At 45.1% G+C, this 72,089-nt stretch overlaps 1 protein-coding gene across 1 annotated transcript; it reads left to right on the top strand.

The window, feature by feature from the left end:
• Positions 1–45,067: 45,067 nt before the first annotated feature.
• LOC123427021 (HMG1/2-like protein) lies at positions 45,068–47,281 on the top strand. Its single transcript, XM_045110952.1, has 8 exons — positions 45,068–45,287; positions 45,385–45,462; positions 45,545–45,664; positions 45,753–45,810; positions 45,919–45,963; positions 46,044–46,115; positions 46,319–46,395; positions 47,040–47,281. Exons 1-7 carry the CDS (start codon positions 45,223–45,225, stop codon positions 46,361–46,363), a joined length of 483 nt encoding a protein of 160 aa, XP_044966887.1. The 5' UTR covers positions 45,068–45,222; the 3' UTR covers positions 46,364–46,395; positions 47,040–47,281.
• The last annotated feature ends 24,808 nt before the right edge of the window (positions 47,282–72,089 follow it).

Raw genomic sequence — 72,089 nt, 5'->3', positions numbered from 1 at the left:
CTTGTGTTTTTTCCTTCTCAAACCTTATGGGCCTTAGTGGGAACTTATTCCAGCCCACTAGGGGCTGGTTTATCTCTTCCCATAGCCCATGAGACCCCTTGGGGCGTGACACCCCTCCCGATGGTCCCCGGCACCCCTCCCGGCACTCCCGGTACACTACCGATGAGCCCGAAACTTTTCCGGTGACCAAAACAGGACTTCCTATATATCAATCTTTACCTCCGGACCATTCCGGAGCTCCTCGTGACGTCCTGGATCTCATCCGGGACTCCGAACAACATTCGGTAACCAACCATATAACTCAAATACGCATAAAACAACGTCGAACCTTAAGTGTGCAGACCCTGCGGGTTCGAGAACTATGTAGACATGACCCGAGAGACTCCTCGGTCAATATCCAATAGCGGGACCTGGATGCCCATATTGGATCCTACATATTCTACGAAGATCTTATCGTTTGAACCTCAGTGCCAAGGATTCATATAATCCCGTATGTCATTCCCTTTGTCCTTCAGTATGTTATTTGCCCGAGATTCGATCGTCAGTATCCGTATACCTATTTCAATCTCGTTTACTGGCAAGTCTCTTTACTCGTTCCGTAATACAAGATCCCGCAACTTACACTAAGTTACATTGCTTGCAAGGCTTGTGTGTGATGTTGTATTACCGAGTGGGCCCCGAGATACCTCTCCGTTCACACGGAGTGACAAATCCCAGTCTTGATCCATACTAACTCAACTAACACCTTCGGAGATACCTGTAGAGCATCTTTATAGTCACCCAGTTACGTTGCGACGTTTGATACACACAAAGCATTCCTCCGGTGTCAGTGAGTTATATGATCTCATGGTCATAGGAATAAATACTTGACACGCAGAAAACAGTAGCAACAAAATGACACGATCAACATGCTACGTCTATTAGTTTGGGTCTAGTCCATCACATGATTCTCCTAATGATGTGATCCCGTTATCAAGTGACAACACTTGCCTATGGCCAGGAAACCTTGACCATCTTTGATCAACGAGCTAGTCAACTAGAGGCTTACTAGGGACAGTGTTTTGTCTATGTATCCACACAAGTATTGTGTTTCCAATCAATACAATTATAGCATGGATAATAAACGATTATCATGAACTAAGAAATATAATAATAACTAATTTATTATTGCCTCTAGGGCATATTTCCAACAGTCTCCCACTTGCACTAGAGTCAATAATCTAGTTCACATCACCATGTGATTCCAACGAATCCAACACCCATATAGTTATGGGGTCTGATCACGTCTTGCTCGTGAGAGAGGTTTTAGTCAACGGTTCTGAAACTTCCAGATTCGTGCGTTCTCTACAAATCTTTATGTCATCTTATAGATGCTGCTACTATGTGCTATTCGGAAATGCTCCAAATATCTACTCTACTATACGAATCCGTTTCACTACTCACAGTTATCCGGATTAGTGTCAAAGCTTGCATTGACGTAACCCTTTACGACAAACTCTTTAACCACCTCCATAATCGAGAAAAATTCCTTAGTCCATTAGTTACTAAGGATAAATTTCGACCGCTGCTAGTGATTCAATCATGGATCACTCTCTGTACCTCTCAACATACTTTGAGTCAAGGCACACTTCATGTGCGGTACACAGCATGGCATACTTTAGATTCTACGGCTAAGGCATAGAAGACGACCTTCGTCTATTCTCTTTATTCTGCCGTGGTCGGTTTTTGAGTCTTACTCAAATTCACACCTCACAACGCAACCAAGAACTCCTTCTTTGCTGGTCTATTTTGAACTCTTTCAAAAACTTGTCAAGGCATGCATCTTGTTGAAACTTCTATTAAGCGCTTTCGATCTATCTCCATAGATCTTTGATGCTCAACGTTCAAGTAGCGTAATCCAGGTACTCCTTTGAAAACTTCTTTCAAACAACCTTGTATGCTTTACAGAAATTCTACATTACTTCTGATCCATAATATGTCAACCACATATACCTATCAGAAATTCTACAGTGCTCCCACTCACTTCTTTGGAAATACAAGTTTCTCATAAACCTTGTACACACCCAAAATCTTTGATCATCTCATCAAAGTGCTTATTCCAACTCCGAGATGCTTGCACCAGTCCATTGAAGGATCACTGGAGCTTGCATACTTGCTAGCATCTTTAGGATCGACAAAAACTTCTGGTTGTATCACATACAATGTTTGCTCAAGGAAACCGTCGAGGAAACAATGTTTTGACATCCTACGTGCAATATTTCATAAATAATGCATCAACAACTAACATAATTCTAACAGACCTTTAGCATCGCTACGAGTGAGAAAGTCTCATCATAGTCAACTGTTTGATCTTGTCGAAAACATCTTTGTGACAAGTCGAGCTTTTCTTAATAGTGACTTATCACCATCATCGTCTGTTTTCCTTTAAAGATCCATCTTTACTCAATAGTCCTATGACCATCAAGTAATTCTTCCAAAGTCTACACTTTGTTTTCATACATGGATCCTCTCTCGGATTTCATGGCTTCCAGCCATTTGTCGGAATCTGGGCCCACCATCGCTTTCTCCATAACTCGTAGGTTCATTGTTGCTCAACAACATGACCTCCAAGACAGGGTTACCGTACTACTCTCCAGCAGTACGCGACCTTGTCGACCTACGAGGTTTGTAGTAACTTGATTCGAAGCTCAATGATCACCATCATCATCTTCCACTTCAATTGGTGTAGGCGCCACAGGAACAACTTCCTGCGCCCTGCTACACACTGGTTGAAGTGATGGTTCAATAACCTCATCAAGTTCTACTACCCTCCCACTCAATTCTTTCGAGAGAAACCTTTCCTCGAGAAAGGATCCGTTTCTAGAAACAAACACTTTGCTTTCGGATCTGAGATAGGAGATGTACCCAACTGTTTTGGATACCCTATGAAGAAGCATTTATCTGCTTTGGGTTCGAGCTTATCAGACTGAAACTTTTTCACATAAGTGTCGAAACCCCAAACTTTCAGGAAACGACAGTTTAGATTTCTCTAAACCTCAGTCTATACTGTGTCATCTCAACGGAAATACGCGGTGCCCTATTTAAAGTGAGTGCGGTTGTCTCTAATGCAAAACCCATAAACGATAGTGGTAATTCGATAAGAGACATCATAGTATGCACCATACCAAATAGTGCGTGGCTATGACGTTCAGACACATCATCACACTATGATGTTCTAGGTGGCATGAACTGCGAAACAATTTCCACATTGTCTTAACTGCGTACCAAAAACCCGTAACTCAGATTTTCATTTCCATGATCATATCGTAGACAGTTTATCCTCTTGTTACGATGAACTTCACTCTGAAACGGAATTGAACTTTTCAACATTTCAGACTTGTGATTCATTAAGTAAATACTCCTGTATCTACTCAAATCGTCAGTGAAGTAAGAACATAATGATATCCACTGCGTGCCTCAGCACCCATTGGACTGCATACATCAAAATGTATCACTTCCAACAAGTTACTATCTTATTTCATCTCAATGAAAACAAGGCCTTGCTCATGTGGTATGATTTGCATGTCACTAGTGATTCGAAATCAGGTGAGTACAAAGATCCATCAGCATGGAGCCTCTTCATGCAATTTATACTAACATGACTCAAGCGGCAGTGCCACAAGTAAGTGGTACTATCATCATTAACTCGTATCTTTTGGCACCAATATCATGAACATGTGTAACACTACGATCGAGATTCAATAAACCATTGAAGGTGAATATTCAAGAAAATAGAGTAACCATTATTCTCCTTAAATGAATAATCGTATTGCAATAAACACGATACAATCATGTTCATGCTTAACGCAAGCACCAAATAACAATTATTTAGGTTTAACACCAATCCCGATGGTAGAGGGAGCGTGCGACGTTTGATCATATCAACCTTGGAAACACTTCCAACACGTATCGTCACCTCGCCTTTAGCTAGTCTCCGTTTATGCCGTAGCTTTCATTTCGTGTTACTAATCACTTAGCAACCGAACCGGTATCCAATACCCTCATGCTACTAGGAGTACTAGTAAAGTACACATCAACATCATGTATATCAAATACACTTCTTTCGACTTTTGCCAGCCTTCTTATCTACCAAGTATCTAGAGTTGCTCCGCCTCAGTGACTGTTCCCCTCATTACAGAAGCACTTAGTCTCGGGTTTGGGTTTAATCTTGGGTCTCTTCATTAGTGCAGCAACTGTTTTGCCGTTTCACGAAGTATCCCTTCTAGCCCTTGCCTTTCTTGAAACTTAGTGGTTTTACAAACCATCAACTATTGACGCTCCTTCTTGATTTCTACTTTCGCAGTGTCAAACATCACGAATCGCTCAAGGATCATTGTATCTATCCTTGATATGTTATAGTTCATCACGAAGCTCTCACAGCTTGGTGGCAGTGACTTTTGGAGAACCATCACTATGTCATCTGGAAGATTAACTCCCACTTGATTCAAGTGTTTGTCGTACTCAGACAATCTGAGCACACGCTCAACGATTGAGCTTTTCTCATTTACTTTGTGGACAAAGAATCTTGTTGGAGGTCTCGTACCTCTTAACAAGGGCACAAGCATGAAATCACAATTTCATCTCTTTAGAAGATCACTTATGTTCCGTGACGTTTCAAAACGTCTTCGGCGCCTTGCTTCTGAGCCATTAAGTATTTTGCACTGAACTATCATGTAGTCATCAGAAACGTGTATGTCTGATGTTCACAGCATCCACAGACGACGCTCGAGGTGCAGCACACCAAGTGGTGCATTAAGGACATAAGCCTTCTGCGCAGCAACGAGGACAATCCTCTGCAAAGTTTGCTACTATCAACTTTCAACTAAATTTTCTCTAGGAACATATAAAAACAGTAGAGCTATAGCGCAAGCTACATCGTAATTCGCAAAGACCATTAGACTATGTTCATGACAATTAGTTCAATTAATCATATTACTTAAGAACTCCCACTCAAAAAGTACATCTCTCTAGTCATTTGAGTGGTACATGATCCAAATCCACTATCTCAAGTCCGATCATCACGTGAGTCGAGAATAGTTTCAGTGGTAAGCATCTCTATGCTAATCATATCAACTATACGATTCATGCTCGACCTTTCGGTCTCATGTGTTCCGAGGCCATGTCTGCACATGCTAGGCTCGTCAAGCTTAACCCGAGTGTTCTGCGTGTGCAACTGTTTTGCACCCGTTGTATGTGAACGTTGAGTCTATCACACCCGATCATCACGTGGTGTCTCGAAACGAAGAACTGTCGCAACGGTGCACAGTCGGGGAGAACACAATTTCGTCTTGAAATTTTAGTGAGAGATCACCTCATAATGCTACCGTCGTTCTAAGCAAAATAAGGTGCATAAAAGGATTAACATCACATGCAATTCATAAGTGACATGATATGGCCATCATCACGTGCTTCTTGATCTCCATCACCAAAGCACCGGCAAGATCTTCTTGTCACCGGCGCCACACCATGATCATCCATCAACGTGTTGCCATCGGGGTTGTCGTGCTACTTATGCTATTACTACTAAAGCTACATCCTAGCAAAATAGTAAACGCATCTGCAAGCACAAACGTTAGTATAAAGACAACCCTATGGCTCCTGCCGGTTGCCGTACCATCGACGTGCAAGTCGATATTATCTATTACAACATGATCATCTCATACATCCAATATATCACATCACATCGTTGGCCATATCACATCACAAGCATACCCTGCAAAAACAAGTTAGACGTCCTCTAATTTTGTTGTTGCATGTTTTACGTGGTGACCATGGGTATCTAGTAGGATCGCATCTTACTTACGCAAACACCACAACGGAGATATATGAGTTGCTATTTAACCTCATCCAAGGACCTCCTCGGTCAAATCCGATTCAACTAAAGTTGGAGAAACCGACACTTGCCAGTCATCTTTGAGCAACGGGGTTACTCGTAGCGATGAAACCAGTCTCTCGTAAGCGTACGAGTAATGTCGGTCCAAGCCGCTTCAATCCAACAATACCGCGGAATCAAGAAAAGACTAAGGAGGGCAGCAAAACGCACATCACCGCCCACAAAACCTTTTGTGTTCTACTCGAGAAGACATCTACGCATGAACCTAGCTCATGATGCCACTGTTGGGGAACGTCGCAAGGGAAACAAAAATTTTCCTACGCGCACGAAGACCTATCATGGTGATGTCCATCTACGAGAGGGGATGAGTGATCTACGTACCCTTGTAGATCGTACAGCAGAAGCGTTAGTGAACGCGGTTGATGTAGTGGAACGTCCTCACGTCCCTCGATCCGCCCCGCGAACAATCCCGCGATCAGTCCCACGATCTAGTACCGAACGGACGGCACCTCCGCGTTCAGCACACGTACAACTCGACGATGATCTCGGCCTTCTTGATCCAGCAAGAGAGACGGAGAGGTAGAAGAGTTCTCCGGCAGCGTGACGGCGCTCCGGAGGTTGGTGATGACCTTGTCTCAGCAGGGCTCCGCCCGAGCTCCGCAGAAACGCGATCTAGAGGAAAAACCATGGAGGTATGTGGTCGGGCTGCCGTGGCAAAAGTTGTCTCAAATCAGCCCTAATACCTTAGTATATATAGGAGGGAGGGGGAGGGAAGAGGCAGCCTCAAACCCTCAAGGTTTGGCCGAAATTGGAGGTGGAGGAGTCCTACTCCAATCCTACTTGGAGTAGGATTCCACCTTCCCACTTGGAAACTCTTTCCACCTTGTGTTTTTTCCTTCTCAAACCTTATGGGCCTTAGTGGGAACTTATTCCAGCCCACTAGGGGCTGGTTTATCTCTTCCCATAGCCCATGAGACCCCTTGGGGCGTGACACCCCTCCCGATGGTCCCCGGCACCCCTCCCGGCACTCCCGGTACACTACCGATGAGCCCGAAACTTTTCCGGTGACCAAAACAGGACTTCCTATATATCAATCTTTACCTCCGGACCATTCCGGAGCTCCTCGTGACGTCCTGGATCTCATCCGGGACTCCAAACAACATTCGGTAACCAACCATATAACTCAAATACGCATAAAACAACGTCGAACCTTAAGTGTGCAGACCCTGCGGGTTCGAGAACTATGTAGACATGACCCGAGAGACTCCTCGGTCAATATCCAATAGCGGGACCTGGATGCCCATATTGGATCCTACATATTCTACGAAGATCTTATCGTTTGAACCTCAGTGCCAAGGATTCATATAATCCCGTATGTCATTCCCTTTGTCCTTCAGTATGTTATTTGCCCGAGATTCGATCGTCAGTATCCGTATACCTATTTCAATCTCGTTTACTGGCAAGTCTCTTTACTCGTTCCGTAATACAAGATCCCGCAACTTACACTAAGTTACATTGCTTGCAAGGCTTGTGTGTGATGTTGTATTACCGAGTGGGCCCCGAGATACCTCTCCGTTCACACGGAGTGACAAATCCCAGTCTTGATCCATACTAACTCAACTAACACCTTCGGAGATACCTGTAGAGCATCTTTATAGTCACCCAGTTACGTTGCGACGTTTGATACACACAAAGCATTCCTCCGGTGTCAGTGAGTTATATGATCTCATGGTCATAGGAATAAATACTTGACACGCAGAAAACAGTAGCAACAAAATGACACGATCAACATGCTACGTCTATTAGTTTGGGTCTAGTCCATCACATGATTCTCCTAATGATGTGATCCCGTTATCAAGTGACAACACTTGCCTATGGCCAGGAAACCTTGACCATCTTTGATCAACGAGCTAGTCAACTAGAGGCTTACTAGGGACAGTGTTTTGTCTATGTATCCACACAAGTATTGTGTTTCCAATCAATACAATTATAGCATGGATAATAAACGATTATCATGAACTAAGAAATATAATAATAACTAATTTATTATTGCCTCTAGGGCATATTTCCAACACTACGATGGTTCGTCGACTTCTTGGAGTTGTTCTTCTTCCAAGCCGGATCTCAGGCAAGATGACCATTTCCCCAGATACCATTACTATCATTGCCATGCTAGTTTTACCGTTTCTACCGTTTACGTCTTGTTGCCTACCACTTGTTATATACGCGCCTCTCAACAATGCCATGATAACCTTCAACTGTTCAACCTAGCAAACCACTAATTGGCTATGTTACTGTTTTCTTAACCATGTTGTTAGCGTTGCTAGTTGCACGTGTAGTTGCTTCCATGTGAAAACATGGGTTCCTTGTTATATCACTCTATTAAATGCTATTAATTTAATGCACCTATATACTTGGTAAAAGGTGGAAGGCTCGGCCTTTCTAGCCTGGTGTTTTGTTCCACCTTTGCCCCCTTAGTTTCGGCTACCGGTGTTATGTTTCATAAACGAGCGCTCCTAACACGATCGGGGTTGTTATGGGACCCCCTTGATAATTTGTTTTAGATTAAAGCTGGTCCGGCAAGGCCCAACATTGGTACTACATTTTCCCAACATAATAATTTTATTAATACTGAAAGCATAGGGTGTCATGAACCCGAGGAGTAATTTTACATAATATAGGGGGGCCAATGCTGATGGTGCTGGTCCAACACTAGAGCCGTTTGCGGGGCCAACCCGAGGCAACTCGGGAGATTTCTATGAGGCCACCGTACGCTGTGCTTATCCGTTGTGTCCTGAGAACGAGATATGCGGCTCCTATCAGGATCGTCGACACGTCGGGCGGCCTTGCTAGATTAGTTTTACGTTTGATGAGATATCTTGTGCATCGGGATTCCGGTGATGCTTTGGGTAATCTCAGAGTTGAGGTTTTCCACTAAGGAATCCGACGAGATCGCGAGTGTCGTGATCGAGGATTTCTATGCGGCTTGTGGTAATTTATGATGGACTAGTTGGAGCACCCCTGCAGGGTTAAATCTTTTCGGAAAGCCGTGCCCACGGTTATGTGGCAACGTGGAAACTTTGTTTAACACTGGTTCTAGATAACTTGAAGTTAACTTAATTAAAATATGCCAACTGTGTGCGTAACCGTGACTGTCTCTTTCGTGAGTTCCGTCTCTGATCGAGGACACGGTGGGGTTATGTCTAACGTAGGTAGGTGTTCAGGATCATTCATTTGATCATCAGTAGTTCACATCCGTTATGCGTAGATCTTCCCCCCTCTTATTTCTTGTACTCGTAAGTTTAGCCACCAAGTATATGCTTAGCCGCTGCTGCAACCTCACCACTTATCCATGCCTCACCCATTAAGCTTAGCTAGTCTTGATACCTTTGGAAATGAGATTGCTGAGTCCCCTATGGCTCACAGATTACTACAACACCAGTTGCAGGTACAGGTAAAGGTTACTCGACGCGAGCGCGTTGATTGTTCATTTGGAGTTGCTTCTTCTTCTTCTTCTTCATCGATCTAGGATGGGTTCCAGGCCGGCAGCCTGGGATAGCAAGGATGGACGTCGTTCTTCTTTTGCCGTTTGTTTTCGTCCGTAGTCGGACCCTGCTCCTACTCTTGATGATTATGTAATGTACTGATGTGACTCTGATGTAGCTTGTGGCGAGTGTAAGCCAATTCTATTATATATCTCTTCTTTTCAGTACATGTACTTGTAACGATGTCCATTCTTGCGACACGACGAGATGCGCTTCTATCCCTGACGAGGCCTTCGTGCCAAATTGAGGATAGGGTCGCATCTTGGGCGTGACAAGTTGGTATCATACCAGTACCGACCTAGGAGCCCCCTTGATTGATCGAACTTGGCCGAGTCGAGTCTAGTAAAAAAAACTGCTTTGAGTCTTAGTTATATATCAGAGAGTAGGATTCTTTTTTCTCCTCTTCTATGCTCTGGTGAGGAATCTTGACGTAATAATTTAATTCTACTCCTCTTCTCACTCAAAATTTTTTTTTTTAGGATCACGCGGATATTTTTGGAATCTATATGATGCGATGTGACGGAGTTCTGTCTTGGTGCCTCCTATTTGCTTTGAGTTTCAGGGGAGTTGAGCTCCAGGGGATTCTTGAGCACATCGTTATCATTCAGGTTTCTTAGTATCTCAGAACGAAGGATGTTCGAAATTGCTTCAATACTAGTCGTGGCGAGATAACCCCGATGTCCCCAGTACTGGTGCAGATTGTTCGGGAGTACTGCCATACTTTGTATCGTTGTGATCACGAGGGTCTGTTGTAGATGAAGGTCCGAGATTCTGGTTGTGTGTTGACGGATGTGATACAGGTGACGGGTTAGTATATGAGTTGTGTGATATTACTCCTTGTATCCGTGTACTAGATTGCATGACCAGATATTTCGGGAATTCATAGGTGGGAATTCAAGTAGTTACTTATAGGACGATCTTCCAACAAATTTGTGTTGCTTCGATGTCAAGTGGTGATTTCAGATCTGTTCTAAGAGGTGTTCTCATATTTTATAAGAGTATTAATTCTTTTGCTCTATCAATTGTCTTATCAATTCCTTTTCAACCGGAGTCATCGTATCAATTCCATTCAATCGGTGTGCTTCTCTTTAGCTGAACTCAATCTTCTCCAGTGGTTGCAGATCATTCTCTCAATCCTTTCCGGAGTTCATCTCATCTGTCTCAAGTTGTCTTTGTTTTTCCCCGCCCTCCCACCCTTTTCTTCAGTGATTCAATTTTTATCTAGGAGTTTTCTTGTCATTGTGCTTCCGTTGCCTGTTCTTTCCTCTTTTACCCGGTGTTTCATTGTGAAGATTCTCAGGAGCTTCGTGTTCATCCTTATTCAGTCGTGTTATTTTTTCCGGTGAATTCAATTCAGTTGTCCGTGTCATCATATCCTTTTCATCCTTGTAATTCTTTCCTATGTTGGATTTTTTTATCAGTCGATCTTGCTGTCATTTCTCTCTATTCTATCCGGAGTGTTGAAGATGTCTGAGAGTTCTTGTTTTCAAATTTTCCAATTATTGCAAGGTGCTCAACCTCATCAAGTTTTCATTGTACCGGTGCAATATCCCTCTTTCTAGCAATCTTTTCAACGGTGGTTTCTTTGAGTGGGCCCATAACCCACAGGTTTTTCCCAGGATCTTTTAGCTCTTGTAATCTTTTCCGGAGATCCTTAATTCTTTCAACTATGACGTAAGTATGATTTTCATCAGTCATATTCATTCTTCAAGTTCAATTTGAATTAATTCTCATTTTGGCTCAACCTTTCATTCTTCTTTATTCCGGAGTGTCTCAGCTATTCTTGGTGTTGTTTCTCGTCATCATTCTCAGCCTGCAAATTCGAAGGAGTGTTTCTCTCAATCTTGGTTCATTCTCGTGGATATTCGTCATTTCAGCTTTGTGCCATCATTTTAATTGTTGTCAATCGTGAGTAATCCCTTTCGTGCTATCCGGTGCATTTCTGAGTTGTTTTTATTTCTCGTTCCTCTGAAGGCCATCATTTCAGAAGATTCTTCGTTCTCAGCTTTCAACTTTCATCCTCAGTTCTTCTCCATTGTTGTCTCTTCGCCGTCTCTCGTTTATCTGGTGCCTTGTTCAAGTTTTCTCTCGGGTGGCTCATGATCTCTTCATTCTCATGTATCTCCATTAATTCGTGGTGTTCCCATTTATTTGTGAATTCTTACCGGTGCTTCCTTCAATTTTGCCTCAAATGGTGCTTATCTATCTACCTCTTCAAGATTCTTTCAAGAATAAGTGGTACGCTAAATCCATTGCTTGTCATCAATTAAACTTGATGAAGGATAAGCATAACATAATTCTTATTCCTGTTTCATAGTGATTTCAATATTTCTTCTGGAGTGCCTCATGATATCAATTCCTTTTTCTCAAGTGTTATTATCTTTTATTTTCCGGAGTTCCAAGTTTTCTCAAGTATCTCTTTGTGAAGCTTCATCTAAATCTTGGCAAGGTCATAATCTTATTCTTGTCTACCTTCATATCGTTGCATCATTCATTTGTATACGAAGGTCCTTCATGGTGGTTCATCAAGGTTTCAATCCATTCTCAAGTGTTCTTCAAGATTCTTGTTGGAGTACCTCAAACATTCTTTCCCTTGCATTTCAGTGCAATTGTTCTTCCTTTATCCTTTGAGGTGGTATTATAGCTTTCTTGTTAGTGTAGGATCCTCGAAGAGTTTTTCCTTCAAGAATGAGATAATTAAACCCACCAATTCTATGATCATGAGATATTTTCAACCCATGATTTCTTCATTGAGCTATCTTGGTTTGGACTTCACCTAAAGCTTTTCCTATGGATTGTGCTATCATGGTGCTTGTCATTAATCCCAGTTCTCAATGTATCCTCTTGGTGTAAGAAGTTTTGATTTCTTGTTGCTCCTAAGCTATCCTTGTTTCTTTTAGTGGTTGGTTGTCACCTCATATTTGTTGAGATGATTTTCATAAGCCCACTACTATCTTGTTCTTTTCGTTGTTGGATTTCCAATTGCTACATCAATTCTCTGTCCGGAGGCTCTTCAATTCTATTGTGATGATAGTTGGCATTCTTTTCTTCATTCTCTTCTTCTGCTTGAGCTAGTCATATTCTCTTGTTCCGGAGGCATTATGATGTTGCTCTTTTGGGTCTATTATCTTGTTCTATCAAGATTGTGGTGTTCCCTCGTTCTATTTAGTTGTTGGTTGTGAATATTGTCTATTTCTTCCTTCTTATCGAATTTTTTGTCCCATTTTCCTACCGAAGTGCTACCGAAATTTTCCGTGAATTCTTGCTTCTTTCTCATATCATTCCTCATCTCTTTGCAACTTTCAAGGATCGTTGGTTTCACTAGTTTGTCAAAGAAGCGACTAAGTTTTTACCTCTTGCTTTCTCATCCTCTCCCCCCTTTCATTCTTGGATCTTGGGGCGAGATCCTCTTGTAGTGTAGGAGAGTTGTGACAGCCTGAGACCGACATTCCAGAAGATTCCCCCCTTTTATTCCGTTTCCGTCGTGTGGCTATTTTATTTTGTTGGTTGCATCATCATTTAGTTTGCATCGTCTGTCACGTGTGGTGTTTTGAGTGTTGTGCTTCGAGTGATCACCGAGTCTTAGTGCGATAGGAACTCCCCCTCTCCCCTCTTATTTTGTTTTTGCGGTTTGCTAAAGTTTCCCGTTTTAAACCCCTAGTTAAAAGGGTTCGTCTTCTTCTTTTCAATAAAAGTTTCTTTTATTAAATGTGGGGGCAACCCCTTGGGTTTTCTTTATTTCCTCCTTTTGTTTTATTTTAAATCCGTATCATTTTCTTTTCTCTTTTAAAGCGCTTTTATTTTATTCTTTAAATAAAATAGGTTTATTTTATTCTTAAAAAAGGTTTTGATTTTAATTCTTCAAAAGGATTTATATTATTTCTTTTAAAAATGCCCAACTATTTATTATAGTTGGCAATATTTTTTTTTCAAAAGGGGTCAAAGGCATTTATTTTATTTTATTTTTTGTTAAAAGCCTTTCTTTATTTAAATTTTTTTGTTTTAAAAGTTAAAAAGAAAAAACCCAAAGGGGGAGGACCCCACGCCAAGGCTCAGTCGGCCAAGGCCCAGACCTCCCCTGCCCTAGCGAACCACCCCGCTCTCCTCGTCCTCCCGAGCGCCGTCCTCCTCGTGTCCCTGTTCCTCTCGTCCCCCTCCTCTCGCAGCCCCCGATCCCGACATCCTCCCCCTCGCCTGATTCCCTCTCCTGCCACGCCGCCGGTTGCCCCTGCCCCGCAGCGCACCTCCCCTCACCCTGCCTCGTCCCTCCTGGGCCGCTCCGCCTCGTCGTGGTCGCCTGCATCCTTGCGCCCCCCCGTGCTGGCTCTCGTCCCCACGCGGCCGCCGCTGGCCGTTCGCCCTGGCCTCCTGCGCCGTGCCCGCCGTCGTCTCGTCCCCAGTCGGTGGCTCGCCGCCCTGCCATGGCCTCGGTTCGCCAGCCCCTGCCCGAGGCGTGGCCGTTCCCCGCATGCTCGCCCTTGCCCTCGCAAGTTCGCCGGTTGCCGCCTCTTCCCCCGCGCCCCGCCGGTGCGCCGCGCCGCCTTGTCGCCTCCCCCGCGTGCCGCGTGCTTGCCATGCCTGTTGCCGGGCTGCTCGTCTCCGCCGGCGCCTCCCCGCCATGGTCGTCCCATGCCGCGGCCGCCCTCAACCTCGCTGGCGTTGTCCGCTCGCTGGTGCCGCGCTGCCTCAAGCTCGCGTGCCGCCGTTTTGCTATAGTTGTTGCTGCTGCCAGAGTTTTGCTGCTGTTGCTGTTGCCAAGCTGCTGCAGTAGGTGCTTGGCCGATGCTTGCTTTGCTGTTGCTGCCTGCTGCCGGATGTAGCTTAGGTTGTTGTGCTTGCGATAGTTGCTGTGCCGAAGATGCATGTTGCCGCTGTTATTTGCCTGCTGTGCTGCCAGCTAGCTGCTGCTTGTAGTTGCTGGCTACTGGTGGTGTTGCTTACTTTCTCTGTTGCCTAGTGCATTGCTGCTTGGTTAGTTGCCTAGCCGGTTGCTGCTAGTTAGTAATTGCTAGCTGCTGCAGTTTGTTGCTGGCTGACGCTAGATAGATGCTAGGATGTCGGTTGCTGCATGCTAGTTTGTCATGTTGTTGGTTGCCTGTTGCCTCTTTGCTGCTTGCGTTGCCTTTGCTCGTGCTGCCGCTTGCCGTCGTCGCGTGCACCATCCCCGCCACCGTGGGTCATCGACAAATCCGTGAGTACAACGACGTCCTCGACGACCCCCGGACCGTGTTCGACTACCGACGTCGAAGACCCTGTGTCGACGAGAAGAACCCTGTACGACTACCGTCGATGAGACCGTGTACCACGACTTCCACGACGACCGTTGTTCTCCTTCAACGAACCGAACCGCTCCGATTGCACGCTTTGAAGGTATACGATGAGACGTGTCGTGTAAGGAATGCTTGTGTTGTATGAGATGAATGCATGTTTTGCGTCGTATGTTGTCGTAGCACGTTGTCTCACTTTTGTCGTGCCCCCACACATGGGAACCCCATATACGGGATCACCCCATCCTTATTTAACGTTCCCGCACACGCTTCCAGATCGTGGCACCGATATCTCGTTGAGTATCGGGATAGGAACGTTGCCGTGGCTACGTTTCCATGTTGCTGCCATGTTTCTCTCTCGCTCGCCGTGGCGACACATGTTTCGTTCCCTTCTTGCTCGTGGTGTTGTGAACTTGCATGCATGTCGCATTCATGGCATATAATCTTGTGTTGCATGTTCTTGTGCCGTAGCTCCGTTCTATGTTCCGCGAGTTAAACCGTCTAGGATGCCATGTAGGATCACCGCTCCACCCCTTGCCATGATAACAACAATTTAATATTGCCGTATAAATAATCGGGAGTGAATTAAATAATTAATCATGGAGTTTCGTCGATATGTAACCCATTGCATATCGAGCTTCACTTAATGTGTAGTGTTTGCATGAGGTGATTTGCCATGCCATCCCTTGCATTTTAACCTGGTCATGCATCATAGTAGGTTATGCATCATGTTGTGCATCGTGTGGTGAATATCTGTGTTGATGATTGTTTCCAGTTTGCTCCGTCTCGAAAGAGTTCCGCAAGTGTGTTGGAATGTGAGGACCCGTTGGACTACGATGGTTCGTCGACTTCTTGGAGTTGTTCTTCTTCCAAGCGGGATCTCAGGCAAGATGACCATTTCCCCAGATACCATTACTATCATTGCCATGCTAGTTTTACTGTTTCTACCATTTACGTCTTGTTGCCTACCACTTGTTATATACGAGCCTCTCAACAATGCCATGATAACCTTCAACTGTTCAACCTAGCAAACCACTCATTGGCTATGTTACTGCTTGCTTAACCATGTTGTTAGCGTTGCTAGTTGCACGTGTAGTTGCTTCCATGTGAAAACATGGGTTCCTTGTTATATCACCCTATTAAATGCTATTAATTTAATGCACCTATATACTTGGTAAAAGGTGGAAGGCTCGGCCTTTCTAGCCTAGTGTTTTGTTTCACCTTTGCCCCCTTAGTTTCGGCTACCGGTGTTATGTTCCATAAATGAGCGCTCCTAACACGATCGGGGTTGTTATGGGGACCCCCTTGATAATTCGTTTTAGATTAAAGCTGGTCCGGCAAGGCCCAACATTGGTACTACATTTGCCCAACATAATAATTTTATTAATACTGAAAGCATAGGGCGTCATGAACCCGAGGAGTAATTTTACATAATACACGGGGGCCAGTGCTGATGGTGCTGGTCCAACACTAGAGCCGTTTGCGGGGCCAACCCGAGGCAACTTGTGAGATTTCTATCAGGCCACCGTACACTGTGCTTATCCGTCGTGTCCTGAGAACGAGATACGCGGCTCCTATCGGGATCATCGACACGTCGGGCGGCCTTGCTGGAGTAGTTTTACCTTTGACGAGATACCTTGTGCATCGAGATTCCGGTGATGCTTTGGGTAATCTGAGAGTTGAGGTTTTCCACTAAGGAATACGACGAGATCGCGAGTGTCGTCATCGAGGATTTCTATGCGGCTTGTGGTAATTTGTGATGGACTAGTTGGAGCACCCCTGCAGGGTTAAATCTTTTCGGAAAGCCGTGCCCGCGGTTATGTGGCAACGTGGAAACTTTGTTTAACACTGGTTCTAGATAACTTGAAGTTAACTTAATTAAAATATGCCAACTGTGTGCGTAACCGTGACTGTCTCTTTCGTGAGTTCCTTCTCCGATCGAGGACACGGTGGGGTTATGTCTGACGTAGGTAGTGTTGGAATTATGCCCTAGAGGCAATAATAAATATATAGTTATTATTATAATTCCTGTATCAAGATAATAGTTTATTATCCATGCTATAATTGTATTGAATGAAGACTCATTTACATGTGTGGATACATAGACAAAACACCGTCCCTAGCATGCCTCTAGTTGGCTAGCCAGTTGATCGATGATAGTCAGTGTCTTCTGATTATGAACAAGGTGTTGTTGCTTGATAACTGGATCACGTCATTGGGAGAATCACGTGATGGACTAGACCCAAACTAATAGACGTAGCATGTTGATCGTGTCATTTTGTTGCTACTGTTTTCTGCGTGTCAAGTATTTATTCCTATGACCATGAGATCATATAACTCACTGACACCGGAGGAATGCTTTGTGTGTATCAAACGTCGCAACGTAACTGGGTGACTATAAAGATGCTCTACAGGTATCTCCGAAGGTGTTAGTTGAGTTAGTGTGGATCAAGACTGGGATTTGTCACTCCGTGTGACGGAGAGGTATCTCGGGGCCCACTCGGTAATACAACATCACACACAAGCCTTGCAAGCAATGTAACTTAGTGTAAGTTGCGGGATCTTGTATTACGGAACGAGTAAAGAGACTTGCCGGTAAACGAGATTGAAATAGGTATGCGGATACTGACGATCGAATCTCGAGCAAGTAACATACCGAAGGACAAAGGGAATGACATACGGGATTATACGAATCCTTGGCACTGAGGTTCAAACGATAAGATCTTCGTAGAATATGTAGGATCCAATATGGGCATCCAGGTCCCGCTATTGGATATTGACCGAGGAGTCTCTCGGGTCATGTCTACATAGTTCTCGAACCCGCAGGGTCTGCACACTTAAGGTTCGACGTTGTTTTATGCATATTTGAGTTATATGGTTGGTTACCGAATGTTGTTCGGAGTCCCGGATGAGATCAAGGACGTCACGAGGGTTTCCGGAATGGTCCGGAAACGAAGATTGATATATAGGATGACCTCATTTGATTACCGGAAGGTTTTCGGAGTTACCGGGAATGTACCGGGAATGACGAATGGGTTCCGGGAGTTCACCGGGGGGGCAACCCACCCCGGGGAAGTCCATAGGCATTGGGGGAGCCACACCAGCCCTTAGTGGGCTGGTGGGACAGCCCACAAGTGGTCTATGCGCCAAGAGAAGAAAAATCAAGAGGAAAAAAAAGGAGGAGGTGGGAAGGGAGGAGGACTCCCTCCCACCAAACCTAGTCCAACTCGGTTTGGGGGGGGAGATGTTGGAAATATGCCCTAGAGGCAATAATAAATTAGTTATTATTATATTTCTTAGTTCATGATAATCGTTTATTATCCATGCTATAATTGTATTGATTGGAAACACAATACTTGTGTGGATACATAGACAAAACACTGTCCCTAGTAAGCCTCTAGTTGACTAGCTCGTTGATCAAAGATGGTCAAGGTTTCCTGGCCATAGGCAAGTGTTGTCACTTGATAACGGGATCACATCATTAGGAGAATCATGTGATGGACTAGACCCAAACTAATAGACGTAGCATGTTGATCGTGTCATTTTGTTGCTACTGTTTTCTGCGTGTCAAGTATTTATTCCTATGACCATGAGATCATATAACTCACTGACATCGGAGGAATGCTTTGTGTGTATCAAACGTCGCAACGTAACTGGGTGACTATAAAGATGCTCTACAGGTATCTCCGAAGGTGTTAGTTGAGTTAGTGTGGATCAAGACTGGGATTTGTCACTCCGTGTGACGGAGAGGTATCTCGGGGCCCACTCGGTAATACAACATCACACACAAGCCTTGCAAGCAATGTAACTTAGTGTAAGTTGCGGGATCTTGTATTACGGAACGAGTAAAGAGACTTGCCGGTAAACGAGATTGAAATAGGTATGCGGATACTGACGATCGAATCTCGAGCAAGTAACATACCGAAGGACAAAGGGAATGACATACGGGATTATACGAATCCTTGGCACTGAGGTTCAAACGATAAGATCTTCGTAGAATATGTAGGATCCAATATGGGCATCCAGGTCCCGCTATTGGATATTGACCGAGGAGTCTCTCGGGTCATGTCTACATAGTTCTCGAACCCGCAGGGTCTGCACACTTAAGGTTCGACGTTGTTTTATGCGTATTTGAGTTATATGGTTGGTTACCGAATGTTGTTCGGAGTCTCGGATGAGATCACGGACGTCACGAGGGTTTCCGGAATGGTCCGGAAACGAAGATTGATATATAGGATGACCTCATTTGATTACCGGAAGGTTTTCGGAGTTACCGGGAATGTACGGGGAATGACGAATGGGTTCCGGGAGTTCACCGGGGGGGGGGGGGGCAACCCACCCCGGGGAAGTCCATAGGCATTGGGGGAGCCACACCAGCCCTTAGTGGGCTGGTGGGACAGCCCACAAGTGGTCTATGCGCCAAGAGAAGAAAAATCAAGAGGAAAAAAAAAGGAGGAGGTGGGAAGGGAGGAGGACTCCCTCCCACCAAACCTAGTCCAACTCGGTTTGGGGGGGAGATGTTGGAAATATACCCTAGAGGCAATAATAAATTAGTTATTATTATATTTCTTAGTTCATGATAATCGTTTATTATCCATGCTATAATTGTATTGATTGGAAACACAATACTTGTGTGGATACATAGACAAAACACTGTCCCTAGTAAGCCTCTAGTTGACTAGCTCGTTGATCAAAGATGGTCAAGGTTTCCTGGCCATAGGCAAGTGTTGTCACTTGATAACGGGATCACATCATTAGGAGAATCATGTGATGGACTAGACCCAAACTAATAGACGTAGCATGTTGATCGTGTCATTTTGTTGCTACTGTTTTCTGCGTGTCAAGTATTTGTTCCTATGACCATGAGATCATATAACTCACGGACACCGGAGGAATGCTTTGTGTGTATCAAACGTCGCAACGTAACTGGGTGACTATAAAGATGCTCTACAGGTATCTCCGAAGGTGTTCGTTGAGTTAGTATGGATCAAGACTGGGATTTGTCACTCCGTGTGACGGAGAGGTATCTCGGGGCCCACTCGGTAATACAACATCACACACAAGCCTTGCAAGCAATGTAACTTAGTGTAAGTTGCGGGATCTTGTATTACGGAACGAGTAAAGAGACTTGCCGGTAAACGAGATTGAAATAGGTATGTGGATACTGACGATCGAATCTCGAGCAAGTAACATACCGAAGGACAAAGGGAATGACATACGGGATTATACGAATCCTTGGCACTGAGGTTCAAACGATAAGATCTTCGTAGAATATGTAGGATCCAATATGGGCATCCAGGTCCCGCTGTTGGATATTGACCGAGGAGTCTCTCGGGTCATGTCTACATAGTTCTCGAACCCGCAGGGTCTGCACACTTAAGGTTCGACGTTGTTTTATGCGTATTTGAGTTATATGGTTGGTTACCGAATGTTGTTCGGAGTCCCGGATGAGATCACGGACGTCACGAGGGTTTCCGGAATAGTCCGGAAACGAAGATTGATATATAGGATGACCTCATTTGATTACCGGAAGGTTTTCGGAGTTACCGGGAATGTACCGGGAATGACGAATGGGTTCCGGGAGTTCACCGGAGGGGGGCAACCCACTCCGGGGAAGCCCATAGGCATTTGGGGGGGGGTCACACGACTTTCTCACGGCTGCCCGACCACATACCTCCATAGTTTTCCCTCTAGATCGTGTTTCTGCGGAGCTCGGGCGGAGCCCTGCTGAGACAAGATCATCACCAACCTCCGAAGCACCGTCACGCTGCCGGAGAACTCTTCTACCTCTCCGTCTCTCTTGCTGGATCAAGAAGGCCGAGATCATCGTCGAGCTGTACGTGTGCTGAACGCGGAGGTGCCGTCCGTTCGGTACTAGATCGTGGGACTGATCGCGGGATTGTTCGCGGGGCGGATCGAGGGACGTGAGGACGTTCCACTACATCAACCGCGTTCTCTAACGCTTCTGCTGTACGATCTACAAGGGTACGTAGATCACTCATCCCCTCTCGTAGATGGACATCACCATGATAGGTCTTCGTGCGCGTAGGAAAATTTTTGTTTCCCATGCGACGTTCCCCAACAGGAGAGTCCTCCCCCTTGGCTCGGCCGACCCCCTTGAGGGTCCTTGGACCCCAAGGCAAGGCCCCCTCCCTCCCACCTATATATACGGAGGTTTTAGGGCTGATTTGAGATGACTTTTCCACGGCAGCCCGACCACATACCTCCACGGTTTTTCCTCTAGATCGCGTTTCTGCGGAGCTCGGGCGGAGCCCTGCTGAGACAAGATCATCACCAACCTCCGGAGCGCCGTCACGCTGCCGGAGAACTCTTCTACCTCTCTGTCTCTCTTGCTGGATCAAGAAGGCCGAGATCATCGTCGAGCTGTACGTGTGCTGAACGCGGAGGTGTCGTCCGTTCGGTACTAGATCGTGGGACTGATCGCGGGATTGTTCGCGGGGCGGATCGAGGGACGTGAGGACGTTCCACTACATCAACCGCGTTCTCTAACGCTTCTGCTGTATGATCTACAAGGGTACGTAGATCACTCATCCCCTCTCGTAGATGGACATCACCATGATAGGTCTTCGTGACGTTCCCCAACAGTGGTATCAGAGCTAGGTTCATGCGTAGATGTCTTCTCGAGTAGAACACAAAAGTTTTTGTGGGCGGTGATGTGCGTTTTGCTGCCCTCCTTAGTCTTTTCTTGATTCCGCGGTATTGTTGGATTGAAGCGGCTTGGACCGACATTACTCGTACGCTTACGAGAGACTGGTTTCATCGTTACGAGTAACCCCCTTTGCTCAAAGATGACTGGCAAGTGACGGTTTCTCCAACTTTAGTTGGAATCGGATTTGACCGAGGAGGTCCTTGGATGAGGTTAAATAGCAACTCATATATCTCCGTTGTGGTGTTTGCGTAAGTAAGATGCGATCCTACTAGATACCCTTGGTCACCACGTAAAACATGCAACAACAAAATTAGAGGACGTCTAACTTGTTTTTGCAGGGTATGATTGTGATGTGATATGGCCAATGATGTGATGTGATATATTGGATGTATGAGATGATCATGTTGTAATAGAAATATCGACTTGCACGTCGATGGTACGGCAACCGGCAGGAGCCATAGGGTTGTCTTTATACTAATATATGTGCTTGCAGATGCGTTTACTATTTTGCTAGGATGTAGCTTTAGTAGTAATAGCGTAAGTAGCACGACAACCACGATGGCAACACGTTGATGGATGATCATGGTGTGGCGCCGGTGACAAGAAGATCGTGCCGGTGCTTTGGTGATGGAGATCAAGAAGCACGTGATGATGGCCATATCATGTCACTTATGAATTGCATGTGATGTTAATCCTTTTATGCACCTTATTTTGCTTAGAACAACGGTAGCATTATGAGGTGATCTCTCACTAAAATTTCAAGACGAAATTGTGTTCTCCCCGACTGTGCACCGTTGCTACAGTTCGTCGTTTCGAGACACCACGTGATGATCGGGTGTGATAGACTCAACGTTCACATACAACGGGTGCAAAACAGTTGCGCACAGCGGAACACTCGGGTTAAGCTTGACGAGCCTAGCATGTGCAGACATGGCCTCGGAACACATGAGACCGAAAGATCGAGCATGAATCGTATAGTTGATATGATTAGCATAGAGATGCTTACCACTGAAACTATTCTCGACTCACGTGATGATCGGACTTGAGATAGTGGATTTGGATCATGTACCACTCAAATGACTAGGGAGATGTACTTTTTGAGTGGGAGTTCTTAAGTAATATGATTAATTGAACTAATTGTCATGAACATAGTCTAATGGTCTTTGCGAATTACGATGTAGCTTGCGCTATAGCTCTACTGTTTTTATATGTTCCTAGAGAAAATTTAGTTGAAAATTGATAGTAGCAAACTTTGCAGACTGAGTCTGTAAAACCGAGGATTGTCCTCGTTGCTGCACAGAAGGCTTATGTCCTTAATGCACCACTCGGTGTGCTGCACCTCGAGCGTCGTCTGTGGATGCTGTGAACATCCGAACTACACGTTACTGATGACTACACGATAGTTCAGTGCAAAGTACTTAATGGCTTAGAAGCAAGGCACCGAAAACGTTTTAAAACGTCACGGAACATAAGTGATGTTCTAAAGAGATGAAATTGTGATTTCATGCTTGTGCCCTTGTTAAGAGGTACGAGACCTCCAACAAGATTCTTTGACCACAAATTAAAGGAGAAAAGGTCAATCGTTGAGCATGTGCTCAGATTGTCTGAGTACGACAATCACTTGAATCAAGTGGGAGCTAATCTTCGAGATGAGATAGTGATGGTTCTCCAAAAGTCGCTGCCACCAAGCTTTGAGAGCTTCGTGATGAACTATAACATATCAAGGATAGATACAATGATCCTTGAGCGATTCGCGATGTTTGACACTGCGAAAGTAGAAATCAAGAAGGAGCATCAATAGTTGATGGTTTGGAAAACCACTAAGTTTCAAGAAAGGCGAGGGCTAGAAGGGATACCTCGTGAAACGGCAAAACAGTTGCTGCGCTAATGAAGAGACCCAAGATTAAACCCAAACCCGAGACTAAGTGCTTCTGTAATAAGGGGAACAGTCACTGAGGCGGAGCAACTCTGGATACTTGGTAGATAAAGAAGGCTGGCAAAAGTCGAGAGAAGTATATTTGATATACATAATGTTGATGTGTACTTTACTAGTACTCCTAGTAGCACAAGGGTATTGGATACCGGTTCGGTTGCTAAGTGATTAGTAACGCGAAATGAAAGCTACGACATAAACGGAGACTAGCTAAAGGCGAGGTGACGATACGTGTTGGAAGTGTTTCCAAGGTTGATATGATCAAACGTCGCACGCTCCCTCTACCATCGGGATTGGTGTTGAACCTAAATAATTGTTATTTGGTGCTTGCGTTAGGCATGAACATGATTGGATCGTGTTTATTGCAATACGATTATTCATTCAAAGAGAATAATGGTTACTCTATTTGCTTGAATAATCACCTTCAATGGTTTATTGAATCTCGATTGTAGTGTTACACATTGGTGCCAAAAGATACGAGTTAATGATGATAGTACCACTTACTTGTGGCACTGCCGCTTGAGTCATGTTAGTATAAATTGCATGAAGAGGGGCCATGCTGATGGATCTTTACTCACCTGATTGCGAATCACTAGTGACATGCAAATCATACCACATGAGCAAGGCCTTGTTTTCATTGAGATGAAACAAGATAGTAACTTGTTGGAAGTGATACATTTTGATGTATGCAGTCCAATGAGTGCTGAGGCACGCAGTGGATATCATTATGTTCTTACTTCACTTACGACTTGAGTAGATACAGGAGTATTTACTTAATGAATCACAAGTCTGAAATACTGAAAAGTTCAATTCCGTTTCAGAGTGAAGTTCGTCGTAACAAGAGGATGAACTGTCTACGATATGATCATAGAAATGAATATCTGAGTTACGAGTTTTTGGTACACAATTAAGACAATGTGGAAATTGTTTCACAGTTCATGCCACCTGGAACATCATAGTGTGATGATGTGTCTGAACGTCATAGCCACGCACTATTTAGTATGGTGCATGCTGTGATGTCTCTTATTGAATTACCACTATCGTTTATGGGTTATGCATTAGAGACAACCGCATTCACTTTAAATAGGGCACCGCGTATTTCCGTTGAGATGACACAGTATAGACTGAGGTTTAGAGAAATCTAAACTGTCGTTTCTTGAAAGTTTGGGGCTTCGACACTTATGTGAAAAAGTTTCAGCCTGATAAGCTCGAACCCAAAGCGGATAAATGCATCTTCATAGGATATCCAAAACAGTTGGGTACATCTCCTATCTCAGATCCGAAAGCAAAGTGTTTGTTTCTAGAAACGGATCCTTTCTCGAGGAAAGGTTTCTCTCGAAAGAATTGAGTGGGAGGGTAGTAGAACTTGATGAGGTTATTGAACCATCACTTCAACCAGTGTGTAGCAGGGCATAGGAAGTTGTTCCTGTGGCGCCTACACCAATTGAAGTGGAAGCTGATGATGGTGATTATTGAGCTTCGAATCAAGTTACTACAAACCTCGTAGGTCGACAAGGTCGCGTACTGCTGCAGAGTAGTATGGTAACCCTGTCTTGGAGGTCATGTTGTTGAGCAACAGTGAACCTACGAGTTATGGAGAAAGCGATGGTGGGCCCAGATTCCGACAAATGGCTGGAAGCCATGAAATCCGAGAGAGGATCCATGTATGAAAACAAAGTGTAGACTTTGAAAGAACTACTTGATGGTCATAAGACTATTGAGTAAAGATGGATCTTTAAAAGAAGAGATGATGGTGATAAGTCACTATTAAGAAAAGCTCGACTTGTCGCAAAGATGTTTTCGACAAGATCAAACAGTTGACTATGATGAGACTTTCTCACTCGTAGCGATGCTAAAGGTCTGTTAGAATTATGTTAGTTGTTGATGCATTATTTATGAAATATTGCACGTAGGATGTCAAAACATTATTTTCTCGACGGTTTCCTTGAGCAAACATTGTATGTGATACAACGAGAAGGTTTTGTCGATCCTAAAGATACTAGCAAGTATGCAAGCTCCAGTGATCCTTCAATGGACTAGTGCAAGCATCTCGGAGTTGGAATATACACTTTGATGAGATGATCAAAGTTTTTGGGTGTGTACAAGGTTTATGAGAAACTTGTATTTCCAAAGAAGTGAGTGGGAGCACTATAGAATTTCTGATAGGTATATGTGGTTGACATATTGTGGATCAGAAGTAATGTAGAATTTATGTAAAGCATACAAGGTTGTTTGAAAGAAGTTTTCAAAGGAGTACCTGGATTACGCTACTTGAACGTTGAGCATCAAAGATCTATGGAGATAGATCGAAAAACGCTTAATAGAAGTTTCAACAAGATGCATGCCTTGACAAGTTTTTGAAAGAGTTCAAAATAGATCAGCAAAGAAGGAGTTCTTGGTTGCGTTGTGAGGTGTGAATTTGAGTAAGACTCAAAACCCGACCACGGCAGAATAAAAAGAATAGACGAAGGTCGTCTTCTATGCCTTAGCCGTAGAATCTAAAGTATGCCATGCTGTGTACCGCACCTGATGTGTGCCTTGACTCAAAGTCTGTTGAGGGTACAGAGAGTGATCCATGATTGAATCACTAGCAGCGGTCAAAATTTATCCTTAGTAACTAATGGACTAAGGAATTTTTCTCGATTATGGAGGTGGTTGAAGAGTTCGTCGTAAAGGGTTACGTTGATGCAAGCTTTGACACTAATCCGAATAACTATGAGTAGTGAAACGGATTCGTATAGTAGAGTAGATATTTGGAGCATTTTCGAATAGCACGTAGTAGCAGCATCTATAAGATGACATAAAAATTTGTAAAGAACACACGGATCTGAAAGTTTCAGAACCGTTGACTGAAAACTCTCTCACGAGCAAGACGTGATCAGACCCCAGAACTATATGGGTGTTGGATTCGTTGGAATCACATGGTGATGTGAACTAGATTATTGACTCTAGTGCAAGTGGGAGACTGTTGGAAATATGCCCTAGAGGCAATAATAAATTAGTTATTATTATATTTCTTAGTTCATGATAATCGTTTATTATCCATGCTATAATTGTATTGATTGGAAACACAATACTTGTGTGGATACATAGACAAAACACTGTCCCTAGTAAGCCTCTAGTTGACTAGCTCGTTGATCAAAGATGGTCAAGGTTTCCTGGCCATAGGCAAGTGTTGTCACTTGATAACGGGATCACATCATTAGGAGAATCATGTGATGGACTAGACCCAAACTAATAGACGTAGCATGTTGCTCGTGTCATTTTGTTGCTACTGTTTTCTGCATGTCAAGTATTTGTTCCTATGACCATGAGATCATATAACTCACGGACACCGGAGGAATGCTTTGTGTGTATCAAACGTTGCAACGTAACTGGGTGACTATAAAGATGCTCTACAGGTATCTCCGAAGGTGTTCGTTGAGTTAGTATGGATCAAGACTGGGATTTGTCACTCCGTGTGACGGAGAGGTATCTCGGGGCCCACTCGGTAATACAACATCACACATAAGCCTTGCAAGCAATGTAACTTAGTGTAAGTTGCGGGATCTTGTATTACGGAACGAGTAAAGAGACTTGCCGGTAAACGAGGTTGAAATAGGTATACGGATACTGACGATCGAATCTCGGGCAAGTAACATACCGAAGGACAAAGGGAATGACATACGGGATTATACGAATCCTTGGCACTGAGGTTCAAACGATAAGATCTTCGTAGAATATGTAGGATCCAATATGGGCATCCAGGTCCCGCTGTTGGATATTGACCGAGGAGTCTCTCGGGTCATGTCTACATAGTTCTCGAACCCGCAGGGTCTGCACACTTAAGGTTCGACGTTGTTTTATGCGTATTTGAGTTATATGGTTGGTTACCGAATGTTGTTCGGAGTCCCGGATGAGATCACGGACGTCACAAGGGTTTCCGGAATAGTCCGGAAACGAAGATTGATATATAGGATGACCTCATTTGATTACCGGAAGGTTTTCGGAGTTACCGGGAATGTACCGGGAATGACGAATGGGTTCCGGGAGTTCACCGGAGGGGGGCAACCCACTCCGGGGAAGCCCATAGGCATTTGGGGGGGTCACACCAGCCCTTAGTGGGCTGGTGGGACAGCCCACCAATCCCCTATGCGCCAAGAGAGAAAAAATCAAAGGAAAGAAAAAAAAGAAGGAAGAAGTGGGAAGGGGGAAGGACTCCCTCCCACCAAACCAAGTAGGACTCGGTTTGGGGGGGGGGGAGAGTCCTCCCCCCTAGCTCGGCCGACCCCTTGGGGATCCCTTGGACCCCAAGGCAAGGTCCCCCTCCCTCCTCCTATATATATGGGGCTTTTAGGGCAGATTTGAGACGACTTTCTCACGGCTGCCCGACCACATACCTCCATAGTTTTCCCTCTAGATCGTGTTTCTGCGGAGCTCGGGCGGAGCCCTGCTGAGACAAGATCATCACCAACCTCCGGAGCACCGTCACGCTGCCGGAGAACTCTTCTACCTCTCCGTCTCTCTTGCTGGATCAAGAAGGCCGAGATCATCGTCGAGCTGTACGTGTGCTGAACGCGGAGGTGCCGTCCGTTCGGTACTAGATCGTGGGACTGATCGCGGGATTGTTCGCGGGGCGGATCGAGGGACGTGAGGACGTTCCACTACATCAACCGCGTTCTCTAACGCTTCTGCTGTACGATCTACAAGGGTACGTAGATCACTCATCCCCTCTCGTAGATGGACATCACCATGATAGGTCTTCGTGCGCGTAGGAAAATTTTTGTTTCCCATGCGACGTTCCCCAACAGGAGAGTCCTCCCCCTTGGCTCGGCCGACCCCCTTGAGGGTCCTTGGACCCCAAGGCAAGGCCCCCTCCCTCCCACCTATATATACGGAGGTTTTAGGGCTGATTTGAGATGACTTTTCCACGGCAGCCCGACCACATACCTCCACGGTTTTTCCTCTAGATCGCGTTTCTGCGGAGCTCGGGCGGAGCCCTGCTGAGACAAGGTCATCACCAACCTCCGGAGCGCCGTCATGCTGCCGGAGAACTCTTCTACCTCTCTGTCTCTCTTGCTGGATCAAGAAGGCCGAGATCATCGTCGAGCTGTACGTGTGCTGAACGCGGAGGTGTCGTCCGTTCGGTACTAGATCGTGGGACTGATCGCGGGATTGTTCGCGGGGCGGATCGAGGGACGTGAGGACGTTCCACTACATCAACCGCGTTCTCTAACGCTTCTGCTGTATGATCTACAAGGGTATGTAGATCACTCATCCCCTCTCGTAGATGGACATCACCATGATAGGTCTTCGTGCGCGTAGGAAATTTTTTGTTTCCCATGCGACGTTCCCCAACAGTGGCATCATGAGCTAGGTTCATGCGTAGATGTCTTCTCGAGTAGAACACAAAAGTTTTTGTGGGCGGTGATGTGCGTTTTGCTGCCCTCCTTAGTCTTTTCTTGATTCCGCGGTATTGTTGGATTGAAGCGGCTTGGACCGACATTACTCGTACGCTTACGAGAGACTGGTTTCATCGTTACGAGTAACCCCCTTTGCTCAAAGATGACCGGCAAGTGACGGTTTCTCCAACTTTAGTTGAATCGGATTTGACCGAGGAGGTCCTTGGATGAGGTTAAATAGCAACTCATATATCTCCGTTGTGGTGTTTGCGTAAGTAAGATGCGATCCTACTAGATACCCTTGGTCACCACGTAAAACATGCAACAACAAAATTAGAGGACGTCTAACTTGTTTTTGCAGGGTATGATTGTGATGTGATATGGCCAACAATGTGATGTGATATATTGGATGTATGAGATGATCATGTTGTAATAGAAATATCGACTTGCACGTCGATGGTACGGCAACCGGCAGGAGCCATAGCGTTGTCTTTATACTAACGTTTGTGCTTGCAGATGCGTTTACTATTTTGCTAGGATGTAGCTTTAGTAGTAATAGCATAAGTAGCACGACAACCCTGATGGCAACACGTTGATGGATGATCATGGTGTGGCGCCGGTGACAAGAAGATCGTGCCGGTGCTTTGGTGATGGAGATCAAGAAGCACGTGAAGATGGCCATATCATGTCACTTATGAATTGCATGTGATGTTAATCCTTTTATGCACCTTATTTTGCTTAGAACGACGGTAGCATTATGAGGTGATCTCTCACTAAAATTTCAAGACGAAATTGTGTTCTCCCCGACTGTGCACCGTTGCTACAGTTCGTCGTTTCGAGACACCACGTGATGATCGGGTGTGATAGACTCAACGTTCACATACAACGGGTGCAAAACAGTTGCGCACGCGGAACACTCGGGTTAAGCTTGACGAGCCTAGCATGTGCGGACATGGCCTCGGAACACATGAGACCGAAAGGTCGATCATGAATCATATAGTTGATATGATTAGCATAGGGATGCTTACCACTGAAACTATACTCAACTCACGTGATGATCGGACTTGGGATAGTGTAAGTGGATCATGAACCACTCAAATGACTAGAGAGATGTACTTTTTGAGTGGGAGTTTAGCATATAATTTGATTAAGTTGAACTCTAATTATCTTGAACATAGTCTAAGTCCACTTTGAATATATTTGTGTTGTAGATCATGGCTCACGCGACAGTCATCCTGAATTTTAATACGTTCCTAGAGAAAGCTAAGTTGAAAGATGATGGAAGCAACTTTGTAGACTGGGCTCGTAATCTTAAGCTAATCTTACAAGCTGGGAAGAAGGATTATGTCCTTAATGCTGCGCTAGGAGATGAACCACCCGCTATGGCTGATCAGGATGTTAAGAACGCTTGGTTAGCACGTAAGGAGGACTACTCAATAGTTCAATGTGCAGTCTTGTATGGCTTAGAACCGGGACTTCAACGTCGCTTTGAGCGTCATGGAGCATTTGAGATGTTCCAGGAGTTGGAGTTTATCTTTCAGAAGAACGCCCGGATCGAGAGGTATGAGACCTCCGATAAATTCTATGCTTGCAAGATGGAGGAAAACTCGTCTGTCAGTGAACATGTGCTCAAAATGTCTGGGTACTCAAACCGTCTGGCTGAGTTGGGGATTGAACTCCCGCAAGAAGCGATCACTGACAGAATCCTTCAATCACTGCCGCCAAGCTATAAAGGCTTTGTGTTGAACTACAACATGCAAGGGATGAACAAGTCTCCCGGCGAGTTGTTTGCGATGCTGAAAGTCGCAGAGTCTGAACTCCGTAAAGAGCATCAAGTGTTGATGGTGAGCAAGACCACTAGTTTCAAGAGAAACGACAAAGGCAAGAAGGGCAATTCGAAGAAGAGCGGCAAGCCTGTTGCCAATCCGCCGAAGAAACCCAAGGCTGGACCTAAGCCTGAAACAGAGTGCTTCTATTGCAAGGGTATGGGTCACTGGAAGCGCAATTGCCCCAAGTATCTGGCAGATAAGAAGGCGGGCAAAGAAAAATCAGGTATATTTGATATACATGTTATTGATGTGTACTTAACCGGCTCTCGTAGTAGTGCCTGGGTATTCGATACCGGTTCTGTTGCTCACATTTACAACTCGAAGCAGGAACTGCGGAATAGACAAAGGCTGGCGAAAGACGAAGTGACGATGCGCGTAGGAAATGGTTCCAAGGTTGATGCAATCGCCGTTGGCACAGTGTCACTTCAGCTACCATCGGGATTAGTGATGAACTTAAATCATTGTTATTTAGTGCCTGCGTTGAGCATGAACATTATATCTGGATCTTGTTTATTGCGAGACGGTTACTCTTTTAAGTCTGAGAATAATGGTTGTTCTATTTCTATGAGTAACATCTTTTATGGTCATGCACCGAATGTGAGAGGATTGTTCATATTGAATCTTGATAGCGATACGCATATACATAACATTGAGACCAAAAGAGTTAGAGTAAACAATGATAGCGCCATATTTTTGTGGCACTGCCGCTTGGGTCATATTGGTGTAAAGCGCATGAAGAAACTCCATGCTGATGGACTTTTGGAGTCACTTGACTTTGATTCACTTGACACGTGCGAACCATGCCTCATGGGCAAGATGACTAAGACTCCGTTCTCCGGAACAATGGAGCGTGCAAGTGACTTGTTGGAAATCATACATACCGATGTGTGTGGTCCAATGAGCGTAGAGGCACGCGGCGGATATCGTTATTTTCTCACCTTCACTGACGATTTAAGTAGATATGGTTATGTCTACTTGATGAAGCACAAGTCTGAAACATTTGAAAAGTTCAAGCAATTTCAGAGTGAAGTGGAAAATCATCGTAACAAGAAGATCAAGTTCCTACGGTCTGATCGTGGGGGTGAATATCTGAGTTTCGAGTTTGGTGCTCACTTAAGACAATGTGGAATTGTTTCGCAGTTAACACCGCCTGGAACACCACAGCGTAATGGTGTGTCCGAACGTCGTAATCGTACTTTGTTAGAGATGGTGCGATCTATGATGTCTCTTACTGATTTGCCGTTATCATTTTGGGGTTATGCATTAGAAACAGCTGCATTCACTTTAAATAGGGCACCATCAAAATCCGTTGAGACGACACCATACGAACTGTGGTATGGCAAAAGGCCAAAGTTGTCGTTTCTTAAAGTTTGGGGATGTGATGCTTATGTCAAAAAGCTTCAGCCTGAAAAGCTGGAACCCAAAGCGGAAAAGTGCGTCTTCATAGGTTACCCAAAAGAGACAGTTGGGTACACCTTCTATCTCAAATCCGAGGGCAAAGTGTTTGTTGCTAAAAACGGAGCTTTTCTCGAGAAGGAGTTTCTCTCGAGAGAATTGAGTGGGAGGAAGATAGAACTTGACGAGGTTGTCGAACCTCTCATCCCTCTGGATGGTGGCGTAGGGCAAGGGGAAACCTCTGTCGTTGCGACGCCGGTTGAGGAGGAAGTTAATGATGATGATCATGAAACTCCAGTTCAAGTTTCTGTTGAACCACGCAGGTCGACGAGATCACGCGCTGCTCCAGAGTGGTACGGTAATCTCGTCTTATCAATCATGTTGTTAGACAACAATGAACCTGCAAATTATGAAGAAGCAATGGTGGGCCCAGATTCCAACAAATGGCTAGAAGCCATGAAATCCGAGATAGGATCCATGTATGAGAACAAAGTGTGGACTTTGGAGATACTACCCGAGGGCCGCAAGGCTATTCAGAACAAATGGATCTTTAAGAAGAAGACGGACGCTGACGGTAATGTGACCGTTTATAAAGCTCGACTTGTGGCAAAGGGTTTTTCACAAGTTCCACGAGTTGACTACGATGAGACTTTCTCACCCGTAGCGATGCTTAACTCCGTCAGAATCATGTTAGCAATAGCTGCATTTTTCGATTATGAAATCTGGCAGATGGATGTCAAAACGGCGTTCCTTAACGGTTTCCTTAAGGAAGAGTTGTATATGATGCAACCTGAAGGTTTTGTCGATCCTAAAAATGCTGACAAGGTGTGCAAGCTCCAGCGATCCATTTATGGACTGGTGCAAGCATCTCGGAGTTGGAACAAACGCTTTGATGAGGTGATCAAAGCATTTGGGTTTATACAAGTGGTTGGAGAATCTTGTATTTACAAGAAAGTGAGTGGGAGCTCTGTGGCGTTTCTAATATTATATGTGGATGACATATTACTGATTGGAAACAACGTAGAGCTTTTGGAGAGCATAAAAGGTTACTTGAATAAAAGTTTCTCTATGAAGGACCTAGGAGAAGCTGCTTACATTCTAGGCATTAAGATCTACAGGGATAGATCAAAACGCCTGATAGGACTTTCACAAAGCACATACCTTGATAAAGTTTTGAAGAGGTTCAAAATGGAACAGTCCAAGAAAGGGTTCTTGCCAGTTTTACAAGGTACGAGATTGAGTAAGACTCAGTGCCCAGCAACTGATGAAGATAGAGAGCATATGCGCTCCGTCCCCTATGCTTCAGCCATAGGTTCTATCATGTATGCGATGCTGTGCACTAGACCGGATGTTAGCCTGGCCATAAGTATGGCAGGTAGGTTCCAGAGTAATCCAGGAGTGGATCACTGGACAGCGGTCAAGAATATCCTGAAGTACCTGAAAAGGACTAAGGAGATGTTTCTCGTATATGGAGGTGACGAAGAGCTCGCCGTAAAAGGTTACGTCGATGCAAGCTTTGACACAGATCCGGACGACTCTAAGTCGCAGACCGGATACGTATTTATTCTTAATGGGGGTGCACTAAGCTGGTGCAGTTCCAAGCAAAGCGTCGTAGCAGATTCTACATGTGAAGCAGAGTACATGGCTGCCTCGGAAGCGGCTAAGGAGGGTGTCTGGATGAAGCAGTTGATGACGGATCTTGGAGTGGTGCCAAGCGCACTGAATCCAATAACCTTGTTCTGTGACAACACTGGTGCCATTGCCTTAGCAAAGGAACCACGGTTTCACAACAAGACCAGACACATCAAACGACGCTTCAACCTCATCCGCGACTACGTCGAGGAAGAGGACGTAAATATATGCAAGGTGCACACGGATCTGAATGTAGCAGACCCGCTGACTAAACCTCTTCCACGGCCAAAACATGATCGACACCAGAACTGTATGGGTGTTAGATTTATTACAATGTAATTCACATGGTGATGTGAGGGCTAGATTATTGACTCTAGTGCAAGTGGGAGACTGTTGGAATTATGCCTTAGAGGCAATAATAAATATATAGTTATTATTATAATTCCTGTATCAAGATAATAGTTTATTATCCATGCTATAATTGTATTGAAAGAGGACTCATTTACATGTGTGGATACATAGACAAAACACCGTCCCTAGCATGCCTCTAGTTGGCTAGCCAGTTGATCGATGATAGTCAGTGTCTTCTGATTATGAACAAGGTGTTGTTGCTTGATAACTGGATCACGTCATTGGGAGAATCACGTGATGGACTAGACCCAAACTAATAGACGTAGCATGTTGATCGTGTCATTTTGTTGCTACTGTTTTCTGCGTGTCAAGTATTTATTCCTATGACCATGAGATCATATAACTCACTGACACCGGAGGAATGCTTTGTGTGTATCAAACATCGCAACGTAACCGGGTGACTATAAAGATGCTCTACAGGTATCTCCGAAGGTGTTAGTTGAGTTAGTGTGGATCAAGACTAGGATTTGTCACTCCGTGTGACGGAGAGGTATCTCGGGGCCCACTCGGTAATACAACATCACACACAAGCCTTGCAAGCAATGTAACTTAGTGTAAGTTGCGGGATCTTGTATTACGGAACGAGTAAAGAGACTTGCCGGTAAACGAGATTGAAATAGGTATGCGGATACTGACGATCGAATCTCGAGCAAGTAACATACCGAAGGACAAAGGGAATGACATACGGGATTATACGAATCCTTGGCACTGAGGTTCAAACGATAAGATCTTCGTAGAATATGTAGGATCCAATATGGGCATCCAAGTCCCGCTATTGGATATTGACCGAGGAGTCTCTCGGGTCATGTCTACATAGTTCTCGAACCCGCAGGGTCTGCACACTTAAGGTTCGACGTTGTTTTATGCGTATTTGAGTTATATGGTTGGTTACCGAATGTTGTTCGCAGTCCCGGATGAGATCACGGATGTCACGAGGGTTTCCGGAATGGTCCGGAAATGAAGATTGATATATAGGATGACCTCATTTGATTACCGGAAGGTTTTCGGAGTTACCGGGAATGTACCGGGAATGACGAATGGGTTCCGGGAGTTCACCGGGGGGGGAGGGCAACCCACCCCGGGGAAGTCCATAGGCATTGGGGGAGCCACACCAGCCCTTAGTGGGCTGGTGGGACAGCCCACAAGTGGTCTATGCGCCAAGAGAAGAAAAATCAAGAGGAAAAGAAAAAAAAGGAGGAGGTGGGAAGGGAGGAGGACTCCCTCCCACCAAACCTAGTCCAACTCGGTTTGGGGGGGGGGGGAGAGTCCTCCCCCTTGGCTCGGCCGACCCCCTTGAGGGTCCTTGGACCACAAGGCAAGGCCCCCTCCCTCCCACCTATATATACGGAGGTTTTAGGGCTGATTTGAGACGACTTTTCCACGGCAGCTCGACCATATACCTCCACGGTTTTTCCTCTAGATCGCGTTTCTGCGGAGCTCGGGCGGAGCTCTGCTGAGACAAGGTCATCACCAACCTCCGGAGCGCCGTCACGCTGCCGGAGAACTCTTCTACCTCTCCGTCTCTTTTGCTGGATCAAGAAGGCCGAGATCATCGTCGAGCTGTACGTGTGCTGAACGCGGAGGTGCCGTCCGTTCGGTACTAGATCGTGGGACTAATCGCGGGATTGTTCACGGGGCGGATCGAGGGACGTGAGGACGTTCCACTACATCAACCGCGTTCTCTAACGCTTCTGCTGTACGATCTACAAGGGTATGTAGATCACTCATCCCCTCTCGTAGATGGACATCACCATGATAGGTCTTCGTGCGCGTAGGAAATTTTTTGTTTCCCATGCGACGTTCCCCAACAGGTAGGTGTTCAGGATCATTCATTTGATCATCAGTAGTTCACGTCCGTTATGCGTAGATCTTCCCCCCTCTTATTTCTTGTACTCGTAAGTTTAGCCACCAAGTATATGCTTAGCCGCTGCTGCAACCTCACCACTTATCCATGCCTCACCCATTAAGCTTTGCTAGTCTTGATACCTTTGGAAATGAGATTGCTGAGTCCCCTATGGCTCACAGATTACTACAACACCAGTTGCAGGTACAAGTAAAGGTTACTCGACGCGAGCGCGTTGATTGTTCATTTGGAGTTGCTTCTTCTTCTTCTTCGTCATCGATCTAGGATGGGTTCCAGGCCGGCAGCCTGGGATAGCAAGGATGGACGTCGTTCTTCTTTTACCGTTTGTTTTCATCCGTAGTTGGACCCTGCTCTTACTCTTGATGATTATGTAATGTACTGATGTGACTTTGATGTAGCTTGTGGCGAGTGTAAGCCAATTCTATTATATATCTCTTCTTTTCAGTACATGTACTTGTAACGATATCTATTCTTGCGACACGACGAGATGCGCTTCTATCCCTGACGAGGCCTTCGTGCCAAATTGAGGATAGGGTCGCATCTTGGGCGTGACAGAATGGTATATAGTTTTGTAGGAAGATAATTCATAACTAGTATTGATAGTAACAAATGTGCGTCAAGGTGGCCCAATCCTTTTTATAACAAAGGATAAGCTTGATTGTTCTCTTATATAAAGCAAAGCACTTTCAAGGACACATGTGAATTTTCGTTTAGTTACGTTCATCATGCTTAGTTGATTCACATTCGTTACTTTGATAATTTGATATGTGGGTGGACCGGTGCTAAGGTGTTGTTCTTACTTGAACAAGCAACCTACTTATGGTTACGCCCTCTTGCACACATCCGCAACTATGAAAGAAGAATTAAGATAAATCTAACCATAGAATTAAGCGTGTGGATCCAAATCAGCCTCCTACGGAGCAACTCATAAACTAGGGTTTAAGCTTCTGTCACTCTCTCAACTCATCATCTACTTATCATTCTCCAATGCTTCCCTTTAGGCCCAAATATGATGAAGTTTCATGCAACCGACGTTCATGTGACATCACTAAAGGAAGAGCCACATACATATCATGAAAATATCGAACGAATACCAACATCACATGATTACTTATAACATGACTTCTCCCATGTCCTCGAGAACAAAAACAACTACTCACAAATCATGTTCATGTTCATGTTCAAGATCATAGGTGTATTGAATATCATTAAGGATCTGAACAGATAATCTTCCACCAAATAAACGAACTAGCATCAACTACAAGATGTAATCAACACTACTAGCAACCCATATGTACCAATCTAAGATTTTGGAACCAAAATTGAATACAAGAGATGAACTAGGGTTTGAGATGAGATGGTGCTGGTGAAGATGTTGATGAAGATTGACCCTCCAATGGTGGAGGAAGTGTTCGTGATGATGATGGCTTCGATTTCCTCCTTCCGGACGAAAATTTCCCGAGCGGAATTGTGACAGCCCGAGACCGATGCTCCAGAAGATTCCCCTCTTTTCCGTTGCTGACGTGTGTATATTTTTATTTGTTGCATCATCACCGCGTCATGCGCATCATCCATGTTGCATCAGCATCCCGTTGCCGCCAGTTTTCAAAACTTGCATCCGTTATTAGTTGCCGGTTCTCTCCGCGTTCGTCGTTGACCGTCTCGAGCCCGACCACACTCGCACGCGCCCGCGTCATCGTCAAAACATTGTTTTTAAAAGTGTGTATAAAACTTCCTCTGATTGGATTGAAACTTGGCATGCGACTTTATTTTAATATAGGTAGGCCGCCTCCCAATTTTCATCACAATCGGAGTCCGTCTGGTACCCGAACAGTCGTCCGTAGCGGCACCGTCTTCGGTTATTCGTCGGACGTTTTTTGGTGTTTTAGAATCACGTTGCCGGGTGCCCGTTTTCCCTCTCATCTCCGGCTAGCCTACTGTACACATCCACGTACCCGTACCCGCGTTCGAGACTGTCTGATTTAGATCGCGCAGTTGAAACCGAGGCAAAAACAGCTAACCCTAGCCCATTTTCTATAAATAGCAAGATAGATACGTAATCCCCTTGTTTCCCATGCCAAACCCTAATCCTCTGAGCCTGAGCCTCCCTCCTCCTCTCAGCCGCAGACAGGGCCAACCCGAGCCCATCGCCGGCCCTCCCCGGGCCTGGTTATGCCGCCGGTCACCCGCAGCCGCCTAGAGCCGCCTTAGCCTCGCTCCCGCTCGCTGCCTGACCCGCGCCGCCTCCTTGAGCCGCCGCCGTCGACCACCGGCGCCCCCAGTCCGACCGGCCACCGGACAACGCCGCGTCGCCGCCCCCGCTGCACTCAGGCCGGAGCCCGAGCTCCGCCATCCAGCCCGAGCCGAGGCCGCCGCGTGTGCTCCCGTCGCCTCTCAGATCCGGTCCGGCAGCCCCGGATCTGGCGCCCCCAACCCTCGCGCCGGCTACCTGATCCCGCCGAGATCTCGCCAGGTCCCTCGCCGTCCCTGCAGCCGGCGAGCCTCACTGCGCCGCCCGGTGGTTTGTTGCGTTGCCTCGCGCGAGGGAGACGATCGGGCACTCGCTCTCCCGCGTGGGCCTGCTCCAGCACGACCGAAGACCCGAAGGTGACCCCCCCGTTGAGCCCTCTATTTCTCGTCTGCGCGTAGTATTGCTATATTGCGCCACTGGTTTCGGCCCGTTTAGATTTTTATTATATTTCTGTGATTTAGTATTTTCAGGAAATAGAGTAATTTCAAACGGCTATAACTTTTATTTCGTGCATGGGTTCGCGACGTATTATATATGAAACTTGATTAGTTTTTCGCGTAGAAAATTATTTTGCAACTTGCATGTATGTTTGGAGTGTTTGACCCACTGTTTGCCTAGATTTACGTGTTGTACTAATAGGTATTTGTTGCGTAGATATTTTTGCGTGCATACGTTTTCCTCAAATACCATAGATAAAATGTTCATGTTGTTCGGGACCCTTTGCCATGTATTTTAGAGTAGTTGTTTGCATTTTTGCATGTAGGTTCCGTCGCTCGTTTGCTATGTCGTGTTTAGGACATATTCTCGCATATATGTGTGGCGTGAGTTTTATTTTGCAACCCTATATATTATATATGTTTTCGGGGTAGAAAAATCCATAGAATTTAACCGTGCATTTAATTTTGTCGTCCGAGTAAGTTAGTGTGCGTGATATTTTGCCATGTTGCCCTCTTGTTTATTTTGTGAGATTTATTCCGTGCGTGATATGCATGAGTTGTGAACTAGAAATATGCTCTTGGATATGTATGTTTGCCCCTGGTATTTTTGGTTGATTTATAAATCCATGTTTATGTGTTGTTTGCTTGTTGCCAACAGGCTAGAAAATAGTGCTGATTTGGAGATGCTGAAATATTTCAAAGTCTGAGATCTGTTATATTTTTCTTGTTGTCTTGCCATGAGTTTTGCTAGTGATCTACAGCTCCTTTGGGGTTGGTGCAATGAAGTTAGTTGTAGTCCTTCAGATTTTCTAGCATGCTGTAAATTTTCATGTCATTTGGTATCTTGTAGCATATAGTTTTGCTGCTGTCAATATGCCTTCAGATCGAAAACTGCACTGTCAATAGTGTTATTTTAACTAAGTCTGAAACTGTGTGTGAGATGTCATTTTGTGAGTTCTTTTCCTAGTGATCCATGCTTCCATGCTAATTGTATTTAGTAGGGTGTTGTTGTGCATCTTGACCACTACTGCCTCATGTTTCGTTTGAGCATTTTAGAATTATGTAGCTTGTTGTTTTGGGGTGTAGAAAATGTCATGTTGCTCTTTTGGCAGATTGTACCTAGTTCTTGTTTTGCTTGTAATCGTTGAACCGTGGCTCCGTTTTGATCATGTCATATATGAAACTTGCTTAGAATCTTGTGTAGGTTCATATTATCTTCTGTTTGTATGTTTTGGGATGCTTGTGACTGTCATTGCATACATGTTGCATTCATGCCATCATATCTTGCGGTGTTCGTATCTTTTAAACCGTAGCTCCGTTTGAGATGTTCCATATATGTAAATGGACTAGGAAGATGCGTAGAATCACGTGAACCACTTTATTTTGTTGTTTAATAATTATTAAAACGTGTTAGTTCAGATCTGGATGGAATTATAAATTAACGTATGAGGTCAGTTCAGAGATGTTATATGTCATTTCTGACCTCATTTAAAATGCCTAGATAGGTAGCTTAATTACGCTTCACCTCTTGTCATGTTTAACAAACATTTAATATTGTTGTGTAAATAATCGTAAGTGAACTAAATAATTAAAGGTGGAGTTTCGTCAATATGCAATTCGTTGTATATTGAATTTCACTTAATGTGTAGTGTTTCATGGTGTGAATTGCCATGTCATACCGTGCAAAAATGAAACCGCTCATGCATCATTTGTGTTGTGCATCGCGTGGTGAATATCGTGTGTTGATTCTTGTTTCCGGTTTGCTTCGTCTCGATAGAGTTCCGCAAGCGTGTCGGAAAATGAGGACCCGTTCGACTACGTCGGTTCGTCTGCTTCACGGAGTCATTCTTCTTCCAAGCGGGACCTCAGGCAAGATGACCATTTCCCTAGATATCATTACTATCATTGCCATGCTAGTTGTTCGTTTCTGTCGCTATGTCTCGTTGCCTACCACATGTTAAATATCAGCCTCCCAACATTGCCATGAAAACCTTCAACCTGTTCACAACCTAGCAAACCACTGATTGACTATGTTACCGCTTGCTTAACCATGTGTTAGCATTCCTAGTTGTAGGTGCAGTTGTTTCCATGTGATAACATGGGTTCCTTGTTATATCATCCTCTTAATTGCTATTTAATTTAATGCACCTATATACTTGGTAAAAGGTGGAAGGCTCGGCCTTTCTAGCCACGTGTTTTGTTTCACTTTGCCGCCTTAGTTTCGGCTACCAGTGTTATGTTCCATAAATGAGCGCTCCTAACATGATTGGGGTTGTTATGGAGACCCCATAGATTCTTGTTTGGGATAAAGCTCGTCTGGCAAGGCCCAACATAATAATTCTGTTAATACTGAAAAACATAGGGAGTTAGCACTACCCGAGGAGTAATTCAACATAATACAGGGATGGCCAGTGCTGATGGTGCTGGTCCAAAACAGAGTCGTGTGCAGGGCCAACCCGGGGCAACTCGGGTGATTTCTATCACGCCACTTTACGCTGCGCTCATCCGATTGTGCCCTCAGAACGAGATATGCGGCTCCTATCGGGATTGTCGGCACGTCGGGCGGCCTTGCTGGACTTGTTTTACATTTATCAAGCGTCTTGTGCGATGGTTTCTGAGGATGCTTTGAGCTAACTCGAGGTTGTGGTTTTCCAATAGGAACCTGAAGAGATCACGGGTTTCCCTGATCGAGGTCATTCCGTCGCAGCATGTGGTAGTTTGTGATGGACTAGTTGAAGCACCCCTGCAGGGTTAAATCTTTCGAAAAGCCGTGCCCGCAGTTATGTGGCAACGTGGAAACTTTGTTTAACATCCGGTTCTAGATAACTTGAAGTTAACTTAAATAAAATATGCCAACTGAGTGCGTAACCGCAACTGTCTCCTTCGTGAACTCCTTCTACGACCGAGGACACGGTGGGGTTATGTCTGACGTAAGTAGGTGTTCAGGATCATTTATTTGATCATCAATAGTTCACGTCCGTTATGCGTAGACCATTTCCTCTCTTATTCTTGTACTCATGAGTTAGCCACCTCATATAAATGCTTAGTCGCTTGTTGCAGCCTCACCACTTAACCATACCTCACTCACTAAGCTTTGCTAGTCTTGATACCTTTGGAAATGAAATTGCTCAGTCCCTGTGGCTCACAGATTACTACAACACCAGTTGCAGGTACAAGTAAAGGGTTACTTGACGCGAGCGCGTTGATTGTTAATTTGTAGTTTTTTTCTTCTTCTTCATCGATCTAGGATGGGTTCCAGGCCGGCAGCCTGGGATAGCAAGGATGGACGTCGTTCTTTTATCGTTTGTTTTCGTCCGTAGACGGACCCTGCTCTTCTTCATGATGATTGTATTTATTGTACTGATGTGACTCTGATGTAGCTTGTGGCGAGTGTTAGCCAACTACTTATACTCATCTTTTCAGTACATGTACTTGTAACGATATCCATTCTCGCGAAACGACGAGATGGGTTTCTATCACTCTCGAGGCCCTCGCGCCAAAATATGGATATGACCGCACTTTGGGCGTTACAGGAATTGTTCCGCTAGAGAGAAAAGGTGCTCATGTCTAGGTTCCGCCTCCGAATGACGGCTCTTCGTCCCGAAAGTATCCTCCTAATTTTTTCTAGGTCCAAACCCTTCATATAGGAGAAGAGGGGGGGGGGCACGATCGCTTACGGGACCCACAAGGCATTAGGGCGCACCCAGAGTGGTTGGTGCGCCATGTTGCCTTGTGAGGGACAGGTGGACCCCTCTAGTACGTCTTGGCTCATTTTTTTATATATTTTAAAAATATTCTCCCTAAACTTTTAGGTCATTTGATGTTCAGTAAAATAGGAGTGTCTAATGTAGCATTTTCAGGTTCAGAATTCCAGCTGCTGGTAATGTTCCTCTCCATGTAAACCTATTAAAATCGCAGAGAAAAGGCACTAAAATTGCATCATAAAGTGGAATAATGACAACAACAATATAAATAACAATGGGAAATCATGATGCAAAATAGACGCATCACCCCTTGTTGCAACTATTCACTATGAAGGAAGAAGGGGCATGTCACATCATCCGACTCCACAACTACACAGTTAGCCAATAGTAATAACCTTTCGTCCAAAGTTAGCATACGTTCAATGGTCAACTTCACCCAGCGTCAAGAAGATTATCAACATAAATATGCAAATATGATATTAAATCCTAATACCAAGCAACCTATTACACACTAAGGTTCATCCATACCCCGAGAATAGCGGGTCTACTCACACATGGAAACGGTAATCATCATGATAATGGTACTGGAGTACATGGATGGACGAATCAACCAATACACCAAAGGGTCCACTAATGTTTTTGATGTTGCAGATGATAAGGATTTGGATAATGATGACAATGGTTATGAAGATGGTGATGATGACTTCGTTCCCCTCGTGGTGAGAGGGATCCCCTCCTTCTCCTAGTTGATCCTTTCTATGGATGGGCTCTCGACGCTAGGGTTCTGCCTTTTAGATGAGTTTCTGGAGTCTCAGCATGTCTGATTCTGGATCCGCTTCAACAAGGTGAAAATAGATGATCATCGAGAGGTGTCGGCGCGCCAAACGACCAGTCATGCGAGCGCGTGATCACATGGAACACCGTTTTTCGCTCGGAAAGCGTGACACCAACTGTTTCTTTGGCCTTCTTACTTGATTTTTTTATGGAAAATGTATATCACCTTTAATACATGATTCCATTGTCATTTTTTGAGATTTTCTCCATTAAATGAATGTTGCTCCATAAGTCGTTATCTAAGGGATTATCAACAAAAAAAAGTGTGCGAACACGGTAAAATTCCACAAAGCAAATAGGCAAAAGAATAACGATAAAAGAGTCTCATAATTTGGACGCATCAGCCGACCGTTTAACTTTTTCCATTTTCATATTAAAGAAAAAAAAGGATGCAATAACACAGTTTGAACCACAAAACCTCTCTATTCACGGCATAGAGAAGTAACCACTAGACCACCTCGATTAACATGTTAATTAGCTTCTTTTCCTCCTTTTATCCTCTTGATTTTGCGTCATTTTTTGTTTTCTTTGTTCTTGAAACGGTTTTGTTTGGTCTTTTTCTTTCATTTTTCTTTTTGCTAAATGCATGAACTTATTCTTCAAATTTGCGATATTTTTACAAAATCCATGAACTTTTATTCAAAATTGATGAACTTTTTTTCAAAATCGATGAAATTTTTTCAATCTAAACGAGCTTTCTTACAAAAATTGACGGTTTTTTCAGAATCAATGAATTATTTAGAATTGATGAGTTTTTTAAATTTGATGATTTTTTCAATTGCCATAAACTATTTTCAAGTTTGATGAACTATTGTCAATTTTGCTAAAAAATTCTATTTCGATTTTTTCTTCAAATTCAATGAAGTTTTTTTTTCATATTTGATTTTTTTTTAAATCTATGAACTTATTCCAAAATTTCATGATTTGTTTTCCAGTTTTTTCTACGTGGTGCTTTCATCAGCAGGTACTGGGCCTGCCCGCAACATGTCCCTACGAGAGCCAGGACCTCGAATCTCAAAACGTTGAATATGAGGCGAAATAACTAATTGAGGAGTACTCCTTTCAAAGATCACTTCCATCTAGCCAGGTTGTGAAAAGTAGTGCATTATATGTGTGCCACTTGTCGCAACATGAGAGTTTTTCTTTTTTTCGTAGATCCTTAATTTCAAAATATTTTATCTCTTAAACCGTATGTCCAAATCTCAAACTATTTTCATCGTTGGATTCCTCGCGTCGAGTTCTTTAAAACAAGATCTCATGTTAATAGGTTTTAACAAACTTCTTTCCATGGAAAAAAAGGATAAAAAAACTGGACTCGAAAACCATGCCTCCCGCGAAAGCTAAAAAACACACTTTTTTTCGTCCCTGAGAGGCATGACTATGCCTCTCGTGGAAGCAAACCTGCGCCTTTCGCGGAAGCAAATCGTGTCTTTCACGAAAAAACAAAAAACATGTTTTTCTCGTTTCCGAGAAACACGGCCGTGCCTCTCGCAAAAGCAAATCCCTGCATCTCGCAAAAGGAAAACCCTTCCTTTTGCAGAAAAAACAGAAAACACATTTTTTTCCAAAAGGCATGGCTGTGTCTCTTCCGAAACCAAATTTGTGTCTCTCGCGAAAGAAAAACCGTACCTCTCAAAAAAGAAAAAATATACGTGTTTTTCCGGTTTCCGTGAGCAAGAAAATTCGTGCTTTTGAAGAAAGAAAGAAAATAAGAAATATGTTTTTTCAGATATTTTTTGTTTTTTTCATCCAAAAGCTAAGAAACACCGGTGAAAAACCAAACATCGAGAAAACCCAAAAAAACCCATCTAAAAAGCCAAAAATGTGTGAAATAAAAAATAAAAATCTAAAGAAAATATTCAAGACGCGATACATGAAGATAGCTAAAAATGCGTCAGGTATAGTTGCTCTCAGCTTCCATAACCGATGGCGAAATTCAATCAAGATTGTAATAAAGCCTCTAAAGGTCAACACGGCCATAGTTTATTTATTTTTTCCTGACAGAGAGCCATAAGGCCTTGGTTGCATTGGCCCAGTATTTACCTGACTCCTATGGGAAAAAGAGGCGCTTGGCCCGATCTCTTTTGTGCCCTAGCAGCTCGCCTCTCGTCTCCCTCGTTTCCTTTCCCCGGAACTCCCCAATTCGGGCGCTCGATTCCTGGCTTCGCCTCGAGCCGATCTCACCTGTTGTTGAGGCATGACGGCTTGCAAGCAGACCGCATCCACGGGCACCGATGTAACCATGGACGAGGCCGACAGCAAGTAAGAATCGAAAACTGAATCTTGTTTCTGTGATGCAAGAGACACCCTAGTTTCGGTGCATCGAGCCGCCGATCCATAACCTTGGATTCTTACGCAGCTCGGCAGCAAAGAGAGATGGAGCGGAGGAGCGGAAGCCCTGGACCAAGTGCAGGAAGGGGAAGAAGGTCAAGGGCAAGTAAGATTCCAACCGATTTGTGTGATGCAATAGAGGTTAATTTTGGTGCGTCGACCCATGACCTTCTCGATGTTCCACGCAGGTTGGCGGTGAAGAGCAATGGAGCGGAGAAGCCCAAGACCCACGACCTTTCCGATGTTGCACGCGGGTTGGCGGCGATGAGCACTGCAGAGGATGAAAAGCTCGGCCTGCTCAGCTACCAGTGAGATGAGATCCTCCACGTTTTTTCTGATTGTTGTTCAGTTTTTTTGCTTTTCTGGACGGCGCTGATTTGACCATGATTTGGTTAGGAACCACTTCTGGATGAAGTACTTCAAAGACATCTTTGACAGGCCGTCCGTAGATGCTGTCAGTTTGACCTTTCAATGCCTCCTTACCTATATCAGAAGGCATAATGATTTGTTTCAATTGTTTCGTGGATGAATTGATATTTTGTTTCTTGTGGAAAACTTTCAGATTAGAAACAAAGCCGCTGAGATCTGGAAATCCTTTAACGCTTCGGTAAGACAGCTTCTAATCTTCTGTAACTTTTGCCATGCTGATTTGTTGTTGATACATACATGGATGGATCTGTGTTGCAGGCTAAGGCCCCTCATGTAGCCAAGGGCCGTGCGACCAAAATAGGCCTGGCTCGGATTGATGAGTTCTATAAGGTTGAGACAAAGACCTAGCGCATTTACCTATTTTTAGATGACTGTACCGTTATAGCTAAGCATCCTCTTCATATATAACGCTCTTCCATCACATATATTATTTCCAATAACAATAGATAATCTCATCTACTTTACCTTTCATTGGAAGAATAATTAAACTATTTGCGTTTGCTTCAACTTTTACGGATTTCTTTCCGTTGTAGACACTGGAGTTGGCGGAGAATAAGATGATGAATCTGAACATGTGACCGCACAAGATCTCTAAGATGTGTTTGAATAGGTGATTTGCATTTTTCTTTTTGTTATCTGTACGTATATCTTTTTGATTGGTTACTCAATTAGCAGGTAATCTATGTTCTTTTGTTTTGTTTTTTAAGGTGTCTGTTGTAAGGATTTGATTAATGTCTGAACTAGCTAGTTATTAGATTTATACGTATGGCTATGAGTTAGATAGCATACGCTCCTGCTTTCTACTCTGCGAGCCTCTCATATGCATGTTAATACAAAGTCAGGCTCACATGACATTTGATTATCTTGAAAGTTCAGTATTTGCCTCCGATGGAGGCACCCATGGTATCATATGTTGCCAAAAACAGGAGAACATAATTGTCAGCGACAGAAGTAGAACGTGTGCTGACACATTAACTTAGTTCTATTCTGCTTCATTCAATGTTTCTGTTGTTGGTTTTGTCTAGTAATACTGCTGAAATAATTCAGCTTTCGATCGTATAACCTTTTTTATGATTTACACAAGGAGTTAGATACCATACCTGTTCAAGTCATGCAAAAATTGCAAGATATAACTTTGTCAGCTTTTCCATGAATGGGCAGTAGAAGTTTGTTTTTATTATTTCCACGTTGGTTTATGTTGGTGCAGTACCGTCGAGCAGTGTCTAATGTGACCATCATGCCATGGTTTTATAGGTGGGCATGCTATTGGAATTGGTCTTGGTGGCCTTGTAGTTGGCAAGGAAGAAGGAACTAAACTTAGTACTCCTTCCGTTCCAAAATAAGTGTTGTGGTTTTGAACTGAAACCACTGCAATTATTTTGGAACAAACCACAACAGTTATTTTGGAACGGAGGGAATACCGATGAATTTTGACGTGTTTCTGTTCTGTTGAACAAAACAGCGCTCTTTTACTATGTAGAAACACGCTTGGATAATTCTTTGTGTTTCTCTAGGAATCTATATCTCCTGTGGAAGTGTTGACAAGAAAATCTTAAAAACTTCATCCCTGCCAGTAGCAAGAGAAAAAGGCAATATATATGAAGTTCTGTTCTCACTTAATTTGAGGCAGCCACAACTCATCGCACGAAAGCTCAAATACCCAAAAGACACCATCCCAGAAAAACCACAGCAAACCAGCGACAAGACATCCATACAGTAACCGTTTTGCCTGGATCTTCCGTGTAACAAGCTACTGGATGCTGAGAATCAATCCATCAATCGGTCGCCAGAGCATCCGATTAATAAGTGATAAATGAAAGGGCCACTTTGCAAAACCACCAACCCTGCCCCCACTCTGTCCACTTGACGCGCTGTGATTCGCTGTGGACTAAAACTGCACAAGAGAAGCAAGTTGTAGGATCAAATAGGGTCACTTTGCAAGTTCTGGGATCAAACCATCACATTGTGTGCAAGTTGTAGGATCCTTGGTGCTATTACCTCTTCTTTCATCCCATGCACAGAAAAACAGATACGGACAAGCAACACCTCCCTGACATGGCTACAACAGTGTTGTCAAGTCATCTCTGTCTCCATCAAAAAGGTATCTAGGACCGACACTATTCTCTCTCCTGCATCCCTGATCACATCCTGGAAAACAGTTGCCTAATTAACTAACATGCGCATGCAAATGGCCTGCTGCTGACTCTTCGGCACGAATCTTCAAGTCGCTGGACACGCTAGATAATAGGGTGTCGGGGCACCCGGGTGCCATGGCACCTTTTCGTTTTCATAAGGTGTCTTGTATGGATTTGATTAATTTCTGAACTAGCTAGTTATTAGATTTATACATATGAACATGAGTTTTGATACCATACGCTCCTGCTTTCTACTATGTGAGCCTCTCATGTGTGTGTTAATACAAAGTCAGGCTCACATGACTTTATTATCTTGTAAGTTAAGTATTTGCCCGTGGAGGCACCAATTATATCATATGTTGCCAAAAACTGGTGGACATGATTGTCAACAATAGAAGTATGTCATTGTTGTTGAGCTAACACGCGATTAACGGCGTCATTGTCCAAAGAGCTTCACAGCAATGACACGCTTTCAATGGACTACCGTGTATTTTGGGTTGTAAGTGTGGTTCGGCCCAAGCCCGTGTAAGTGGTCGCTGTTATAAGCTCCGCGTCCAGCCTGTATTGGGCATCGATCAAGAAATGAAACAATTGCTTGTCCTACCTTCCTTCTTCTCCCCCAAGTTGCTCTTATCCTCTCTGATCCCCAATTCCCTTCTGCTACTCTACTGTTCGGATATCACAAGTGGTATTCAGAGCTTCATCGGTCCGATTCGTGCTTCATAGACTCGAGATTTGTCGGTAACATCGACTGATTGGTTGGTTTTCTGCCTTTGGCGGTCAACTGTAAATCCGTATCAGCGTTAGGTTGAATTCGGAGGAAGTGGCGACGACTCCGTTCAAGCCTAGCACGCAGACAAGGTATCTGGCGGAGTCCATGGGGTCATTCAAAGAGCGAGTGATGAAGGAGTTCGAGGTGTTGTGGTTGTTGCATGCGAAGGTGGACGGGATCGAGGCGATCCAGTCTCATCTCGACGGACTGGATGCGAAATTCGAGGAACAGGCCGCCGGGTTAGATCAGGTCCAAACCAAAGCGAATCTCTCGGTGAGCTCAATCGGGGAGATATATCACGAGCAAGTTCAAGTGGCTAGGGTGCTTAAGGAATCAATCAGCGTCAGAGACACGGATCTGAACCGAACCGCAGCGGAGGGTTGCGTGGGTGCGTCTCCCAAGTCGGGGCCAATTTTTGGTGGGCCGACTACATCGCGCGCTCCACCACCGCCACCTCCTCCTCCATCATTATGACCTCACTCGACAATTCCTCTCCAGGTATCCCACCCACACTCTGCCCCAGATGATCAGAGTAGCAAGCGACCATGGATGCCTAAGATGGAATTCCCGAGGTTCGATGGTGAAGGGGTGTGCATTTGGTTGGATAATTGTGAAGCATATTTCCTGCTGTACCAGATTCCTGATTCCTTCAAGTTAATGTCAGCATCCAAGCACTTACATGGCAACGCAACACACTGGTTTCAGTCATACAAGTTAACTGAATACTGCAGTACGTGGGAAAATTTCCTCACGACTATTACTCAGGAATTTGAGGTCAATGTGCATCGTTCATGTATGAGAGATTTGCTTGTGTTACGGCAGCAAGGTTCTGTGCAGGAGTATCGCACAACTTTCCACGAGTTAGTGTATCAGGTCCGGATGTATGAGGGCAACATCAGCGAGACTATGCTAGTTACTCAGTTTATTTTGGGCTTGAAAGAGGAGTTGCGTGATGCAGTAGAAATTCAGTTACCAGCTACTGTAGCAGCTGCCTATGAGTATTCTATTGTCCGAGAGGCCCTATTGGATAGAGCAAAATAGAGCAGCGCTGTCGTGGGGAACGAACACCTATGGGACCTCGGGATCCCTTGTGGTTCGGCAGGGGAGACGGATTCACCAAGAACAGACCGAGAGGTCGGGGCACGATCGTTTTATCCAGTTTCGGGCTGTTTGGAGGCGTAAAACCCTACTCCTCCTTCGTGTTTATTAATCTGATGTAAAGGTGATGAACTGCTAAGTGAGTCTTCGCTGACTGGCTACCCCCTGCATGTCTAGGGCCTCCTTTTATAGGTCAAAGGGGTCACCAACAGTGGCAGCACAGGGTTCTCACGGGGTGCATCATGGAACAGTGCACCCATAAGTCACATAGTGTGTTACAGTGTTCCTGGCGTCTTAGCAGACGCATTTAATGCTTCGTCAGATGTCCCAGGGATGAGACAGGGGTGCGTCCCTTCGGTATTGTTTTCCCACGTACCGATCGACACGCGTCGTGCGAACCGACACGTATCGAGTGGCTAGGGGCAGTTGGCTGTTGTGCTGGCACAAGGGCGTGTCAGGGCCCTGTCGGGGTGAAACGTCGTGGAGTGTTGGTAGCTCTCCCGACAAGGGTCTTGCTGGGGCTTTGCTGGCTTCCCTCGGCAAAGGGGCTTGTCGGGGGTGACATCTTCGGTCTTCTGGCTCGAGGCTTCGGGTGCCTTCGTGGCGTGGCGTAGCACTTCGGAAAGTTCTCTGGCCGGGTTGTTGCCTTGCCGGGGGGCTCTGGAAGCCCCCGCTCCGATCATTACCGGGGCTTTGTTGGCCTCCCCCGGCAAAAGGGGCTTGCCGAGGGTGGCATCTTCCTATCGATCTAGGTGATTTCTGAGGTATTCGCCTCTACTTCCCGTCGTCCTTGGCAGGGCCTGCCACGGGCATGGCTACTACTGTCCATGCATAAGTCATGGGCGCTAAAGGCCCATTCTTTAGCGCACCGACAGGAGACCCCGGGCCTAGGCCATACATGCGTGCGAGGCGTTGTTGGGCTAGGCCCGAACAGTGCACGGGCACGCGCGGCCGAGATTCGAGGCGTTGTTGGATTTTTGCTTCGACTGCAAAGTTTCCGTTGCAAGCCCTTGAATACGCGATGTGGGAGTTGTGCGCGGGGTGGCCGAGTAACCCGCGCGGGGTGCAGACCTACCATGATTGGTCGTTTCCGCCACACGTGATGCATGCACAGCTGTGGCCTAGCACGTATCGTCCGGGACTTACGGTCCTGACGAACGCCGCACCCCGGTTTGGAGGAGCGAGGCGGCCGTCTGCCCGCTCGTGAACGTGGGCGAGCGGATTGGTGGAAGTGGGTGGTGGCTCTTGGAGGCGGGGGAGAGCCAGCCTCTGCATTCCTCCTTATAAAACTGGGGGATTGCGAGGGGTGACGTTCATCCTTCCTCCAAGAACACCTTCATCAAGCGCCCACCCTTCATCTTTGTCTTGAGCAGTGTCAGCTCCCGTCTCTCCCCCTCTCAGGTTGGGGCGGACTCGTCGGTGGATCCGACGCTGCCTTGTCTTCGAGGCGGCTCGCGGTCCCGGCTTCGCCATCCCTTCCGGTTGCGTTCTCCTGTGCGCAGTGCTGGTCCAGGAGGGACCAGCCTGGGTTGTTGCCGCGGGCCTCACCGCTTTTTTCCTTCTTGTAGGTGCCGCCTCGTGGCATAAGACGAAATTTATCTTAAGTTAGTACGACAACCACAATCGATGTAATTATCATATTATCATGAATGAAAATGTATGTTATTTTCCTTGTTTGTTTCTCCTTGTATGGTAAAAGAAAAACCCTACGATGTACTAGGCACCTGCCGGTGCGAACAGCCCCTGCCGAGAATGCTTAGAGGACCGGGCCTCTGTATTCTGTCGGGGGCGCCGCTGCCGGCAAGCTACCTTAGCGCGACCGACCTTGTCGGCGCGTACAGCCCCGCCACGAGCGCTCGAAGGAACTGGTCATGGGCAGCTTCCTGGGGTGTAGCCTTCGGCAAGGTATCGTGCCAAGGCCCTTTCTGCGTGCAGGTTCCTCGTACCGAAAAGGATGAAAAACTCCCAAAGAAAACAAACGCTTCACCGAGACCTTTGCCGGTGCGGCTAGCCCTGCCGCGGGTGCTTTGAGGAGCGGATCCTTAGCAGCCTGCTGGAGGTGCCGCTGCCGGCAAGGCTTCCTTGGCGCTTCAAATGCTGCCGCTTAGGTTGCTGAGCAGGCTTGAAGCAAAGGGCGCGCTCGGCCACGCCAAGTTCCCCTCACGGTAAGTTTCGGAAACTAGTTGGTTCGTCGACCCTTGCCTGAGGTAAGCGTAACACATAACTATGCATACCAACATATATGAAAATCGGTAAGAACTGCGAAATGCTTAACTCTTATTCATGTTGTGCACAGGATTGTGCTTGACTTTGCGCGAAGGTTTATATGCCCTTCTAGCAAAACTTGCACAAAGGAGGGTTGCCGGGAGCCCCCGACACCCGAGCTTCATGGGTTACCGGCAAGGACGTTGCCGGCCTGGAGGCGGCTAGGGCAGTGTCGGGCCTCCTTGGGAGCTACATGCCCCGACAAGGATGCATTGTCTTGCCGGGGGCGCTCCCCACCGTGCCCTCGACAGCAGTACAACGCTCCTAAGAGGCGAGCCTGCCGGAACGAGCGCATGGGGTCATGCCGGAGCCCCCTGGCACATTCTTGACTGCGGCACATTGCCCCGAAGGGGAGCGCTCGCTGGATAAGGTGTTGGAGGTCTTACCGGAGCCCCCGACGTGCGCTTCACAGCGACGCTGCACTTTGGGAGGAGGTGTATGGGCTGGAGTGTGTGGAGGCATAGTGGCCCTTCTCCCCTGGTCTTTGTTCGAGCCGTTGCTGGACAAGGTAGTCGTAGGCGCAGCCGCGAATCGATGAGCCGCCACAACCGTTGTCCCGTCGGAGGCCATGGCGGTGGTGGTGATGACGGAGTTGATGCCCCCATCCTTAGGTCAGATCGGCGCACCTTCTTCAATCCCCCTACCTGGCGCGCCACTGATGTCGTGGGGGAGAAGACCTATGGGACCTGGGGATCCCTTGTGGTTCGGCGGGGGAGATGGATGCACCAAGAGTAGACCGAGAGGTCGGGGCACGATCGTTTTGTTGGAAATATGCCCTAGAGGCAATAATAAAATGGTTATTATCATATTTCCTTGTTCATGATAATCGTCTATTGTTCATGCTATAATTGTATTAACAGGAAACAGTAATACATGTATGAATAAATAGATCACAATGTGTCCCTAGCAAGCCTCTAGTTAGCTAGCTCGTTAGTCAATAGATGATCATGGTTTCCTGATCATGGGCATTAGATGTCATTGATGACGGGATCACATCATTGGAGAATGATGTGATGGACAAGACCCAATCCTAAGCATACCACTAGATCGTATTGTTCGTATGCTAAAGATTTTCTAATGTCAAGTGTCTTTTCCTTCGACCGTGAGATTGTGCAACTCCCGGATACCGTAGGAGTGCTTTGGGTGTATCAAACATCACAACGTAACTGGGTGACTATAAAGGTGCACTACGGGTATCTCTGAAAGTGTCTGTTGGGTTGGTATGAATCGAGATCGGGATTTGTCACTCCGTGTGACGGAGAGGTATCTCTTGGACCACTCGGTAGAACATCATCATGAGCTCAATGTGACTAAGGAGTTAGTCACACGATGACGTGCTACGGAACAAGTAAAGAGACTTACCGGTAACGAGGTATAGGTATACCGACGATCGAATCTCGGGCAAGTTCTATACCGACAGACAAAGGGAATCGTATACGGGATTGATTGAATCCTTGACATCGTGGTTCATCCGATGAGATCATCATGGAGCAAGTGGGAGCCACCATGGGTATCCATACCCCGCTGATGGTTATTGGCCGAAGAGGCGTCTCGGTCATGTCTGCCCGTCTCCCGAACCCGTAGGGTCTACACACTTAAGGTTCTATGATGCTAGGGTTATAGGGAATTGTTATACGAGGTTATTGAAAGTTGTTGGGAGTCCCGGATGAGATCCCGGACGCCACGAGACGCTCCGGAATGGTCCGGAGGTAAAGATTGATATATAGGACGGATGGTTTTGGACACCGGAAGTGTTTTGGGCGTCACCGGTAACGTACCGGGACCACTGGTCCATCGAAGGGGGGCAACGACCCCAAAAGGCTAGATGGGCCTAGTGCGGGAGGGAACCAGCCCCTTGGTGGGCTGGTGCGCCTCCCACACCCAGCCCAATGCGCAAGTGGTGGCGAGAGGGGGCATCCCTAGGCGCAGGTGGGCCTTAGGTCCACCAGGTGGTGCGCCACCCCCTCCCACCCTAGCCACCGCCCCCTTTCCCATCTGGTGGCTGCCGCACCACCTAGGGGGGAACCCTAGGGGTGGCGCACCCCCTCCCCTATTGAAATTATGCCCTAGAGGCAATAATAAATATAGTTATTATTATAATTCCTGTATCAAGATAATCGTTTATTATCCATGCTATAATTGTATTGAATGAAGACTTATATACATGTGTGGATACATAGACAAAACACTGTCACCAGCAAGCCTCTAGTTGGGTCTTCTGACTATGTGCAAAGTATTGTTGCTTGATAACTGGATCACGTCATTAGGAGAATCACGTGATGGACTAGACCCAAACTAATAGACGTAGCATGTTGATCGTGTCATTTTGTTGCTACTGTTTTCTGCGTGTCAAGTATTTGTTCCTATGACCATGAGATCATATAACTCACTGACACCGGAGGAATGCTTTGTATGTATCAAACGTCGCAACGTAACTGGGTGACTATAAAGATGCTCTACAGGTATCTCTGAAGGTGTTCGTTGAGTTAGTATGGATCGAGACTGGGATTTGTCACTCCGTGTGACGGAGAGGTATCTTGGGGCCCACTCGGTAATACAACATCACACACAAGCCTTGCAAGCAATGTAACTTAGTGTAAGTTGCGGGATCTTGTATTACGGAACGAGTAAAGAGACTTGCCGGTAAACGAGATTGAAATAGGTATGCGGATACTGATGATCGAATTTCGGGCAAGTAACATACCGAAGGACAAAGGGAATGACATACGGGATTATATGAATCCTTGGCACTGAGGTTCAAACGATAAGATCTTCGTAGAATATGTGGGATCCAATATGGGCATCCAGGTCCCGCTATTGGATATTGACCGATGATTCACTCGGGTCATGTCTACATAGTTCTCGAACCCGCAGGGTCTGCACACTTAAGGTTCGACGTTGTTTTATGCGTATTTGAGTTATATGGTTGGTTACCGAATGTTGTTCGGAGTACCGGATGAGATCACGGACGTCACGAGGGTTTCTGGAATGGTCCGGAAACGAAGATTGATATATAGGATGACCTCATTTGATTACCGGAAGGTTTTCGGAGTTACCGGAAATGTACCGGGAATGACGAATGGGTTCCGGATGTTCACCGTGGGGCAGCCCACCCCGGGGAAGCCCATAGGCCTTGGGGGTGGCGCACCAGCCCTTGGTGGGCTGGTGGGACAGCCCAAGAAGGACCTATGCGCCATAGATAGAAAATCAAAGAGAAAAGAAAAAAAAGGAGGTGGGAAAGGAGAGAAGGACTCCACCTTCCAATCCTAGTTAGACTAGGATTGGAGGAGGGCTCCTCCTCCCTTGGTGGCGCAGCCCTTGGGGCTCCTTGAGCCTCAAGGCAAGCCTCCCCTCCCCTCCTCCTATATATATGGAGCTATTAGGGCTGATTTGAGACAATTTTTTCAAGGCAGCCCGACCACATACCTCCACGGTTTTACCTCTAGATCGCGTTTCTGCGGTGCTCGGGCGGAGCCCTGCTGAGATTAGATCACCACCAACCTTCAGAGCGTCGTCACACTGTCGGAGAACTCATCTACCTCTCCGTGTCTCTTGCTGGATCAAGAAGGCCGAGATCATCGTCGAGCTGTACGTGTGCTGAACGCGGAGGTGCCGTCCGTTCGGCACTAGATCGTGGGACGGATCGCGGGACGGTTCTTGGGACGGTCCGCGGGGCGGATCGAGAGACGTGAGGACGTTCCACTACATCAACCGCGTTCACTAACGCTTCTGCTGTGCGATCTACAAGGGTACGTAGATCGGAAATCCCCTCTCGTAGATGGACATCACCATGATAGGTCTTCGTGTGCGTAGGATTTTTTTTGTTTCCCATGCGACGTTCCCCAACATCCCCCTCCTCCTATAAATAGAGAGGGGTTTTGGCCCTTGGGAGACAGACTTCTCCCTCTCCCTCGGCGCAGCCCTTCCCTTCTTCCTCCTCCTCTCTGCCAGTGCTTGGCGAAGCCCTGCCGGGAGACCTCGTCTCTCCATCGACACCACGCCGTCGTGCTGCTGGAGTTCTTCCCCAACCTCTCCCTCCTCCTTGCTGGATCAAGGTGCGGGAGACGTCACCGGGCTGCACGTGTGTTGAACGCGGAGGTGCCGTAGTTCGGCACTAGATCGGAATCACTGCGAGTATGACTCCATCAACCGCGTTCTAGCAACGCTTCCACTTAGCGATCTTCAAAGGTATGAAGATGCTCTTACCCCTCTCTCGTTGCTGGTCTCTCCATAGGAAGATCTTAATATGCGTAGGAAAATTTTGAATTTATGCTACGTTCCCCAACAGTGGCATCCGAGCCAGGTTTTCTATGCGTAGATTCTATGCACGAGTAGAACACAAAAGTTGTGGGCGATGATTTTTCAATTTGCTTGCGGCTACTAGTCTTATTCTTTTTCGGCGCTATTGTGGGATGAAGCGGCCCGGACCGACTTTACACGTACGCTTACGTGAGACTGGTTCCACCGACAGACATGCACATCGTGCATAAAGGTGGCTAGCGGGTGTGTGTCTCTCCTAGTCTAGTCGGATTGGATTTGATGAAAAGGGTCCTTATGAAGGGTAAAATCTTTGGCATATCATCGTTGTGGCTGTCACGTAGGTAAGAAGGCGTTCTTGCTAGAAACCCAAATCATCCACGTAAAACTTGCAACAACAATTAGAGGACGTCTAACTTGTTTTTGCAGGGTTTGACATGTGATGTGATATGGCCAAAGTTGTGATGTTGCATGTATGATGTATGATATGATTATGTTATTGTAAAAGGTTTCACGACATGCATGTCGATGAGTATGACAAACGGCAGGAGCCATAGGAGTTGTCTTAATTTATTGTATGAGATGCAACGCCATGTGCTTACTACTTTTACTTCATTGCTAACATTTAGCTATAGTAGTAGTGATAGTAGTAGTTGGCGTGACGACTTCACGGAGACACGATGATGGAGATCATGATGATGGAGATCATGGTGTCACGCCGGTGACGATGATGATCATGCGATGTCTGAAGATGGAGATTGAAAGGGCGAAGATGATAATGGCCATATCATGTCACTATATGATTGCATTGTGATGTTTATCATGTTTTTCATCTTATTGCTTAGAACGACGGTAGCATAATAAGATGATCCCTCTTAAAATTTCGAGAACGTATTCCCCTAAGTGTGCACCGTTGCGAAGGTTCGTTGTCTCGAAGCACCACGTGGTGATCGGGTGTGATAGATTCTAACGTTCGCATACAACGGGTGTAAGCCAGATTTACACACGCGAAACACCTAGGATGACTCGACGAGCTTAGCATGTACAGACATGACCTCGAATACAAGAGACCGAAAGGTCGAACATGAGTCGTATGGTTGAATACGATCAGCATGGAGTTGCTCACCATGGTGACTAGTCCGTCTCACTGATGATCGGGCACGGGTTAGTCAACATGGATCATGTATCACTTAGATGACTAGAGGGATGTCGACTTAAGTGGGAGTTCATACTTAATTTGATTAAATGAACTTAATTGTCATGAACTTAGTCTAAAAGTTGTCTTTATAAATATTGTAGATGTCCAACGTCAACCTCAATTTCAACGCATTTCTAGAGAAAAACAAGCTGAAAGATGATGGTAGCAACTATGCGGACTGGGTTCACAATTTGAAGCTCATCCTTGAGCAGCTAAAAAGGCTTATGTCCTTGATGCGCCGCTAGGTGACCCTCCCGCTCCAGCAGCAGCCCAGGACATTCTGAACGTCTGGCAAACGCGGAGTGATGACTACTCTCTGATCAGGTGTGGCATGTTATACAGTTTAGAAATGGGGCTCCAAAGGCGTTTTGAGCAACACGGGGCATATGAGATGTTCCAGGAGCTGAAGCTAGTTTTTCAAGCTCATGCCCGTGTCGAGAGATATGAAGTCTACGACAAGTTCTTTAGCTGTAAGATGAAAGAGAACAGTTCTGTCAGTGAGCACATACTCAAAATGTCTGGGTTACAAGGTTGTGTGACTTCACTTGGAGTCGAACTTCCGAATGATGCTATAATTGACAGAATCCTCCAGTCTATCCCACCAAGCTACAAAGGCTTTGTGCTTAACTACAACATGCAAGGGAAGGAGAAGACCATTCCCGGGTTGTACTCAATGCTCAAGTCTGCAGAAGTAGAAATCAAGAAAGAGCATCAAGTGTTGATGGTCAACAAGACCACTAGTTTCAAGAAAGGCAAGGGTAAGAAGAACTTCAAGAAAGACGGCAAAGTTGTTGCCACGCCCAGTAAGCCAGATGCCGGGAAGAAGAAAAAGAACGGACCCAAGCCTGAGACTGAGTGCTTCTATTGCAAGGGAAAGGGTCACTGGAAGCGGAACTGCCCCAAATACTTAGCGGACAAGAAGGCCGGCAACGTTAAAGGTATATGTGATATACATGTTATTGATGTGTACCTTACCAGCGCTCGTAGTAGCTCCTGGGTATTTGATACCGGTGCTGTTGCTCACATTTGCAACTCAAAGCAGGAACTGCGGAATAAGCGGAGATTGGCCAAGGACGAGGTGACGTTGCGCGTCGGGAATGGTTCAAAGGTCGATGTGATCGCCGTCGGCACGCTACCTCTACATCTATCGTCGGGATTAGTCTTAAACCTTAATAATTTTTATTTAGTACTAGCTTTAAGCATGAACATTTTATCAGGGTCTTGCTTAATGCGAGACGGCTAATCATTTAAGTCAGAGAATAATGGTTGTTCTATTTATATGAGAATCAACGTGACAGAAAAATCAAGTGTCTACGGTCTGATTGTGGAGGAGAATATTTGAGTCACGAGTTTGGCACACACCTAAGGAAGTGTGGAATCGTTTCACAACTGATGCCGCCTGGCACACCGCAACGCAACGGAGTGTCTGAACGTCGTAATCGCACTTTATTAGATATGGTACGATCTATGATGTCTCTTACCGACTTACTGCTATCATTTTGGGGATACACATTAGAAATTGCAACATTCACTTTAAATAGGGCACTGTCTAAATCCGTTGAGACGACACCGTATGAACTATGGTTTGGCAAGCAACCTAAGTTGTCGTTTCTTAAAGTTTGGGGCTGCGATGCTTATGTGAAGAAACTTCAACCAGAAAAGCTCGAACCCAAAGCGGAGAAATGTGTATTCATAGGATACGCTAAGGAAACTATTGGGTATACCTTCTATCTTAGATCCGAAGGTAAAATCTTTGTTGCCAAGAACGGATCCTTTCTAGAGAAAGAGTTTCTCTCGAAAGAAGTAAGTGGAAGGAAGGTAGAACTTGATGAGGTAATTACACCCCCTCTCGAATAGGATAGTAGCGCAGCGCGGGAAGTTCTTCATGTGGCGCCTACACCAACTGAAGAGGAAGTTATTGATAATGATCATGAAGCTTCGGATCAAGTTACTACTGAACCGCGAAGGTCCAGGAGGGCACGCTCCGCACCAGAGTGGTACGGCAACCCTGTGATGGAAATCATGTTGTTAGACAACGGTGAACCTTCGAACTATGAAGAAGCGATGGCGGGCCCGAATTCCAACAAATGGCTTGAAGCTATGAAATCCGAGATAGGATCCATGTATGAGAACAAAGTATGTACTTTGGTGGACTTGCCCGATGACCGGCGAGCCATAGAAAATAAATGGATCTTCAAGAAGAAGACTAATGCAAACGGTAATGTAACCGTTTACAAAGCTCGACTTGTCGCAAAGGGTTTTCGACAAATTCAAGGAGTTGACTACGAAGAGACTTTCTCTCCCGTAGCGAAGCTGAAATCAGTCCGAATCATGTTAGCAATTGCCGCCTTTTATGATTATGAAATTTTGCAAATGGACGTCAAAACAGCGTTCCTTAACGGGAACCTTAAGGAAGAGTTGTATATGATGCAACCAGAAGGTTTTGTCGACCCTAAGGGTGCTAACAAAGTGTGCAAGCTCCAAAGCTCCATCTATGGGCTGGTGCAAGCATCTCGGAGTTGGAACATTCGCTTTAATGAGGTAATTAAAGCGTTTGGGTTCATACAGGTTTACGGAGAAGCCTGTATGTACAAGAAAGTGAGTGAGAGCTCTGTAGCTTTCCTCATATTGTATGTGGATGACATATTATTGACGGGGAATAATATAGAGATGTTGGAGAGCATAAAGGCCTATTTGAACAAGAGTTTTTGAATGAAGGACCTTGGAGAAGCTGCATACATATTAGGCATCAAGATCTATAGAGATTAAATCTGAGAACGGGTTCATAACTAAACCATAATTGAACCATACCCGTACACGTATGTATCTAAACCAAACCTGAACCATAACCATTTAATACTATTTTCAGCCCAATCAATACTAAACCCAATATTTTCCTAACCCAAACCAGTTTAAACCGAGTACATAACTATGGGTTTAAACCCAATACAAAACCGAATTCAACTTTGGTTGAACAATGACATGCTAAACATTATTATAAACAATAATTTGGCAGTGACATAACCGTTTTCAATTGCAGTTTTACACAGTTTTACAGCGACATGTCCTTTCTGAATATGCATATTCTCCAGAAAAATGGTCCTTTGAAGTTGTTGAGCTCAACTTGTTCTCAACGAAATCAGTGATAAATGTAGAGTTACTACTTAGAGTACTTTCTCTACCACACTGAAATAGAACAAAGCAGAAAATTCATCTATTTTTCTACAGGACTAGGAACTAGACAACGCATTTGGAAGCAGACAAAGAATGAGTTATGCATATTACGAGAGAACAATTTAGACACAAGTATAATTATGCTATTGGCAGCCAAAAGAGCATCAAACAAAAAGTGACAATAGAAAAAACAAGCAACATTGGCAGAATCACCAAAAAGAGAACATTCAGAGATGACAAGATTAAAAAAAATCAGTTTAAAAGGAAGCATACAGAATAAACCTACCGGACAGGTCAATTCGAACAGGAGACTTTGCTGATGTGTGTCATAAATTATGCGCCATTATTGTGTAGAAAGCAAGTATTCCCCATGAGCTTTGGCGCTCATGCTCAGGAATCAGGATTCAGGAGACGAACGTCCCTTCTCTGCTCCTGAAGCTCCTCAACAACATGGTAATGGCTAGGTGATAATGGCGGCTATCATAGCAGACTCCCAGCTCGGTACAGACAGAGCAATTACATCCCCGTTGCAGGTCCAGCTTCCTCAAGACGGCGGCTTCCTCGGCGCTGTCGGGAACTTCATGGTCGCCTGCTTTCGCTTGCTCCTAGCATCAGCGTTAGACAACACAACTCCGGCTCCTGCAGCGACATCTCCGCGTGGGAGCTGCGGCGAGCGGCGCGACGAGTCTTCGGAACGGGGAGTGGATGGGCGGAGATGAGGCGACCGCTGGCCAGTGGGAGGAGGTGGTGCGGGTGTGCGGCGGCCGACGGGGAGGAGTCATGCGTGCGGGTGCGGCTTCCCTTTTCTTTGGTACGGGTTGTCTCACTTGTTTGCTAGCAGACTCGCTGTTGGATGTCAGGAACCAGTGCAAGAACCGGGTTGTATCCACAGTTTTCAGCCCATAATACATCAAATGGTTTAAGCCCATAACCAATCATATCCAAACTGGTTTCTCAGCAAACCCAAACCAAACCGAACTTAAAAAGCCTCAGCCCAACAAAACCTAAACCAGTCAAGGCCAAAATAAAAAACCAAACCGTTTAAACCAGTTTTCCAAAAACCATTCTCAGATTTAATAGAGATAGATCAAGACGCCTCATAGGTCTTTCGCAAAGTACATACCTTGACAAGATATTGAAGAATTTCAATATGGAAAACTCAAAGAAAGGGTTCTTGCCAGTTTTGCAAGGTATGAGATTGAGTAAGACTCAGTCGCCGACCACGGCAGCAGATAGAGAGAAGATGAGTTTTTTCCCCTACGCTTCAGCCATAGGCTCTCTAATGTATGACATGCTGTGTACCAGACCTGATATAAACCTTGCCATAAGTTTGGTAGGGAGATACCAAAGTGATCCCGGTATGGAACACTGGATAGCGGTCAAGAATATCCTTAAGTACCTGAAAAGGACCAAGGAAATGTTTCTCGTTTATGGAGGTGACGAAGAGCTCGTCGTAAAGGGTTACACCGACGCTAGCTTCGACACAGATCCGGATGACTCTAAGTCACAGACCGGATATGTATATGTTTTGAATGGTGGGGCAGTGAGCTGGTGCAGCAACAAGCAAGAAGTCGTGGCAGCATCTACATGTGAAGCAGAGTACATAGCTGCTTCAGAAGCGGCTCATGAAGGAATTTGGATGAAGGAGCTCATCACCGATCTTGGAGTGGTTCCAAGCGCATCGGGTCCAATGACACTCTTCTGTGATAACACTGAGCCATTGCCATAGCCAAGGAGCCTAGGTTTCACCGGAAGACGAAGCACATCAAACGCCGCTACAACTCCATCCAGGACCATGTCCAGAGTGGAGTAATAGATATTTGTAAAGTACACACGGATCTGAATATTGCAGACCCGTTGACTAAACCTCTTCCACGTGCAAAACATGATCAAGACCATACTGCTATGGGTGTTCGATACATCACAATGTAACTAGATTATTGACTCTAGTGCAAGTGGGAGACTGTTGGAAATATGCCCCAGAGACAATAATAAAATGGTTATTATCATATTTCCTTGTTCATGATAATCGTCTATTGTTCATGCTATAATTGTATTAACAGGAAATAGTAATACATGTGTGAATAAATAGATCACAATGTGTCCCTAGCAAACCTCTAGTTAGCGAGCTCGATAGTCAATAGATGATCATGGTTTCCTGATCATGGGCATTAGATGTCATTGATGACGGGATCACATCATTGGAGAATGATGTGATGGACAAGACCCAATCCTAAGCATAGCACTAGATCCTATTGTTCGTATGCTAAAGCTTTTCTAATGTCAAGTGTCTTTTCCTTCGACCGTGAGATTGTGCAACTCCCGGATACCGTAGGAGTGCTTTGGGTGTATCAAACATCACAACGTAACTGGGTGACCATAAAGGTGCACTACGGGTATCTCTGAAAGTGTCTGTTGGGTTGGTACGAATCGAGATCGGGATTTGTCACTCCGTGTGACGGAGAGGTATCTTTGGGCCCACATCGGTAGAACATCATCATGAGCTCAATGTGACTAAGGAGGTAGTCACACGATGACGTGCTACGGAACGAGTAAAGAGACTTATCGGTAACGAGATTGAACAAGGTATAGGTACACCGACGATCGAATCTCGGGCAAGTTCTATACCGACAGACAAAGGGAATCGTATACGGGATTGATTGAATCCTTGACATCGTGGTTCATCCGATGAGATCATCGTGGAGCAAGTGGGAGCCACCATGGGTATCCAGACCCCGATGATGGTTATTGGCCGGAGAGGCGTCTCGGTTATGTCTACCTGTCTCCCGAACCCGTAGGGTCTACACACTTAAGGTTCGATGACGCTAGGGTTATAGGGAATTGTTATACGAGGTTATCGAAAGTTGTTCGGAGTCCCGGATGAGATCCCGGACGTCACGAGGAGCTCCGGAATGGTCCGCAGGTAAAGATTGATATATAGGACGGATGGTTTTGGACACCGGAAGTGTTTCGGGCGTCACCGGGACCACCGGAGGTGGCCCCGGGGGTCCACCGAAGGGGGGCAACGACCCCAAAAGGCTAGATGGGCCTAGTGCGGGAGGGAACCAGCCCCTAGGTGGGCTGGTGCGCCTCCCACACCCAACCCAACGCGCAAGTGGTGGGGAGAGGGGGCAACCCTAGGCGCAGGTGGGCCTTAGGCCCACCAGGTGGTGCGCCACCCCCTCCCACCCTAGCCGTCGCCACCCCTTTCCCATCTGGTGGCTGCCGCACCACCTAGGGGGAACCCTAGGGGTGGCGCACCCCCCTCCCCCTCCTCCTATAAATAGAGAGGGGTTTTGGCCCTTGGGAGACAGACTTCTCCCTCTCCCTCGGCGCAGCCCTGCCCTTCTTCCTCCTCCTCTCTACGAGTCCTTGGCGAAGCCCTGCCGGGAGACCTCGTCTCTCATCGACACCACGCCGTTGTGCTATTGGAGTTCTTCCCAACCTCTCCCTCCTCCTTGCTGGATCAAGGTGCGGGAGACGTCACCGGGCTGCACGTGTGTTGAACGCGGAGGTGCCGTAGTTCGGCACTAGATCGGAATCGCTGCGAGTACGACTCCATCAACCGCGTTCTAGCAACGCTTCCGCTTAGTGATCTTCAAAGGTATGAAGATGCTCTTACCCCTCTCTCGTTGCTGGTCTCTCTATAGGAAGATCTGAATATGCATAGGAAAATTTTGAATTTATGCTACGTTCCCCAACACGTTTTACCCAGGTTCGGGCCGCTGGGAGGCGTAAAACCCTACTCCTGCTTCGTGTTTATTAATCTAATGTAAAGGTGATGAACTGCTAATTGCGCCTTCGTTGACTAGCTAACCCCCCGTGCATGCCCAGGGCCTCCTTTTATAGGTCAAAGGGGTCACCAACACTGGCAACACTGGGTTCTCACGGGGTGCACAGTGGAACAGTGCACCCACAAGTCGCATAGTGTGTTACACTGTTCTTGGCGTCTTAGCAGACGCATTTAATGCTTCGTCAGATGTCCCAGAGATGGGACATGGGTGTGTCCCTTTGGTATTGTTTTCCTAGGTATCGCTCGACACGCGTCATGCGAACCGACACGTATCGAGTGGCTAGGGGCAGCTGGCTGTTGCGCTGGCACAAGGGCACGTCAGGGCCCTACCGAGGTGAAACGCTCTGGAGTGTTGGTAGCTCTCCCGACAAGGGTCTTCCCGGAGCTTTGCTGGCTTCCCCCGGCAAAGGGGCTTGCCGGGGGTGATGTCTTTGGTCTTCTGGCTTGAGGCTTCGGGTGCCTTCGTGGTGTGGCGTAGCACTTCGGAAAGTGCTCTGGCCGGGTTGTTGCCTTGCCGGGGGGCTCTAGAAGCCCCCGTTCCGATCCTTACCGGGGCTTTGTTGGCCTCCCCCGACAAAAGGGGCTTGCCAAGGGTGGCGTCTTCCTGTTGATCTGGGTGATTTCTGAGGGCTTCGCGTGTGCTTCCCGTTGTCTCTGGCACGGCCTGCCGCGGGCATAGCTACTACTGTCCGTGCACAAGTAAAATGTCCATTCTTTAGCGCACCGACAAGCACCAAAACTTTCAAGCAAGCAACAGTTAACAAAGCATTGCCACGCCAAGACACCGTAACCAAACCTCAGTTAGCTCCTGGTGATATGTGGAAAGCACGACGGCTGAAAGGCTACAGGAGACAGAATGGTTTGTGTTATAGTTGTGGAGACAAGTTTGCTCGAGGGCGTGTATGTGCCAATAAACAAGCAGCCCAAGTGAAGGCGATCAAAATGGCAGAGGAAGCAGCACAACTTAATGATGAAGTGTTAGATGTCGTTGCTACTGAAGAATTTGTCGAAGAAGCAGCTGCCTACTTGTTAGTTAATGCCCTTGCAGGCACTACCAATACTAAAACAATACAATTCAAAGCACTCATGGGCAATCAAGTTCTCGCACACGTTCTTAGACCAACAGTTGGTAGACAAACTTCAATGTACCACTATAAATTTACCTAGTCCCATGACAGTCAAAGTAGCAAATGGGGAGAAGCTTCAGTGTACTGACATGGTGCAAGGGTTGAACTGGTGGATACAGGGGCATACATTTTCCATCAATTAAAAAAAGTTCATTGATTTTGAAGTGAAGTTCATGGATTTTGAAAAAAAAATTGCGAATTTGAAAAAAAGTTCATGCATTTAGCAAAAAGAAGGAAGAAAGAAAAAAGGAACAAAACTGTTTTAAGGAAAAAGAAAAAGAAAAAAAAGTTACACGAACTAAAGAGGATAAAAGGATGAAAAGAAGCTAATTAACATGTTAATCATGGTGGTTTAGTGGTTACTTCTCTAATCCCGGTTGTCGCATCCTTTTTTTTCTTTAATATGAATTGAAAAGGTTAAACGGGTCGGCTGATGAGTCTAAATTATGAGAGCTCTTCATGGTTATTTTTGTGCCAATTTTATAGGCTTTGTGGAATTTTACCGTGTTTCGTGCACTTCTTTTTGTTGATAATCCCTCATGTAATGGCTTTTGAAGCAATATTTATTTGGAGAAAATTTCCAAAATTAACATTAGAATCACGTATTAAAGATGATAAACATTTCACATAAAAAATGAAGTAAGAAGACCAAAGAAATCGCCGTTGTCACGCTTCCAGGGTGAACGACGTCGTTCCATGCGACCGCATGCTCCCATGAGCGGTCGTTTGGCGCGCTGCTCCCTCTGGGAGATCAGCTATTTTTACCCTGTCGAAGCGGATCATGAATCACACGTGTAGAGACTCTAGAAACTCATCTACAAGGCAGAACCCTAGCCTCCGGAGCCCATCCGGAGGGAGGATCAACTAGGAGGAGGGGATTACTCTCACCATGAGGGGAACAGAGTCATCATCACTATCTTCATAACCATTGTCATCTCATCCGCACCCTTATCATGTGCAACATTAAGAACCCTAGTGGATCCTTCGATGTATCGGTTGATTCGTCCATCCATGTACTCCATTATCATTATCATAACAATTGTCGTTCCCATGTGTAAGTAGACCCGTTGTTGTCGGGGTATGGATTAACCCTAGTATGTAATAGGTTGTTTGGTATTAGGACTTAATATCCTTTTTGCATGTTTATGTTGATAATCTTCTTGTCGTTGGGTGAAGTCGACCATCCAACGTATGCCAACTTTGGACGGAAGGTTATTAGAGTTGGCTAATTTTGTGGTTGTGGAATCGAGTGACGTGACACACCCCTTCTCCCTTCGTAGCGATAGCAGCAATAGAGGTGATACTTCTATTTTGCATCATGATTTGCTACTATTACTTATATTTCTTTTGGTCATTATTACACTTTATGATTTATGATATAATTTTATTGCCTTTTCTCTTTGAATTTACAAGGTTTACATGGAGAGGAACATTATCGACAGCTGGAATTCTGGACCTAAAAAAGCTACATCAAATATACCTATTTTCCTGAACTCCAAATGACCTAAAAAATAATGAGAATATTTTTGGAATATAAAAAAAATACTGGAGCTAAGATGTATGAGAGGTGGCCACCTGGCGCTCACATGGCAAGCAACAGCCCAACAACGCAACAACATCGATGGCCTAGCTAACGTAGCCGGCCGGCCCCCTCTTGCAGCCCACCTTCGTGCGCTTGCTCTCTCTTTCCACGTGGACGCCGGTGCTAGCCCCGCCTGCGAGCAATCGTGCAGCCCTGCTTTCCCCTTCCTCATGCGGCACTCGCTCTCACAGTAAAACTGTGAGAGGCAGGGGCACATGGTCATCGTGGCCATGGCTCAGCGCTCGCCCCTCCTATGTAGCCAGCTCCGCAAGCCCTTTAGATAGATGCAGAATATTATGCTGGCAAAGTTTGAGGTCAAGAATTGAGATAGAAAAGGCATGGGATTTAAAATGCAAGTGTGTTATGGTTAATCCCAACTTAATGGAATACTTATTTTAGCACCCTAAAATATTGGGAGGATATGTTATAAAGAGAAAACACCATTTGCTTTTCCCTCAATTTAAATGGATCAAAAATCCATACAATATATTTACTTGAGTTGACAAAAATTAATGACATGATGGAATGATGAAATGATGCAATGCAAAAAAATAAAGCAAGCAATATAATAATGGAAAGAATTGGTCTCACGTTGTTACACAAATACTATGGGACACAAATCATCTTGAGGAATTTCCATTACAACAAGATCTACTTAATAAGTAAAGGTTCCCAACATGACGTAAACATCAAATACCATCCCATAAGGTCTCCTTAGAGCATCATGCTAATTTAATTTCCATATCAGTTGGCTGCAAGTCACAAGCATGAATTTCATCATGAAGCTTAGTTTAAATAGTGTAAGGTATAACATTAATAGAAAACCCTATATCACCAAGACCAAAATAAAAAGTACTACCAAAAAGAACAAGGTACCATCGGTTTACCAGTATATGTAGATGTAATGCAATCTTTCACAAAACAAGTTACTTCCTCTTCCATTGTTTCAACGGGTTTTCATGTTTTCTCCTTTTTGGAGGCTTCACCTTAGCTTTGCTCTTGTTCTCATTTTCATCCTCGGAATGTTCCCTGCTAAAATACTCAAGCTGTGCCTTTCTCACTAGATATGGCAGTACAAGTTTGGGTTCATAATGTTCTTCCAGGGGGTACTGATGTTTCTACCTCCAAGGTGTGAACTATGACCTCTTCTTCGAGGTCCTCATGAGCATATTTCTCCCATTTGCTCTTTGGGAACTCTATGTGTTCTTATCTCTTCTCTCTGCCTCGACCTCCGCCAACCGGAGCTGCAGATCAACTTGAAGATGACTCCGGCTAGTGATTTGGGTGGCTTGGGTGATTTGTCGTCCTCTGGAGGATTTGCTGGATATTTTCGAGTCCACCATGTTCAACCTCCATTCGGGAGGCCCTCTGTTCCTTAATTATCAGCAAGGAGTTGGCCGGAGATGGTGGCAATGCATCTCCGCCGAGGTTGCTGGTATATTCTAGACCCAATTACGTTCTTGTTCTATGGATTGGGGTCCTAAGTGCAAATCCGGGAGGACTATTATGTAATTTCTATTTTCTTTCGAGTCCTTGGTGCAGTGTTGTAACACTTTTGTGTTAGTGAAAGCCATCTAGGCTCTTTTGGTCCCTTCCCTTGTTCAAAAAATATATCTTAAAACAACATCAGGGTCAAGGTATAGTTCATTACTTATTTGTTCAACTCTCCCTGAGTTTAGATAAGCTTTTATGCAATCAAAATCCACTTCTACTTTACGCTCTCTTATTCATTTCTCCCCAAGCTTCTTGGTTAGCAAGTTTCCCTTCTAATACTTCCAATGCTTCTCGAAGTGCACATGGTTTAGTTGTAGCCTACAAGTGTGCATGGTTTAGTTGTAGCCTTTTCGAAGTAAGAGTATCGATCCTACATGGAGCACATGAATCAATCTTTGGTCCCTTGCAAGGTTCAAATAATGTGCCTAGAGATTGTAAAGATCCAGAATAGTAATACTAATAATGATAAGTTTACAACTATAAAGGTGAATTAACCAACTAAAATAAATAAGGATCAATGTAACTAGACTTGAGACAAATGATTTAAAGAGTTCCCACGGGTCCAGAGTCCCCACTAGTGTGCATTTATGGTGGTACCTAAACACGAAGCTATTTTGGATTCCTAAGCCACTTTACATGTTTCTCTTTATGGGCGGAGCCGGTACAGATACGTGCATACTCGTGGTATCTCCGTATCCCATACGCCACCACCATTCTTCCCCACTTCGATTATCAAACAATGATTAAGGGGAAAGAGGTCCCCGTGGACTCAGCCAAAGTGGTCTCCGTTTTACCCCCTGATGACCCACGAGTATAGGGAATCAATTGTAGTCCTTTCGATAAGTAAGAGTGTCGAACCCAACGAGGAGCAGAGGGAAATGACAAGCGGTTTTTCATAAGGTATCCTCTGCAAGTGCGCTAAGCATTATTAAAAAATTCATTTGATTGAGCGATTTATCTTTTGATTTATCTCTAATCTGTGGATAACCGATAAGATTATGTCATATCTTCACCATTTATCATTTGGACCGATTTACGGTTCTGACAAATGATTTATCACGAATATACCAATAAATCAGGCCTATTTCTAGCACTATGGTGCAAGAACTATTTTTATTTGTGTTTTCGAACCTTGTTATGTAATATGTATAATTGTCTTGTTTTGTTTGTCATTGTACATGGATTAAAGGCAAGGAATCAAGGTAACACTTTTGTCGAATATTGTTTGTTTGTTGAATATGGCTTATTTTATTGCTGGAAACCTAGGATATGTAAAAAATACACGATTAATAGCCAGTCGATAAAATCTATAAATCGTCTGATTTCCGATTAATCTCTAATCCCGAGCCGACCGAGACACTAACAATAAGCGGTATCCTCAACATTGGCTATAAGTAACAATGATAGATAGTTTTGTAGGAAGATAATTCATAACAAGTATTAATAGTAACAAATGTGCGTCAAGGTAGCCCAATCCTTTTTATAACAAAGGATAAGCCTGAAGGTTCTCTTATATAAAGCAAATCACTTTCAAGGACACATGTGAATTTCCGTTTAGTTACGTTCATCATGCTTAGTTGATTCACATTTGTTACTTTGATAAATTGATATGCGGGTGGACCAGTGCTAAGGTGTTTTTCTTACTTGAACAAGCAACCTACTTATGATTACCCCCTCTTGCACGCATCCACAACTATGAGAGAAGAATTAAGATAAATCTAACCATAGAATTAAGCGTGTGGATCCAAATCAACCTCCTACGGAACAACTCATAAACTAGGGTTTAAGCTTCTGTCACTCTCGCAACTCATCATCTACTTATCGTTCCCCAATGCTTCCCTTTAGGCCCAAATATGATGAAGTGTCATGCAACCGACGTTCATGTGACATCACTAAAGCAAGAGCCACATACATATCATCAAAATATCGAACGAATACCAACATCACATGATTACTTATAACAAGACTTCTCCCATGTCCTCGAGAACAAAAGCAACTACTCACAAATCATGTTCATGTTCAAGATCATAGGTGTATTGAATATCATTAAGGATATGAACAGATAATCTTCCACCAAATAAATGAACTAGCATCAACTACAAGTGTAATCAACACTACTAGCAACCCATATGCACCAATCTGAGGTTTTGGAACAAAGATTGAATACAAGAGATGAACTAGGGTTTGAGATGAGATAGTGTTGGTGAAGATGTTGATGAAGATTGACCCTCCAATGGTGGAGGAAGTGTTCGTGATGATGATGGCTTCGATTTCCCCCTCCCGGAGGAAAGTTTCCCGAGCGGAATTGTTCCGCTAGAGAGAAAAAGTGCTCATGTCTAGGTTCCGCCTCGAAACGGAGGCTCTTCGTCCCGAAAGTATCCTCCTAATTTTTTCTAGGTCCAAACCCTTCATATAGCAGAAGAGGGGGGCCCACGATCGCTTGCGGGACCCACAAGGCATTAGGGCGCACCCAGAGCGCTGGGTGCGCCCTGTTGCCTTGTGAGGGACAGGTGGGCCCCCTCTAGTACTTCTTGGCTCATTTTTTTATATATATCCTAAAAATATTCTCCCTAAACTTTTAGGTCATTTGATGTTCAATAAAATAGGTGTGTGTAATGTAGCTTTTTTAGGTTCAGAATTTCAGTTGCCGGTAATGTTCCTCTCCATGTAAACCTATTAAATTCACAGAGAAAAGGCATTAAAATTGCATCATAAAGTGGAATAATGACAACAATAGTATAAATAACAATAGGAAATCATGATGCAAAATAGACGTATCACCCCTTGTTGCAACTATTCACTATGAAGGGAGAAGGAGCATGCCACGTCATCCGACTCCACAACTACACAGTTAGCCAATAGTAATAACCTTCCGTCCAAAGTTAGCATACGTTCAATGGTCAACTCCACCCAACGTCAAGAAGATTAGCAACATAAATATGCAAAGAGGATATTAAATCCTAATACCAAACAACCTATTACACACTAGAGTTCATCCATACCCCGAGAATAGCGGGTCTACTCACACATGAAAACGACAATCATCATGATAATGGTAATGGAGTACATGGATGGACGAATCAACGGATACACCAAAGGGTCCACTAATGTTTTTGATGTTGTAGATGATAAGGATTTGGATGATGACAATGGTTATGAAGATGGTGATGATGACTTCTTTTCCTCCTTTTATCCTCTTGACTTCACGTTATTTTTTGTTTTCTTTGTTATTGTAACGGTTTTGTTTGGTATTTTTCTTTCATTTTTCTTTTTGCTAAATGCATGAACTTATTCTTCAAATTCACGATATTTTTACAAAATCCATGAACTTTTATTCAAAACTGATGAACTTGTTTTCAAAATCGATGAACATTTTTCAATCTCAACGAGCTTTCTTACAAAAATTGAT

This window comes from Hordeum vulgare, chromosome 2H, assembly GCF_904849725.1.
Source record: "Hordeum vulgare subsp. vulgare chromosome 2H, MorexV3_pseudomolecules_assembly, whole genome shotgun sequence".
NCBI classification, from domain to species: domain Eukaryota; kingdom Viridiplantae; phylum Streptophyta; class Magnoliopsida; order Poales; family Poaceae; genus Hordeum; species Hordeum vulgare.
The sequence above is the reverse complement of the archived record's forward strand: the minus strand, read 5'-3'. Positions and strand labels throughout refer to the sequence as shown.

What these genes read in the sequence shown, in the direction of transcription:
- LOC123427021 (XM_045110952.1), top strand. Translation starts at nt 45,223, where the DNA reads ATGACGGCTTGCAAGCAGACCGCATCCACGGGCACCGATGTAACCATG. An exon ending in ATGGACGAGGCCGACAGCAA is followed by an intron (nt 45,288 to 45,384) that starts GTAAGAATCGAA and finishes ATTCTTACGCAG; the next exon opens with CTCGGCAGCAAAGAGAGATG. An exon ending in ACAGGCCGTCCGTAGATGCT is followed by an intron (nt 45,811 to 45,918) that starts GTCAGTTTGACC and finishes GAAAACTTTCAG; the next exon opens with ATTAGAAACAAAGCCGCTGA.